The following is a 71677-nucleotide window of genomic DNA, read 5'->3' as shown; positions in this document are numbered from 1 at the left end:
CAAATTTTGTTTTACTGTATGTAAGCTTCATAAAGCCTGCATTACTTAATTGAATATTTTGTAAAATGTAAAGAGTAACTGGTCTATGACTAATAAACACTATCTATCTATCTATCTGTCTGTCTATGTGTGCACACCTGCAGTGGTTCTGCACTGCTGTGAAAAAGACCTCCATGTATGGACTTGTGTGACACAAAACCCAATAGGAAAAAATGGATGTCGTATCACACAGTTCTGCCCATAGAGTCCTTATTACCTGTAGGGTGGTAGCACTTGTTATTGCACATGCACGGGGCATGGGTGCTGTTCAAGCCCCCTGAGTAGGCTTGTTCTGTAGACCTCGCTCCAGACATTAGGAGTGCCATAGCCACTCACGTGTACAGTGGGGAAAGCAGAGAGGAAGACCCAACCCTCTGTTGTCACTGACCCCCTCCCAACCGACCAACATGCTTACAGTGCCATTTGTCTGAAGTGGGAGGTGTTGTAAGGGTCATCACTGGCAATTCCATGTGCTGCAACCCCTACCAATGTGATATTCTGTCTAGAGATGTATGTATCGGGTGGTTTAAAAATATGATTAAATAAATAAATATTCCCCTTCACAGGAACAATATGGTCTCAAAACATTTTGAGCTTGATTCATCATGAAGGTCACCGAGATGGAACTGAAGATACAGATTTATTAGACAGAGTCCCATTTCTGGAGTTCAATTTCCGCAATATGGAATACGACAAGCGCCCATCGCCTCGTCTCTTTTCTAGCCATCTGCCCTACTATCTAGTACCAAAGGGGTTACGAAATGGAAGAGCAAAAGTAAGGCGAGCCACTTTTTAATTCTGTTAAATTAAACTTTGTTTTCTCCTCCTTTAACTTAACATGCCCATTTTCATTGACAATATTGACTGTCTCAGGACATCTCCACACTTCTCTTCCTTCTTTGGTATGGATGAAAGACCCTGAGGGCCAAATCATGGCTTATGGGAAACATCCCTTCCCCCCAGAGCGGCAGTCTCAGTCATGCATATAGCACGAGGCTGAATAACAGGAGGCCAAAAGTCCATGAAACATCTGACCAAGCACCTTCATGGTGAACAGTTTTATGGGTACTCTCTTTATTAACTCATCTAAAAGGAAAATGACCATCAACCTAATCTAATTTGAGTAAATTACTGCGAAAACCTAATGTAAAATATCTCGATCTCAATGGTAAGTACTTTGTTCATATCACTGAATGGTCTGAATTTTAAAATATTGTTTTTTCCGCAGATTATTTATGTAGCGAGAAACCCAAAAGACGTTATGGTCTCCTATTACCATTTTTCCAAATTTGCAGTGACATTAGAAGAAATAGAAGACTTTGGTGTGTTCATGGAGCGGTTTTTATCTGGCAAAGGTAAACATTATTTGCTACCACACCCTGATCTCTGTACCCCTTCTCTGCATTTGAGAACAAGCTCTTGAGAGCACAGGAAAAGAGTATTCAGCTTCTATGAGGAAAAGAGTATTCAGCTTCTAAGAGTATTCAGCTTCTGTCCTATTTTTTAAAAATCCTATGGCTCCCTCCCTCCAAACAAAAAAAAAGTTTATTCTATGAAAAATAAATTCAGTAGCTGGCATCCAGCCTCATCAAGTGATTATGCAAATGAGCTGCACAAGGGCAAAGTTGTGGTGCTAGCCAGTTCTGCTCACTCTGGAACTTGCATTCCAGACCAGTGTTGCACTCGTGCGACCATCCTTCCACTTGTGCAACACGATGCGCAACATCTGCTGTGTCTGTTCCTGAGCAAGCTCTTCCTACATCCATTTAATTTTGTGTATGAGTGCAACTTCTGGATTTTGTGCAGACATATTATTTTCTTGAGCACGCACTATTTTGTTCCCCAAGTGCTTTTTCAGTCTGCATACGACCTATTCTTTTGCATAATAGTATAGTGTCAGTGTTAATGTATGTAGTGATCAGTCACTGACCAGCCCCTCCTAAAGCATTAACCAGAAGTTAACCCCATCCTGAATTACAATCCCTACCTCTAACCAGATCTGTCCTTGTGGCCAAGAGGTTGAGACTGTAATGAACGTCCTTTTATATTCAGTTTATAGGGATTTTTGTATCACTCTTTTCTCTCCCCTCTTATTAAATATCCCTATTAGAACGCATGATAGATATGCATCCTTTTTACTAGCTTGTGTACCCATAATGCTGTGTGTGGCCAAATTCTGTGTGGCCACATATGAGATTAGGTCTGAGCTGGTTTGAGTTATTGGTACTATGACATTATATTCTGTATTATTTATGTTATCTTTACTGTGATCTGTACTGTCTTTCTTTTGTGTTGTTGGCTCAATTAACGTAATTATCTATCTAGCTAGCTAGCTATCTAATGTCACAGAAAGGTACATACACACAGAGAGATGAATACTCTCCGAGGAGAGCTGGTCTTGTGGAAGCAAGCATGAATTGTCACTTTGCTAGGCAGGTTCTGACTTGGTTTGCATTTGAATGGGAGACTACATGTGTGAGCACTGTAAGAGATTCCCCTTATGGGTTGGGGCCGCTCCTGAGAAGAGCACCTGCCTGCTTGTCTGCAGAAGGTTCCAAGTTCCATCCTTGGCATCTATAAGATAGGGCTGAAAAAGACTTCTGCCTGCATCCTTGGAGAAGCCGCTGCCGGACCATACTGAACTAGATGGACCAATTGACTGACTCGGTCTAAGGCAGCTTCCTGTGTTCCTAAGCCCCCAATATCATTTTCTTTTATTTCCCTTTTATAAGAAGTCTGATTTGGATTTGTCATTATTCTTAATTATGAGAATCACACACACCTCATTTTTTTTCATTACTTAGGATTACACAGCTGTAAACTCATGGTGTGTTTGGAATCATGGCAGATATTCTCCTTAATGTTATCGCTGAAACGGGGCATTTAAAGCATTCATTTCTGATCTCTAGTTCAACCAATTTGAACTACAGCTTTACTGCTTGCATCCTAATGCCGCCCGCTATCTTTTAGATTTATTCTAGCTTTTATGCCAAAATAATGTATCTATCTTCTATCAGTTCTCAGTAGTTTATGGTTGGATCATATTGAAGGCTGGTATGCTCACAGGGGTGACTTCAATATCCTGTTCCTAACCTATGAAGAAATGAAGAAGGTAAGACCTAGCAGTATTATTCAGCAAGAGCTACCCAACGTTTGATGATTTTTTTTTAAATCACTGGACTCAGAGGGTTTTACAAGAGGGACACATCCCTGCAATGTTTCTTGATACTGCGCTCCCACCCCCCGCGTCAGCTCTTGAGCTAGCCAAAGGAGGCAAACCAAATGGAAAATCCCATACTGGAACTGGCCTAAGAACTTAGCAAGGTCATGAATAGCTATCTAGCTTTTCCGTCTCTGAAAAATGATGTCTTGTCTGTTTTTTTGTGTCGACTGATATGTTATGCAATTGTGGATTGTCTGACATCAAAACTGTGTCTCATTTCAGGATCTGAGAAGTGCTGTACTGAAAATATGCAACTTCCTAGGAAAGAGGCTGTCTGAAGAAGAACTGGCCGATGTTGTAGAGAAGGCTGGATTTGATAAAATGAAAATGGATCGCAGAACAAACTACACGACAATATCCGCTGATCTTCTAGATTTCAGTAAAGGAGCTTTTCTTCGCAAAGGTGAATCAAAAAGGGTTGAAATCTGAGGTTGTGCCCAGTAGCTGGGTACGAGACCCACAGCTGCCACAGAAATGATTGAGAGGGGGAGACTCCGTTTTTAAATTCAAGGAAGATTGTAGATATTGAAGAAAAAGAGCAGCACAGCACTAGTTCTATCATTAGGCAGAGATAACCTTAGTAGATCAAACGACTCACAGTGAAGTCCAAAAACCCAGTGATTAACTTGGGCTGTTTTTGTATTTCATGCCTGGAATCCTCAACTTCGTTGAGCAGTAAGCAACTCTAGTGGCAGCATCTACACATGGCCTTTCTGGCATTTCTCTTTGTACACATCTGCACCTAGGTCCAGTCCAAGCACCCCCTCCCATTATTGCAAACAGGGATCAGCAAATTTCTCTTTTGCCGGGGAGTTCACCTGCTTTTTTTTACAAAGGCAGCATTTGCTGTTTGTTGTTGACTTTTCTACTTCAGCTCTTATTGAATTTGTTCTTAGAGCCTGTTCTTGTGCAGCCAGTATTAAACCCTCAGTTTCTTTCTTCCAGTTGCCATTCTTAAGCCATTGCCAGGTCTTGGTGATGTCTGATTTTCCACTTATATTGTGCAAATATTGACCATGCAGTGGCTTATTTTTCCATTTTTCTGCTCAGTTCTTGACTTGTTTTTTCTTGTAGGCCTGCTTTTTTTCATTGGTGTTTAGTAGTTTCTTGTTATTGACCATTTGAAGTGCATCTTCTTCACTGTCTATATATATGCTCCAAGTCCTCTTTTCTCCTCCTCTACTGTCTGATGGACTTGCAGCATTCCTCTTCCACCTGAGCTGCGAGGGAGGTATAGCATATCGACATCACTGTGGGGGTGCAGAGCATGATTGATGGTCATGATTTTCCTGGTCTTACGATCTAGCGTCTCTAGCTCTGCCTGAGTCCAGTCTATTATTCCTGCAGTGTATCTGATAACAGGTATAGCCCAGGTGTTTATGGCTTGTTTGGTGTTCCCGCCATTGAGTTTGGACTTGAGGATTTTTCTAACTCTCCTGATGTATTCACTTCCCATTTTTCTTTTAACTTCAGTGTGTGCAATGTTATCAGCCTGGAGAATGCCCAAGTATTTGTAATGTTCTTTCTCTTCCAGGTTCTTGATCTTGCGTCCATTCGGCAGTTCTATTCCTTTCGTTTTTCTTATTTTTCCTCTGTTCATTATTAATGTAGCACACTTGTCTAGTCCAAACTCCATTGCTATATCACGACTGAATATACGGACAGTGTTTAGCAGTGATTCAATTTCTGATTGGGACTTTCCATACAACTTCAGATCGTCCATGTACAGCAGATGGTTGATTTGACTTGATGTTTTAGATGTTTGGTATCCGAGGCCTGTTCTGCTTAGTATTTGTGAAAGTGGAGTCATGGCAATTACAAACAACAGAGGGCATAGTGAATCCCCTTGGAAAATACCTCTTCTAATGCTAACCTGTCCAAGTGTCTTGCCATTGATTGTTAACTGTGTACTACACATGCTCATTGCTTTTTTTATAAATATCTGAATGTTTTTGCTGACACCAGTTGTTACTAAACATTTTAGTATCCATGTGTGAGGCAATGAGTCGAAGGCTTTCTTGTAGTCAATCCATACAACACTTAGATTTGTTTTTCTTGTCTTGCAGTTTTCTAAAATCATTTTGTCAATCAGCAGCTGGTCTTTTGTGTCTCTGGTTTTTGGGCAGTTTCCTTTCTGTTGAACTAGAAGCTGTTTGTTAGTTAATAAGTGTTGCATAACTTCATCTGCTATTATTCCAATACCAGTTAATAATTTGAACATGGTTGGCAGGCAGGTTATCGGTCTAGAATTACTTGAAACTGCACTTTTTGCTGGGTCTTTCATTATGAGATTAGTTTTCCCAGTAGGGATGTGCACGGTCCGGAGCAGTCCGGACCGGCACCGAAGGGGAGGCTTCCTTTTAGGGCGGGGAGGGCTTGCTTACCCCTCCCGCCTCTTTGCCCCCGCCAGAGGCCGTATTTCATGGAGTAATGGGGGCGCTGGAAACCAGCCGCCCCCACCGCCGCCCCCCCCCGCCGCAAGCAGATTAGGGCACAAATTACCGCTACCACTACTGCCGCCGCCACCGCCCGCCAGCCCTCCCTTCCTCCCAGCCGCCCGCCCGCCCGAGTCCTCACCGGATGATGTTGTAAACAAAGAGAGGAGCTACCGAACAGAGCTCCTCTCCCTTTGAAGTCCTGCAGGCTACTGAGGCTTTGCGCACGCGCATGTGTGCACCACAAAGGACGCCGATCACCGGAGGCCCGGTCTACCCGCCGGGAAAAGGCCGGGTAGACCAGGCCTCCGGCGATCGGGCGGCTGGTTTCCATCTGCTATCATTCCAATACCAGTTAATAATTTGAACATGGTTGGCAGGCAGGGGTGAGGACAGAGGTGAGGACTTGGGCGGGCGGGCAGCTGGGAGGGAGGGAGGGCTGGCGGGCGATGGCGGCGGCAGTAGTGGTAGCGGTAATTTGTGCCCTAATCTGCTCACGGCGGGGCGGGGGCGGCGGTGGGGGCGGCTGGTTTCCAGCGCCCCCATTACTCCGTGAAATACGGCCTCTGGCGGGGGCAAAGAGGCGGGAGGGGTAAGCAAGCCCTCCCGCCCTTAAAGAAATACCCCCCACCCGGACCCGAACCAGCCAGATCCGAACAGGTCCGGCAGTTCGGCCATTCTTTAGAACGGCCTCGGGACCGGTTCGGACCCACTCCTATTTCCCAGTTGTTAGCCATTGTTCAATATCACCTCCTTGCAAAATGTGTTTGACTGTTTTGATAGTTGTTTATGGAGGCGTGTTAGGTGTTTAAGCCAAAAGCCATGCAATTCATTGTTGCCTGGTGCAGTCCAATTTTTAATTTTCTTTGCTCTTTCACTTATTAATTCTGGTGTTATTATTAGATCTTGCATTTGTTAGTTACATTTTTCGACCTCTTTCACCCAGTATGCTTTTTAAAATTATAATCTATTGGATTGTCCCATAATTTCCCCCAGAATTGCACTGTTTCTTCTTTATTTGCTGTTTCTATGTTCCTTGCAGTTTCTCCTTCTATGCTTTGGTAGAAACGTCTCTGATTCGACTGGAATTGGAGATTCTGCCTGTATTGTGTAATTCTGGCTTCGTATCTGCTAATCTTCTTTGACACTGCTGTTATTTGCTGCTTTATTATTTCCAGGACTTCTCTAATTTTCCTTGAATCTAGGTGTTATTTTTTGAGCAGATACTGTTTGGTGTTTTCATTCTTCAGCTTCTTGTCTTTCATATCTTTCAATTTACTAGCATCTGATCTAAGCCTGGAGATTTTATTTTCTAATCTAATCTTCCATTTAGGAGATGTACTGCTTTCTTTTTTTACAGGTCCACTGATCTTATAGCCAAGCTCTTGTGTTGTTGTTGTTGCTGCACTGTACATTAGTTGGTTTGTTTCTTGCAAATTCTTGGTTGTTATTTCTGCAAGTGCAGCATTGACATCTTTTGATTGCTGAGCAAGTTGTTTTTTGGCAACTGTTTTCAGAGCTGCAAGTCGAACCCTGGTGGTTGTTTGGTTCATGTGCTCAGTTATATTTTGCTTTAGTTCTTGTTGCTTTTCTGTTAAACGGCATTCAGGTTTTTGAGGTGAAGGCAAAGGGGAGGTTGCCTGGTTTTGATTTTGAAACAGTTCAGCAACAGTGGCATCCTCTATTTCCAACACCTCCTCCACCTGCGCCTGAGCAACTTCTTCAGTTGGTGGTAATTCTTCATCCATACCTTGAGCCTGTGTTGCTCTTTTGTTCTTCCAGCAAAACTTCTGTGAATACTTTGTTTCTTATTATGAATCTTCTCTGTTCTGCTAGCCTTTTTTCTGTTATTTCTGTATCTGGATGCTTCTCTTTCCAAATTTGATCCTGAGTCCTGTTGCCCACTTGCCACCAGAAGTCCAGGGACTCTAGCACCTGGCGCGGTCCTTGTTGACCCGGGAGAAGACTGATCCGGTAGAGATTTATTAAAGTTATGTCTCACCATAGTGTTGATGGGAGAGGCACTATTCATCTGGCTCCTCTGGTGAGACCTGTCCAGTATGGTTGGACCTCTTGCATAGTTCTCACCGTCTTCAGAGCACGCAAGCCCAACAACCACGCCAAGGTAGTGCCTCACTGGAGGAATATTATTTATTTATTTATTTATTTATTTATTTATTTATTTATTTATTCGATTTCTATCCACCTGCCCTGAGGCAGATTCCAAGCCATTCTATCCAGAAGGTCGCAAATTCCATGCATTATAAATACGTTCTTCTTGGTGTGGCATTGGTCACTGAGTATAAATTACCCCCAAAAAGGCAAGGGTTAAGTTATGTAGATGTATTCCTCATGTTGAATAAAGCTGTGCTGAACTGACCATCTGAAGAACAGGATGCCTTCCAAGTGTACAAGATTACACATCTCCAGTACTGATGCCCTCATTTCCTGGAGTCCTGGCCAGCTAAGTTGTTAATTCAGAAAGGTCAGGAAATGCACTGCATATCTGTGTGCTCCCGAAGAGTGCTCTACTGTTCTCTTGTGAAAGGGAGGATTCCTTCCCTGATTGATTCTCCTTTTGAAATGGGGTCTGCTCACTGGCTACAGCCCTCTCTCTGAATGAGAGAGGTAGGGGTATCCCATTCAGTCTTCGCTATTCTGACCTTGGGGTCTCATGCGTTGCTCATGTACAGTGACCAGCTGTGGGTTTCGCCAAACCCAGGCAGGTGAAGGTTCACCATAGGGACTACAATTCCATAATCTCGTGATGGATAGCCACCCAAAAGTAATATAGATAGAGGTGTGCTCTATAGGCTACCCTGCAAGTGGGCTATCCAGCAGCACTGTCTGTTCTAGAGGAGATGGGTAGCCTGGTCCTCTTCTTATTCATCCCATAGCAGCTTTCATATAACACATATAGCAGGAAGTCCAAAGCTTTTCTCCTCTAAATCAGTCCTTCATTTTAGATCCTGATTTCAGATCGAGGCCAAGTCTTGCAGAGTAACTACCTATATTCTATAAGTAATTGCACAGGAAGCATGGCTTTAGTTGCAGAAAACAAGAGCTTGAACATTTATTATTAAACAATAGCTAATGAATGTGACTATCTCCTAGGCAAGCGAGGGAGAACCTCTGTGTTTGAATTCTTATTTGTACGAAGCTTAAGTGAAGCTTAGACTCCACCCGCAAGTCTGAACATATATACATACATAAAATATAAATACATACATAAAACAAGCATGCCTAGAACAAGAACTGAGATAACGCTACAAAGAAAAATTCTAACACCTAGGATTTCTTTAAAGATGCATCTTTAAACTTGGTCTGGGCACTGGTACCAACACACAGGATGGCACCGATTGTTCCCACTGCATAACTGCTGGCATCAGGTGCCCCCTGCAGCACCTGTGCAAGAACATCACTTGTTACCTTGTGCTGCTGTCAGTAATCCTCAGCCTCATGCCAGTAGAAAATGACTGCATCATAGGATTGAGCCGCTACTCTTTTCATGCAGGAAATTGCCTTAATTATTTGACAATCCATTCCAGTCATAAACAGATACACACATCCTCAGTTTCATCTGACCACTATGGTGTGCCCTCCCTCCCTCCCTCCCTCCCTCTCTCTCTCTCTCTCTCTCTCTCTCCTTCTCTGCTTCTTGTGCCAGGTACTGTTGGAGACTGGAAGACTACAATGACGGTGGCACAGAGTGAACGCTTTGACAGCGTTTTTAAGGAGAGGATGGACAAGTTGCCCTTCAAGTTTTGCTGGGATATCAATGATGAATTATGAGGACACGACCATGTTGAAAGAGAACATGAATTCATGCTTTGTATAAATTTATGCCATGGATGAATAATGCATAATGGGATCTCTATATCAAACACTCAAAAAGAAATGTCAATCCCTCCATATATTAATCTATAACAAACACTGTTGATATGGGTGTCCTTTGTGTTGACATAAGAAGTCACATAAATCCAACGACACACTCAACTTAGAATGTTTTAAAGAGGATTGGAAACCATTCTTGTTGTATCTAAAGAATCACTTTCCTACTATGGACTTGACAGCAGGGTTTGAAATTTAGTAAAAATGAAAGGTTGGTTAGATTAACTATGTTTGAATCTATGTTTTGAATTATTATTACAGCAAGGGTAAATTTTATAGTTGATGATTCACTAAGAAATGTGAGTGGGAAGTCCATTTTGTTTGTGTGTATTTGTAATGAATGATAATATTACTACTGTTAAAATTAATAAAAATTGAAAAGTGAAAAAAAAGAAGTCACATAAATCCAACGACACACTCAACTTCTAATGGAACCAATATGATACTTCATAAAGATACAATTGTGAGGATAATACAACCCATATTATAAAAGTTAATACAATATATATCGTACAAATCCACAATGGTAACCTGCTGACCTCTAATTTGTTGTTAAACTTTGTCAAGTGGATGACAATCTTAGAGAAATTAGAAAGCTTCAATGTAACTTGATAACACTTGCAGTATTAATCCATATCTTCCACTGATGTGTAGAATCACCTCTATTGCTTCAGGAAAATATACTAATACAACCAGCTTGCAGCAGTCTAATGGAAACAGAAATTCCATAAGCTTGATAACACTTGTTGATATTGATCCATATGCTCCAGTCTCCTCTCTTCCAAGAAATATTGAAACTCGCTTATATTCTAGTTAATGAGCCTATGCACTATATCTCAGAAATTTCACAATACATGTATTTATGATATAGATGTATTTACAATATAGATATATTGAAAGAGCTTACATAGCGTAACATGATAATAAGATAGAAAACTATTCATGCAGCACCTTCTGTAATCCCTTATTAAGTACCTGATTTGAAAAAACATCAAAAACTCAATACAAAAGACAAAATTAAACTGGTCTTAAATTGTCTTTAAACTTATTTTTATATTGTTTTAAGCTGATGGTTCTAAATGTCTATCTGTCTGTCTGTCTTGATTTTTGTACACTGTCCAGAGCATTTGGATGGTTAGGGCGGTATTGAAATGAAACGAAACGAAACGAAATGAATAGAATAGAATAGAATAGAATAGAATAGAATAGATCCAATAAAAAATGAAAGTATAGAACAAACAGATTGTACAATGATGAAAATGTCATCAATGAATCTACTATAGCATAAGGCCTTTTTGTAAGGATTATTAACATCATTCAAAATAACATTAATTTCTAAATGGGTCATATAGAAATCTGAAATACTGGAGCAACTGGGCTGCCCATGACAACCCCCTGAATTTGTAAAGCGTATTTCAAATAATGTCCAATCAATACACCAAGAAATGTGTAGGAGGGTTCCTGTGGGTCTAGAATCGATAAGATGCTATGACCATTCTAGCACCTTCCTGTGGAATTGATGTGTACAGAAACTGAACATCCAAAGTGACGAAGGAGAATGTTGAATGAATAGATAAGTGTTCTATAAAGTTGATGAAATACTTTGTATCTTTCATGTAAGATAAACATTTGGAGACACAAAAGTATCAAGACTAGGGCATTCCAGTCGGCTCTGGATCAGGTTGCACGCCTTCTTAAGGAGCAGGTTTGCATATCTGCTCCTAGAGAACCAGGTGGCAGCAGTTGCCAGCTGCCCCTTTGCTCTCCTTTAGCTGGTATGTCACCTGCACCCCTCCCTTGAAAGGCTGACTTCGCCTCTGTCAACCATGCCTTGATCATGTTGCATTTACTACACTATCCTACCAATATTTATATAACACTTTTCAACAAAAGTACTCAAAGCACTTTACATAAAAACAAATAAGATGGTTCCCTGTTCCCAAAGGGCTCACAATCTAAAAAGAAACTTTAAGTAGACACGAGCAACTATCATACCTGGGTAGGGCAGGCAGGTATGGCAGGAATCACACCGTTGGTGCAAGGGCAAAAACAGTAGGATGTGCAGAGAGATTCGCTGGCATCACATCTGCCATGTGTTCTGCATCCATAGCCACCACATGTAGCACTGCCCAATGGGGATTCACTCCATGGGAGATGGTTTCCATGGCAGCACCAGCAGCTGTAGTCCCCTCTCTCTCCTGCCATCACCAGTGTGCAGTTAGGGACAGGAAAGTATCACACCCTCGATCTCAGATAGTGAGGAGGAAGGGGAAGCTGACAGCCTTTCAGCCGATGCAGGGGTGCCTGAGGGGCAGAGCCCAACTGTCAGTTCCCAAGAAACGGCTGAGGAAGGTCTGGCTGATGTTTCAGAGCAGGCACAGCAGTCTGAGGCAGCAGAGACAGCGACAGACAGACTAGAAGATGAGCTCTGCAGGCAACCCCCACTGACTCCACAGCAACGGCGTGTCACAAGGCGGAAAACACAGCTGGAAACTATCAGGAGGAGTAAACGCCTCTTGCAGAGGGGCTGATAAGCCTTGAATCCCTGCCAGCTGAGAGTTATCAGCTTGGACTATAAAGCACGTCAGCAGCTTTCTCTTAGCTGCTGGAAGACAACATTTGTCAACCCTCATGTCGACAGCTTTCAGCCCAAGCCTGATATAAAGAACTATTCTGAGCCGTGTTTCGTTTCTGCAGCCCAGTTTGTATTGTGGACTATCTTCCTGGACTTCCCTTCTGGGTGGCCAGATTGCTGACAGAAAGCAGTTTGCAGTCTGCTGCGGCTGGTCCACAGATCAGCAGTGAAATGCACACTGGCAGCCCCAACACAGCCTCCCTGCATGCCCAGTACAGGGAAAGCACCACCTGCCTGTTGAAAGTGGTGTGTGAGGGAAACTTCTTGTCAGGAGCAAGCAGCTGGAGCAGCTACTGGAAGCTGGAGTTCTCCACCATCTGAAATGGCTCGTCATCCAAAGCCATCATCTTTCCAATGCTCAGGGTTATCAGATGTTGTTTGGGGTGGTCAGACCGCTTGCCCAGCAATTGCTCCCACCACACATTCAGGTTTTCCTTCTTGGGAGCAGGAGCAGCTGCCTTGTTGCCGCTAGATGAGGGCATGCTAGGCCTATAGCTGTCTACAGTTTTCTAAAAGTATTTTAATTGATTTTAAATGGCTTTTTAAAAAAATTTGAATTGTTTTTATATTGTGTTTAGCACTATGTTTTTAATTGTGTGTTTTTGTGTATTTTAAAAGTTGTTGTACACTGCCCAGAGCCTCTGGATAGGGCGGTTTATAAATGTAAGAAATAAATAAATAATAAATAAACAGGAGTGAGCACCCCTGGGTGATGTCATCGCAAGTATAACAGCATAACTGTTAGCCCAAGATGCTTGGGGTCCTTTCAGACAGCATGGGTTGGGTGCAGACAGCATGGGTTGGACCACCAAGACGCAGCTCAAAGTGATCCCACACCATGCTGCCACTATTACTTCCTCCTACTCCTCTCATGCTCAGACCGGCAGCTCACACTGTCCAGGGGAATTGGGGAGGATGGCAAGACCAATATGGCTGGGGTGGCATTTGAAGCACTCTGAACTTCCTCCACAATTGCCACTAGAAGATGTTCTTCCCTAAGAGGGGAGGCCCTACTCACTAACCCACCTACCCACTGCAGGGCATGGGTCAGCAGGGGAAAAGACCTCAAGCATCTTGGGCTAACAGTTATGCTGTTGTACCTGCGATGACATCACCCAGGGGTGCTCACTCCTGTTCATTTATTATTTATCCAAAGGCTCTGGACAGTGTACAACTATCAAAACAGACAGACAGATAGACGGACATTTAAAACCATCAGCTTAAAACAATATAGAAATAAGTTTAAGACAATTTAAGACCAGTTTAATTTTTTAAGAACAATTTAAAAACATTGGAAGGCCAGACCAAACAAATAGGTTTCCAGGGTTCCCTGAAAACTTTCAGAGCTATTGACCCACATAAACATTTTACTGGACACATGAATGAACATTCTATTTCATCCTCGGATGTTACAGTGTCTTTTGTATTGGGTTTTTGAGGTTTTTTCACATCAAGTACTTAATAAGGGATTATAGAAGATGCTGCTTGAATAGTTTTCTATCTTATTATCATGTTACACTAAGTAGGCTGTTTCAATATATCTATATCATAGATGCATCTATGTATTGTGACATTTGTAAAGGTTTTTTGTTTCACATTTGCATATTATTATTATTATTATTAATTCGATTTCGAATTAATTCGAATATGTCATTTGAAGCAAGATGTATTGTAAAATTTCTGAGATATAGTGCATAGGCTCATTAACTAGAGTATAACTGAGTTTCAATATTTCTTGGAAGAGAGCATATGGATCAATATCATTAGTGTTATCAAGCTTATGGAATTTCTGTTTCCATAAGACTGTTGCAAGCTGGTTGTATTAGTATACCTTCTTCTGGTCTGAGGAGAGGAGAGCTGGTCTTGTGGTAGCAAGCATGACTTGTCCCCATAGCTAAGCAGGGTCTGCCCTACCTCTCGGGCAGGTTCCAGATGGTGTCCCTTGGAGACTCTTATTCTTCAAAATCTGAACATTTATATGGTGTGCCTCAGGGCTCCATATTGTCTCCTATGTTGTTTCACATCTACATGAAACCACTGGGAGAGATCATCAGTAGATTTTGTGCAGGGTACTATCAGTATGCTGATGACACCCAGATCTATTTCTCCATGTCAGCATCCTCAGGAGAGGGCATAAGCTCCCTAAATGCCTATCTGGAGTCAGTGATGGGCTGGACAAGGGATAACAAACTGAGACTGAATCCAGATAAGACGGAGGTACTCATTGTGTGGGGTCAAAACTTGAGAGACAATTTTGATCTGCCTGTTCTAGATGGGGTCACACTTCCCCAGAAGGAACAGGTACGCAGTCTAGGTGTGTTTCTGGATCCAAGCCTCTCCCTGGGGTCCCAGGTTGAGGCAGTGGCCAGAAGTGCTTTCTATCAGCTTCGGATGATATGCCAGCTGCGTCCATTTCTTGAGATGAATGACCTCAAAACAGTGGTACATCTGCTGGTAACCTCCAGACTGGATTACTGCAATGCGCTCTGTGTGGGGTTGCCCTTATATGTAGTCTGGAAACTACAGTTGGTTCAGAATGCGGTAGGAATGTGCACGAAGTTTCTTCGGCACCGGCGGGGGTAGTCCTTTAAGTGCGGGGGAGGGTGCACTCACCCCTCCCACCGCATAACCCCCACCAGCACTCCGTCACTTTTAAGCCCCTCGGGACAGCAGCGTTCCTCCCTGCCACCCCGTTTTTGTCATCAGCCGGAAGTGGCCAGAAGAAGTAACCGCGCGTGCGCCCATCGTGCACGTGCACCCGCATGGCAGATGGGCACGTGCACGCCCACAACGGGCACACACGTGCTTGCTTCTTCCAGCCACTTCTGGCCGATAACCAAAACGGGGCGGCAGGGAGGAACGCTTCTGCCCTGAGGGGCTTAAAAGTGACGGAGCGCCGGCAGGGGATATGCAGCGGGAGGGGTGAGTGCACCCTCCCCCGCCCTTAAAGGACTACCCCCGCTGGTGCCGAAGCACCGAAACAGCCCCCGGAGCTGAAACGTTTCGGAGGCCTCCATAATGGCCTCCGAAACGTTTCGGGCACAAGCCTAGAATGCGGCAGCCAGGTTGGTCACTGGGTCATCTTGAAGAGACCACATTACTCCCATACTGAAAAAGCTACACTGACTGCCGATATGTTTCCGGGCAAAATACAAGGTGTTGGTTATAACGCAAAAGGCCCTAAACAGTTTGGGCCCTGAGTATTTAAGAGAACATCTTCTTTGTTATGAACCCCACCACCCACTGAGATAATCAGGAGAGGTCCGTGTGCATTTGCCACTGGCTTGTCTTGTGGCTACTCAGGGATGGGCCTTATCTGCTGCTGCCCCGAGGCATTGGAATGGGCTCCCCTAGTGAAATAAGAGCCTCCCCATCTCTGACAGCTTTTTAAAAGTCTTTAAAGACATATCTGTTCACCCAGGCTTTTAATTAATATTGTTTTAATGGTTTTAATGCTGTTTTAAAATATTATCTTAAATTTTTTTAATTGTTTTAAACTTTTTGTTTTTGTTTTATCTGTTTTATTTTCTGTTTTTATTTTGTTGTACACAGCACAGAGATGTAAGTTTTGGGCAGTATAAATATATGTTAAATAAATAAATAAACAAACAAACACATACATACATACATACATAGTTCCAGGTTCAGTACTTGGCATCTCCAGGAGCTTCCCCAAATTGCAACTGAATACAGCTCACACAGGGGGGATTCATACAAGGGAACCATTTCCAGTGATGTCAGGACAATGACAGAAAGTGCCGTTGATAGAGCCAATGACATTATGTGGTGGCCATTTTGGCAGCCACTGAACATGTGCAATGGCCCCCTGCATGGCCGGGTCATGACCTGGACTGCCTGCAGCCTCCAACAACCCCCCTGAGGAAATAAGTACTTAAAAAGAATTAATGACCTGAGGACACACACCCCCAAAACAAACCCAGGGGGTGGGTTGAAGGGGGGGGCAAAACCAAACTGGCCCGGTTCTGTTTGGGCTCGAACTGAACTGGGCCAGCTGGTTTCATGCACACCCCTAACTTTCGGTGCTCTGCATAGTTAAACTATTGACACTTCCTGCCACAGTAAAGCCGATCTGGGAAAGTTACAGCTCAGGCTGAGAAAGACTTTGGTCTGGAACACTGGAGAGCTGCTGACAGTGTAGATAATGCACTCAAGGGAGGGACCAAGGGTTCTGTTCAGTTCAAAGCAGCTTCATATGATACTTCACAAAAAGCATTCTAGGCAAAGAAGGATTTACAAATTCCCCCCACTCATTGATCACAATTCTGAAAAACTGATTTGCTGTAAACACGCTTATGCACTGCGTGATCTGTACACACATACAGCTTGAAAGTTCAAGGCTGTGCACTTTTATAACAAACATTGGCTTTAGTCATCTAAAGCAGTACCTAACCCTCTATATATTTCAAAAAGCCACGAAATGCAAGAGGTATGGCCTTTGTGAACTGCAGCAAGGTGTACGTGTCAAAGGCCATACCTCTTGCATTTCATGGCTTTTTGGCCCCGCAAGTTTTTTTTAATCTCTCTTCATGTATGTCCACACACCTACTACACACACATCTGTCAGAGGATTACACTCGATGCTAGGGATATGCAAAATGTTTCGAGTACAGAGCAATCTGTAGCCGAAACTGCCCATTTCGGGTTATTCGTTCCTGAAATGAATCATCCTCTTGATGACCCAAAATGTTTTGGAGCCGAAATGAATCACCTCCGTTTTGGCTCCAAATTTTTTGTAGTTTACGCCCTCCATTTTGAGGCCGATAAGGTCCTCCTTCTTCCTCCTCCATTTTGGAGTTCTGAAGTGTCCTTTAATTTCCCGCTTTTCAGCTTCCATTGACTTCAATGCAAAAGGTCCGATCTGCAGAGGAATGGCCATATTTGCTGTGCAGGGGACAAATTAACCCCTCCATTGGCCGGGGGAGATGGAGGAACAGCCAAGGGTGGGGGCAATTTTCAGAGGGCTTTGCAGGAGGATATCGAAAGGGCCAGCAGTAGCCATTTTCTTTCTTTCTTCTGCCTCGTGTGGGAGAAAAGAGAGCTCTATTGCCTGATTGCTCAGCCTTGCTACCCCTATCGTCCATCATTGCCCCCATTTTGCTCAGCAAGCATTGCCGGCTGCTATTGTTCAGCATTTATGCCATTGCTCTGCCTTGCTGATTGTCTACTTTTCCTGCATTAATTTCAGCCTTTTTTTTTTTTAGAAAAAGAGAAGAGGAGGAGGAAATTTAAAAACAAAAAAACAAAAAACAAAACCTAACCATCTGCCTTGTTGCCTGGCCAGCCTGCTCCCTGTGCCAGCTATTCTCTCCTGCAATTTTTTTTTTTTTTGGTCTTTTTAATTGAGAAAGAGAGAATGTTGGTAGAGATCCCCCCCCTGCTTTTTTTTAAAAGTTTTTTTCTGATTTTTTCAAACTTCTTCCTGCTGCTGAAAGAATAATCACTGCTGCCTGCCTGCCTGAAGCAGCTTCCACTCCAGCCCCAGCATTCCATCCTGTGACCAGCCACTAGCAATAGCAATAGCAATAGCACTTACATTTATATACCGCTCTATAGCCGGAGCTCTCTAAGCGGTTTACAATGATTTAGCATATTGCCCCAACATTCTGGGTACTCATTTTACCGACCTCGGAAGGATGGAAGGCTGAGTCAACCTTGAGCCCCTGGTCAGGATCGAACTTGTAACCTTCTGGTTACAGGGCGGCAGTTTTACCACTGCGCCACCAGGGGCTCCCAGTGGCCACCCATTTTCCAGAGAGGTTGCCCCATCTGAAGAGTGAGACCAGACCCTGAGAGGTGGACTACAGAGACCCAACGTTTGGAGAAGCCTTCAGCTGAGTGAGAGTGGCCCGGCCATTTATATTTTCACACACACACACACACACACGTCTCTAGTCTCTCTTGAATTGTGTATTTGGGGTTTATTTTTCCCCTGTATGGAGGGAGGTTAAGGTTTTGGGGTTTAACTGATTTCTAAAAGTTTTGTGATATTTAGATTAGGTTTTAAATAGGAGTTCTTCAGTGTGTAGCTTTAGAGTTTAAATAGGCTGGATCCCCGTTAGCTAGGTAGTAGGTGGTTCAACTTTAGACTGGTAGCATAGCCTAGTAGTGGTTTAAATAAATTATTCTTTTTTCCCTTTCCAAATAATGTTTTTCTTTAAAGAGGAAAGGAGCCTGTTCCAGTGCTACTAGCATTAATAAAGAATTCATTCAGCTAGGCTGTCTCAGCACTCCTCCTGCACACACTTTTGTGTTGCTGCTTTTTAAAAAATATTATAAGCCCCTAACCTGCCCACCCAGTTATTTCTCTGCCCATAATTTTGAACTGAAACACACATTGCTTGACTTGTGTGTGTTGGTAGGCCAAGCACAATTTAGTTACTTTATATCATCTTCTGTGACGGCTGTCTGTGTGATATTGACACAACAGCATAATTTATTGTTGTTTCAGCAATCCAAATCTGTAACTAACTAAACTTTACTTTGATGCATTGTAACTGCTAATAACCACAGACAGAGAATATAACTTTCCCTGTTGTTCTTGGTGAGAGCACTGTGACTGCCAGCCTTAAAGAACTCCTCCACAGTCAGTGCAGCAGTGCCACAAGTTAAGTGACATTATTTCTTGTTCTGTGGCAGCCTGCTTCTTTCCCAAAATGCAGTTGTGTGCCTATCCTAATGCGGCTTTTTTTGAGGGAACTCTCATGGTGTGGTGTGGGCAAAGGACAGGTTCAATTCACTGTGTCTGTGAGCGCGCGGACTTGTTGCTTTTGCAATGAAGATTGGGTCATATTGTGAGTGGTCAGCATTTTTATTCAAAATTTGCTTGCATCTACATAGGTTGTGCTCACAGTGCTCACAGCTCATGCCACAGGCTCCGAGCCATTGCAGAAATGCACCAAAACCTTGTGTGTCACTGTTGTTGTCATCAATTCATCACTCTTCAAACTTGTGTGCGCACTGGGAGGGGGCCCATGCCAAGCCTCACTGCTCTGCTTGCAGAATGTTGTTTTGCACCCTCCTCACTGAACGTGTGTTGCTGACTGTGCCTCTCTGTTGACTGTGGTGGACAAAAAATGCTTGGGGGAGGGTCAGGGCAGGGCACTGTTGTTTGACCTAGGGCCTAGTCTGATGCTCTGCTGCATCTGTGTGATATCATGCTTGCTTTGGAAACTTGGCTCTTTGCAAACTCTGCAGTGCACGTGTGCGCGCGTGTGCGCGCATGCGCTGTGCATTGTTCTTTGGGGCAGATTTGGGGCAGAAATGGGGCATCTGGGGTAGAAGAGTGGGGTGGGTGGTAGTGTCTAGTGGGTGGAGGCTAGCACCCAAATTGCAGAGGGTTTGGGCAAAGGGCTGATTTTTGGTGATTTGTTGAAGTTTGAGTGTCTTTGGGGCAGATCTGGGACAGAAAGGGATCTGGGGTGGGGATTGGGGTGGGTCGGTAGCACCTAATGGGTGGAGGCTACCACCCCTATTGCAGAGGGATTGGGTAAAGGGCTGATTTTTGGTGATTTGTTGAAGTTTACGCATCTTTAAGGTTTTTCTCTATAGGGAATCATGGAGGTTTCAGCAGCCCCATAAGTGTACTTGGGGGGCGCTGGGGTGGACCAGAGCGAGTGGTGGTGTAGTGCACATAGGGTGCCAACCACTCCCATGGGTTGCTAAGCCATGGGGTACAGAGTTCTGTTGTTTCTGAGGTGTTCTTCTGAGTGTTAGCAAATGAGATTTTCAATGAGACACCATGAATCCACTCTCATTTGCTATCAGCAAATCCACACTCAGATTTTTAAACAATATATCCATTGAAAAGCATAGGATGTGTGTCACTGGGTGAACGTTCATGGCCATCAATCCCAAATGAGATATTGTTTAAAATTCTAAAGAAATTCATAAACAGCAATCAGTCCTATCAATTCGGGGATGTCTGGGATGGATTGAGGCCATTCCTGCCAGAGGAGGGGTTCAGGGATGCCCCAAATCTACATTATATCCTATGGAAAATTTTCTCTCTCTTAAATTCGCCATTAATACTAGGAGCACTCAACTGCCTTGGGAATTGGTGTGTGTGTGGGGGGGTTACCCCTGGGTGTCAAGAACCCACCCCAACTTTTCCCCCTTAAGTACTCCTGATAAGGAATTATGGGCAACAATGACAAATATTTTAAAAATTCATAAAAAGAATCCTAGGAATGTCCAATTGATTTGGGGTTTGGGTGGTAGTTGGCACCCAAGGGTGCCTATCACCCTGCCTACTTTTTGAGGCTTGAACCAGTTCAAACCGGTTCAAAAAGGTTCGAATTTGAACCAAACCAGGGGGTGGTTTCAGCAAAACCAAAACCGAACCATCCCCTCCCGGTTCAAATTTGAACCGAACCAGGGGAACTGGTTTTGTGTACATCCCTAATGTCAGGACAGTGACAGAAGGTGCCGTTGATAGAGCCAATGACATTATTCTGCTTTGCTCCCAATGATTCAGTTACCACACATTATATGCATCCTAAAATGGAGCACTTTTGGTAGGGATGTGCAAACAGGTTTGACATTGAATGGGTTTGACAGATCAGAGTTGAAAACCACCCCCTGTTTGGTCCGACCCTGGACCAAAACTGCCCCCCCCGGCCATTTGGGGGGTTCGTGAGTCTTTTTTATTTATCTATTTAGTACTTACCCTCTCTGGGGGGCTTCTCCAAGGCCACGGGGGTTCCCCCTCCCCCTGCTGGTCTTTCTCATGCCAAAAAGTGTCAGGTTCAGGAGATCTTTGGCCCTGTCCCCCATTGTGGGGGCCATTTTGGAGGCCACTACACATGTGCAATGGGCCCCTGCATGGCTGAGTCATGACCTGGATTTCCCGCAGCCTCCGAGAACCCCCCTGAGGAAATAAGTACTTTAAAAGAATTAACAACCTGTGGACAAACACCCCCAAACTAAACCCAGGGGGTGGGTTGAAGGGGGGGGGCAAAACCAAACTGGCCTGGTTCTGTTTGGGCTCGAACTGAACTGGGCCAGCTGGTTTCATGCACACCCCTAACTTTTGGTGCTCAGCATGGTTAAACTATTGACACTTCCTGCCACAGTAAAGCCGATCTGGGAAAGTTACAGCTCAGGCTGAGAAAGACTTTGGTCTGGAACACTGGAGAGCTGCTGACAGTGTAGATAATGCACTCAAGGGAGGGACCAAGGGTTCTGTTCAGTTCAAAGCAGCTTCATATGATACTTCACAAAAAGCATTCTAGGCAAAGAAGGATTTACAAATTCCCCCCACTCATTGATCACAATTCTGAAAAACTGATTTGCTGTAAACACGCTTATGCACTGCGTGATCTGTACACACATACAGCTTGAAAGTTCAAGGCTGTGCACTTTTATAACAAACATTGGCTTTAGTCATCTAAAGCAGTACATAAGCCTCTATATCTGACATGTACACCTCACTGCAGTTCACAAAGGCCATACCTCTTGCATTTCATGGCTTTTTGGCCCCACAAGCTTTTTCTCCTCTCTCTTCATGTATGTCCACACACCTACACACACACTTGTCAGAGGATTACACTTCATACCTCTGATAATGAAGTGGACTGTAGTAACACAAATGTTTATGCTACAATTATTTGTAAGTTTTAAGGTACCACAGTACTCTTGTTTTGGCTGCAGCAGACTAACACAATTATTCTTCAGAAACAGAAAACAAAATCATAAAAGAAAGTACAGAATAATATATATTGTTCTTCTAGGGGTTTAGCTAGAGATGGCTTTCACAGCAACCTACGTTACTGGCCACCCGTCTGGCACCTAACCCTATTCCTCACACCTAACCCTATTCCTACACAATAGGCTTGTTCAGACATTGCGCTGTACATGCATACAGACGTCTGTACGTGTGAACATGCTTTTGTCTGAATGGTGGTACACGTTCTCATTTTAAGTGAACTTGGGCACAGGATATCTCAAACGCAGGACACAGTCAGGAAGTGTTTGCACACTGACGTGTCTGAATAATCCATGCAAACAGATCCATACAGTGTATGCACGTACACTATCCATACTGACTGTATCTGTGTTGAACATAACACATGAATAGAGCTAATAAGCCAGGGAAAAGAGTAGATGATTTCCCAGTATTACTGCAAGCCCTATTCAGATATCATCATGCATGTGCATAAAGATGCCTGTGCAAGTGTACCTGCTTGTGTGTGAATGATTGCATTCACTTGAAAAGTGAACCTTAGTCCCCCTCAAATACAGGGTACAGACAGGACATTTTCTACTGTATGTGCATAAACTAAATAACTATACATCCGTAGACTGTACACAGATTGTATGTGCATTGAACCTAACATCTGAACAGAGCTTTTCACTTCTGCTGTTCTTCAGAACTCTCACATTTTGCCCCAATCCTATTGCAGAAGCAATGGATCTGGAAATGATCTGTTATGAGAAATGTGTTACTGTGGCTGCACAGGGACCTTCCAGATGGATTAATTAGGTCCTCTCTGGTGTCCCTCCCTGCCATGCACATGCTCAGTGCCTTCCTTTTCTTTGCAGTCGGGCACCATTTTAACTCAGTTTCTTTTCGACCGCTGATGCGTCAAGACCTGTGGGTTGTTGCTCCTCATAGAAAAGAAAAGCTTTATTTTGGACAAACTTCACTGTGTTTATTGATCTACAAACTGTAAGTCGACTACTTGTTTTGCTGGATGTCAGACTTGGTTGCTCGGACTTCTTTTGGCTTTGCCATTAGAATGGAGGGAGCGGAGAGGGCGGAAAAGACTACCTTTAAATGTTGCTCTCAGCGTAGAGCAAAATTGCCTTCTACTGATGAGCATGATCTTTGTTTGCTGTGCTTGGGTGAATATGTTCCTACTGCTTGTAGGAATTTCAGATCATTTTCAAAACAAACTTTGAAGAACCAATTATTGCACCTCAGGGCAGCATTTTATGGCGACGTGCTGTGATTGCTGAGGCCAGAGTCGACATCAAGATTGACGTCTATGGGCTCAGCACCAACATCAGCATCGACCACCTCGATGTTGGCATCAGGGTCTGTGCGCGCACAGTTGAAAGCCCTGGTGGACAATCTGGAAGAGCTTTTCTTTAAGAAGCCTAAGAGTTCTTATGTTGGACATAAGAAGCACAAGTGGCACCATATGACTTTGGACACTGATTCTCCGCCGCCAAAAAAAAGCACAAGTTGAAGACACCGCATCTGTCGAGACTGAGGACACCCTCGCCTTCAACAGCTCAACATCAACGTGCTCCGACATCAGAAAGTCCGTTGGTACCAAAGCCTTCGATATCGAAAGATTCCATAAGCTCGTGTGTGAATGATTGCATTCACTTGAAAAGTGAACCTTAGTCCCCCTGTGCCACAAAGGGACCCGCTGCATGCTTGCAGATTCCGGCACACCTTGTCTCTAGCTATGCAACCGGGTTTCATGGAGTTTCAACTGTGGAGAGCTCAGTGTTTGCTACAGAGTTTGCAAAGCAGTTGTTGTACCTGTTCAACACTGTGTCATTCCTTCTCAGCCTGCTGCACCTTGGCTACTTCAGTCTGCTACTGCGGTTGCTGTGGGTATTGATCAGGACGTTCAGACGGCACCTGTTCTGGTTGAGGTACCAGTAGCACCTGTGGTGCCTTCAGCACCGCCTGGGCCACAGCATCCACCTCCGCCTGCTGGGGATGCTCTGTGACCTCTCCCCTGTTGAGGCCAATGGATTATTCTGTGCAAGTTCCAGGAGGAACCTCATACCCCAACTGATGACTCTTACAACTCCTCTGATTCTTCTGACCTGGACACGGATGGTGAGGGTGGGGCCCCGGGGTATCCTTCTAATCCACTTTCAGGCGTGCCCCTGAAACCATCCACCTCACCTAATGAGGAGTTAAAGTCTTATACTAAGATGATATACGACTTTGGAATGCGCTTCCCATTGACATAAGACTCTCCTCATCTCTAGCGGTTTTTAAAAGATCTTTGAAGACTCATTTTTTTAACCAAGCCTTTTAACTTTTGTAATTTAAATATTGTAAACTGATTTTGTTTTAAGCAGCTTCTGGAGTTAGGAACAAGCTCATAGGAATATAGGAAGCTGCCATATACTGAGTCAGACCATTGGTCGGTCTAGCTCAGTATTGTCTTCACAGACTGGCTTAACGCTTCTCCAAGGTTGCAGGCAGGAATCTCTCTCAGCCCTATCTTGGAGAAGCCAGTGAGGGAACTTGGAGCCTAGATGCTCTTCCCAGAGCGGCTCCATCCCCTGAGGGGAATATCCGACAGTGCTTACATTTCTAGTCTCCCTTTCATATGCAACCAAGATCGACCCTGCTTAGCTAAGGGGACAAGTCATGCTGGCTACCACCAGACCAGCTCTCAGTTTTAATTGATTTTAATGCTTTATTTATTTGTATCATCGTTTTATAGTTGTTAACTGCCCCAAGACTTTGGTTTGGGGTGATATATAAATGTATTAAATAAATAAATATAACAAATGGCAGAGGTACTGGGTCTTGAGATCAAACGTTCAACTATTGACGTGGGAGACCCTGTCTACAAAATGATGGCTACTGTGCAATCCATGCAACCTATTGCCTTACCCATGTAGTCTGTTATTACAAAGGCTGCTAAGATGGTGTGGGAGATCCTGCAAAACTCCGCTCCTACATCAAAGTGCCTGGAGAGTTTGTACCAAGTTCAGGAAGAAGATGACTCTTACCTTTTAAAACATCCTAATCCAAACTCTTTAGTAATAGACTGTGCATCCTCGTCCAAATTGGGTCATCATCACATGACCCCTTTGGATAAAGGACAGAAGCTTGATGTTTTTGGCTGTCACATTTTTTCGACTGCGCCTTTCTATTCACATTGCAAATTATGCGGCCTGCATGGCCCGTTACAACTATTGTCTTGGACTCTTTGAAACAGGAGGCTTCTACGCTCCAGCCACGAGACTCCGTAAAGAGATATGAGGAAGTGCTTAGCAAATCAGGTGAACTTACCCGGCAGCAGTTGAGCACATTTAAACACCTGGCTGAAACCGAAGCCAGGACCATGACTACGGCAATCTCTCTCAGACATCATGCATGGTTACAGTCTTCTACACTACAGAACAATATGAGGGACTGTATTGAAACCTTGCCATTCGATGGTAAAGGTCTCTTTAATGATACTACAGATACAACTATGCAGACCTTTAAAAAGTCTAAATTCACAGCCAAGAGCTTTTCATCATCTTCTTCAGCAACTCCAGGCTCTTCTCAGTACTATAATTACAATCACCACCGGTCTGGCTTCCAGTTCAAAGACCAAAAAGGTTTTAGAAAGCAAAATAAGCTATACCATAAAAAGGCATATGGCCAAAGGAACAAAAATCAGGGCACCCGTCCTGCGAAGGATGTGGCCAAGCAGTCCCTTTGATACCCCAGATTGTCCGCCGCACATCATCATCTGCTGAGGCTTTCAACACCAATGTACTGGCTTGTCAGTGGCATGCCTTCAATAACAACTCCTTTGCCACCAAGTATCATCAGACTAGCCATTCATGCTTCAGCATGGCACCAGATAACATCAGACCAGGGTCCTAAGAATTATCTACACTAGTTACACAATTGAGTTCAAAACTTTGCCAAGCTTCAAGGGCATAAAAATAACTCCCCCAACTCTGGCCTTGTTGGAAGAAATACAAACCTTGTTGGAGAAGGGAGCTTTTGACACTATCGATCATGCTATCCTCCTCGAGCGCCTGCGTGGGTTGGGTATCGGGGGCACTGTCCTACAGTGGTTCCGTTCTTACCTTAGCAGGCGTGTCCAGTTGGTATGCATTGAGGACAGGTGCTCTGACCCATGGCCACTCCTTTATGGAGTTCCCCAGGGTTCCGTTCTTGCCCCTGGCCTTTTTAACATCTATATGAAGCCGCTGGGCCAGGTCATTTCCCTGTTTGGGGTGAGATTTCATCAGTATGCTGATGATAGCTATATATTGCCATCCCAGACCATTTTGGGGATGCTGTTTCTGTGTTTACTCAATGCTTGGAAGCTATTAAGGTCTGGATGAATCAAAACAAGCTCAGACTGAATCCCACTAAGACTGAATTTCTTTTATTCAGCCCTCATAACGGCCAAAAGCTGGATGTGAACCTTGTTTTAGATGGGGTGGCGCTGCCCTCAAAAGAGTTTGTTTGCAATTTGGGGGTCCTTTTGGACTTGCGCCTCCTGCTTGAGCAGCAGGTGGAAGCTGCGGCTGGAAGTGCTTTTGCCCAGCTTCATCAGGTTCGCCAATTACGCCCTTACCTTGATCGGCAGGCATTAATGACCCATCCCCTTGTTATCTCCCATTTAGATTATTGTGACACTCTCTATCTAGGGTTACCTTTGAGGACAATTGGGAAGCTGCAGTGGGTCCAGAATGCAGCAGCTTGCCTACTCATGGGTGCCAGAAAATATGACAGGGTAACACTGAATGACTCCTACAGTCATTGCACTGGTTGCCTATTCGCTTCTGAGCTCAATTTAAGGTCCTGGTTCTGACCTTCAAAGCCTTGGGGGGCCTGGTGCCTGTCTACCTACAGACCCACCTCTCCCACCCAGTTACATCCTGTCCAGTTAGATCATCTTAGATGGCCCTTCTGTTGGTCCCTGATTTCCGAGATGTTCAGGGCTCTAGGACCCATGAAAGGGCCTTTTCGGTTGCTGCCCCGCTCCTTTGGAACTCTCTGCCCCCACAGATCTGACTAGCCCCTTCCTTACTGATCTTCAAATCGCTATTGAAGACTTTTCTTTTTTGCCAGGCTTTTGCCCTGCAGTTTATTTTTCTGTTCTTTGGTACTTATTTTAGTTTTTAATTTAGAACAGGGATTCTCAAAGTTGGGTCCCCAGATGTTTTTGGACTTCAACTCCCATAATCCCTAGTCCCAGTGGCCTTTGGTTGGGAATTATGGGAGTTCAAGTCCAATAACATCTGGGGACCCAACTTTGAGAATCTCTGATTTAGAATGTAATTTTTAATGTTGCCTGTTTGCATCTTGTTGTGCACTGCCCAGAGTCTTTGGAGTGGGCAATATATTAAATGTCTATCAATCAATCAATCAATCAATCAATCAATAGTGCCAGTGCAGTGGACAGACCAGCTGAAGGGATTCTACTTGTGTTACTTCCTCATCCCGAAGTGGGACAGTGGAACCAAGGCGATTATGGATCTCTGAAGTCTCAATCAATTCATCAATACATGCAAATTCTGTATGACAATGCTGCAGGGAATTCTTCCACTCCTCACCAAGGAGGAGTGGCTTGCTACTTTAGAGCTCAAAGACACACATTTTCATATAGAAATTCAGTAACCCAGTGAAAGTACTTGAGATTTGCAGTAGGAAGTTCAGTATTCCAGTACAGGGTCCTGCCCTTTGGCTTGTCTAAGGCTCCGGGGGTGTTTACCAAATGTATGTTGGCAATTGTGGCTCACCTGAGAACACAAGGTGTCATCATGTTCCCTTTTCTAGACAACTGGCTCTTGGTGCACTGAGACAGGTCAGAGTTGGAGTCTCAGATCCAATATGACTTGCAACTGTTGGAGGACTTGGGGACAAGGTGGCCAGATTTGGCTTTTAAAAAGCCAAATTCTGGTTTACGGCCCATTTGACCAAAGAGTATACCCCTTAGGTTCTGGCAACTCTGCTTGGGGATCCAGGTCAAATGGGCCAAGTCAAAACTTCAACCAACAGAGTCAATAGACTACATTGGATATGTAGACAAAAATGGTGTACCTACTGGAAGATTGGTGCCTTCATATTTGCACTCTTGTGGAAGCATTCGAAGGCCAGCCACGACAACGAGCCAAGGAGGTCCAAAAGTTGCTAGGTCTGATGGCCTTGTCCAAGGAGACTGTCCTCCATACTCGCCTGCGTATGCAGCAGCTACAGCTATGGTTCCTGCAGTCATTCTGCCCCAACGTCGATAGTCAGCAGATGCTGCGGGACTCCCCCACTCCTGTACTAAAATCTTTGCAATGGTGGAAAGCGCAGGACAATCTTCTTCAAGGCATACTTTTCCAACCTCCAACTCTGACGAAATGCCTCTCTGCTGGGTTGGGGGAGCATTGTGGAAGTCAACAAACTCAAGGCTTATGGATGGTGCAGCAGCAAAGGATGCACATCAGCTTCCTAGAACTGATGGCAGTGTTTCTGGCTTTGAAGTCCTTTGCACCACTGATACAGGGCTCAGTTGCACAACTACAGATGGACGGCAACTGCCTATGTCAATCGTCAGGGTTTCACGTTCACTATGTGCTCTAAGCACACAATTCTGGAATTGGTGTATATCCTGGAATACGTTTCTAATCGCCATCCTCATCAAGAGAGTGGAGAACGTCTTTCCGTGGTTCTGTTCCAAAGAGGCCATTGGGTACGCGTCTCTGTGGGATGCTTATCAGCACATCTGAGACAAAGGCCTTGCTATACATGTTCCCTCCACTCTTCCTACTCAACAGAGTAGTGAGCAAGTTGAAACAAGACAATGCGAAAGCAATTCAGGTGGTGCCATGGTTGGCCCACCAGCTATGGTTTGCGTCGCTACTCTGACTGATGGGGAACGCCTATTGCCATCTACCTCTTGATCTATTGACAAGGGACAAAGGGTGGGATTTGCATCTGGCCCTGCCAACGCTGCAGCTGACAGCGGGGAAGGTCGGCTATTGAAAAGAATCCTGTTGAACAGCCATAAGCCCTCAATGAGGAAATGTTACACTAGCAAGTGGAAATGTTTAACCTGTTATGCTAAGGACCGGGGATTTGATCCGTTCAGAGCGTCTACGGATCAAGACCTGCTATACCTTACTAACCTGAAGGAATCTGGGCTGGCAAACATGTCCTTGCAAGTACACCTTGCTGCTACTTCAGCTAAGCACAAGGGTTGGCAGGACAAGACTGCCTTCTCTCATCCTCGATGCAAGAAGTTTTTACGGGGCGTCAATAACCTTTACCCTCCTATACGCCAGCCAGCTGAACAGTGGAGTCTGTCCCTAGTGCTGGCCTCACTAATGGAACCTCCCTGTGAACTGCTTCATAAAGTGAGTTCGCAATATTTGACGCTCAAGTGTGCGTTGCACCCTAACCGCTTCCCGTAGTGTAAGTGAATTGTTAGCTTTGCACACAGATGCACCATATACGCAATTCTTTCCCAACAGGGTGGTTATTCGTACTGATCAGTCTTTCTTACCGAAAGTGGTGATCCGACTTCCACTTAAATCAAAACATCATGCTTCCATCCTTCTTTCAGGAGCCTGAAACCTGACTGGAGCAGGCCTTACATTCGTTAGATGTCAGGCGGTGCCTTCTCTAGTAAGTAGAGATTCACTGTTCTTTAGTACTTCTTTTTAATCTAAAAAGATTTCCAGCACACATGACATGAATTGAATTTGATTTTCAAAAACAGTGTTGAATGGAGATTATGAATATATTCAATGTTTAGAATATGGATACTATATGTATAAATGGCAGAGGTAATGTTCTTACCTAGTTTGATTTCTTTTATAGAATGAAGCCCAAGCTATTGTGCCTGCTATTCTGACTAGTTATCTTTGCATACATGCACCAATGTTTGGCTATAAAGACATATCTCTAATTGAAAGTGAGCTTCGAGTGTGAACTTCAAAATGTCATGCATTTCAAAATGAGTAATCTAGATCCACAAGCTTCACTTCTTGAAAGTAACAAAAATGTGATAAAAAAGGATAATTGCAACTTTTGTTCTAGAAATAAACAGTAATGCTAAAACAGTGTTCTGTATCAGTGTTTCTCAATGTTTTCGGAGTCAAGGACCTGTACATTCTTCGTGTGCAGTTTCCCAGACTAGCAGTTTCAAGTTTAAGTTTGTTTGTTTGTGTGTGAATGTATGTATGTATCAGAGTTCTATACTGCCCAAAACCTGCATCTCTGGGCAGTTTACAATTAAAATAATATTATAAGCATTAAAATAATTAAAACTAGAATCATTTAAAAGCAAACATTAAATATTAAAACTATCTGCATTAAGCATGCAAGCCGGAAACATTTTGCATTAAAATGGGGACCTCGGATTGCATCGCTTGGTAAGGAAAAGCAGGTACTAGTCTTTATGAAGCATGTGAAAAGCAAACTACTTTATTTTGTTTTCCTTCCATCCTCATGTGAGGCCCTGGATCTCTGTGAAGAATGATTCTTTAGCAGCTGCGGTAGGCAGTTGGGTTTGTCTCTGCCCTGAGCGTAGTGACCAAGGGAAATCCTCCTCTCCCCACTGAGAACACAGAGATCTCTCAAAGATCTTTGAAACAAGGGGGGCAGGCCCAGTATCCATGGAGCTCTCCTGAGCTCATTTCTAAGCAGGCAGCCCTTGCTGCAGGGTTTACGTTCATTCCACTTCCTCGAAATGAACATAGACCCTGCAGCAAGGGCTGCCTGCTTAGAAATGAGCTCAGGAGAGTTCCTAGCAGCAGCAGCCCACACCAGCTCAAAATTGTTGGGGTGGGGTTAATTTCCCAAGGCATGGACCAGGACGCAACTCTTCATGGACCGGCACCAGTCCGCGGACCAGCGGTTGAGAAACACTGTTCTGTATGATCATTTTTTTAGAACCCTAGATTTTAGATTCCCCAACTGATTTTAATGTTTGATATCCCTCTTTATTAGAAGGCCCATTACTTCTAAAACAAGCATGAGGTGGAGATTATGTTCTCAGGCACCTGACAGAATTCTGGTCAAGCACAAGGCTTCCTATTAACTGCACCTGAATCCACCTGCCCAAAGCAATGTATGTGAGAGGGGCTCCTTTTTAAAATAAGTGGAAAAGTGGTTCTGGGTGAGGGACATGTATGTACATCAGAAATCTTGCATCTAGCAGCACCCGTTTGGAACAATGGATGTATCTCTGAAATAATGGTGATCTACCTGATGATACTAAGAAATTGCAGCTCCTAGTAAAATTTGCCCCAGGGCCCAGTGCAACCAGCTGTCAGCCCTGAACCTGGTCTTTCTTTAAAAGATGTTAGCAATACCCCTTATCAGTAAAGTTAGCATTAGTTAGCATAAAGTTTGCTAACAGAGCAAAGAGGCATCTTTTAAAAGTGGTGATTCTATTTAGCAGGGGGAGAGCAACTGGCCCTATCCATCCCCGGCACAGCACAGTGGCTGTTGCTGGTGGCTGTCTTATGTTTCTTTTTTAGATTGTGAGCCCTTTGGGGACAGGGAGCCATTTTATTTTTGTATTTATTTGTGTAAACCGCTTTGGAAACTTTAGTTGAAAAGTGGTATATAAGTATTTGTTGTGGTGTATTGTATTATCTACAAAAGACCAAGGATTTTCAGCATACAGAAATGCTCTTTGTATTGTTTAAAGGCAAGAACAAAGGCATGTCTGTTTCGAGACAGGCTCTCTCACTGGTTAGTAGAGCTCATATTCTTGACTTAAAAGTTACAGAACCTACAGTCACCGAGAGTAATGAAGGAGCACTCCACGAGAGCACATGAGACTTCTACTGTACCTTTCTAGACTCAGTTTCAAGAATTTGTGTGCGGCTGCTACCTGGACTATGCATTTGCCTTTCATAAAGCACTATGCCATAGACTTGCATAGGACTGCAGAAGCGAAGTTTGGAAGAGAGGTACCCTGCACCCTAACCCCTGCTAACTTGGCAAAGAGGCACCTTTTAATGTGGTGATGCTCTTTATTTAGCAGGGGGAGAGTAACTGGCCCTATCCACCCCCAGCACAGTACCTCCAGTGACTGTTGCTGGTGTCTATCTTATGTTTCTTTTTAGATTGTGAGCCCTTCGGGGACAGGGTTCCATCTTATTTGTTTGTTATATCTTTGTGTAAACCGCCCAGAGCCATTTTTGGAAGGGCGGTATAGAAGTCGAAAGAATGAATGAGCGAATGAGTGAATGAAGAGAGTGCTGTAGTGGGTGGAACGGCTGCACTCTCTGCCAAAGCAGAAGCTGGTTAGTCACCCATTTCTCATGATGACAGCGGATCACTTCCAGATAAATAGGTTGCTTACCTGTAACTTATCTGGAGGTGATCTGTTGTCAGTCATGAGACCCACCTATACCTCCCCGCTGCAACTTTCTAAAGGTGAAGATACTTTCCTGTTTGGACAGTTTATTGGACATGTCTGCGATTGTCTGAGCAAGATGCTCTGCAAAAAACCTGAGTTAAAATGGTTCCCAACTACTGGGAAAAGAAGGCACTGAGCACATGCACGGCAGGGAGGGGAGCCAGAGAGGAGCTAATCAATCCAACTGGAAGATCCCTGCACATTCTCATGACTGATAATGGATCACCTCCAGATCACAAGTTACAGGTAAGCAACCCGTTTTTACACACATTTAGCAGAGAGCATATAAATTCCCAATGCATATTCGGACTGCACATGCAGCTAGGAACCTTTTGGATTGCCTACGCACAATCTCTATGTAGGGACAATGCAGGATGACTAGTAAATGCGGGTTAGCCTGGTATCATGCACTCCATTCCCCTTAGCACACTAGAATACCTGAAGAAGTCAAGGAGCTACCAGTCCAAAGCTTTTGGTCACTTCAGCCCAGGTATCTTTTTCATACGTGTCTTTGCATAGAAAAAATGGCGTGCCCAGAACTTTTTCAAAAGCAAGGACTAGTGGTTATTGGGCAGAGCAGCTAATTCTCAGATAAAGAGGAGTGTCCTTGTTTGTTTACAGTAAGTAAATATTAAATGAAACCTGAGCAAGTTCCAGGGCTCAATAGGTGTACATAGATTGACCTAGTGGTCTCTGTTGTTGATCCTCCTAGTAATCTGTAGGATGGCATGCCCTCAAATCAGAGGCTGGGTCTCAATGCCTTTGATGACTTCCCGGTCCCTGGCCCCCATTTCATGCCCTTTACCTTTAAAGCCCTGCATGGTTGGGCCCTGAGTAGATGAATGAATGCCTGCTCCACACATTCTGATCCATGTATTAAAGTTATATTTGGAAACCTTCCTCTTGGGTTTTTGCTGCCTTCAGAAGTGAGGCAGGAGGCAACCAGGGAAGAGGGCCTTCTGTGCCGCAGTGCCCCACCTATGACATTCTTTCCTCAGGAATGATCACTTGGCTACTATACTGCTGTCCATCAGAGATGTGCAAGGTCCAGCTACATGCCAACCCGACGGGGGTGGGGGCGTTACCTTTAAGGAGCAAGAAGGGTGCTCTTATCCTACCGGTGCTGTGACAGAAATCGCTGGTGCAGGGCAGCACCAAACCTCCTTGCCGCCGTGTTCAGCATCCTCCGGAAGTGGCTGGTGAACGTGCAGGACGCTGACCGGGGCGACAAGGAGGTATGCTGCTACCCCGCACCAGCATTTTTTGTCACAGCACCGGCAGGGGAAATGCGGCAGTGGGAGGGTCAGAGCACCCTCCCTGCTCCTTAAAGGCAACCTCTGCTGCTGCCGCCAGTTCGGCTGAACGCTGGACCATCCAAACTGGTTGGTGACATCCCTACTGATCTTCCAGTGTCAAGGCCTCTCCCAGGTCTTTTAGAAACAATCGTTTTCAGGCTGCTGTTAACTGCTGTTTTTAGTACTGTTTTATTTATTATTCATTTAACGTATTTATTTAAGCAGTTGTGCCTAACTTCATTGTTTTGTTTTAGTTTTATTGTTGCCACTTCTTTATTTTTTTTTTTAAAGTAGAAAGTCAGCCTACACATATCATAAACAAGCACGGCAGATGTCTTCCTGTGCCATATTTATAATAGTTGACCTCAGAATGACATTTCCATGGTTCTTTACATATAAACCGCCCAGAGGCAAAAGTTTGGGTGGTATATAAATGTGAGAAATAAATAAAATAAAATCAACCTAAATGTGATTGACAGAAGGCCATTGATTCTGTTTAAGAAATGTTGCTTTGTATATTTTTAACATACTGCTTTTAAAAAAGAAAATAATTTAACACAACTTCTAAATGCACTGGAAATCCATTTTTGTTAAAAATTCTCTTTAAATATATATAATTTTAATCTATATTTATATTTAGTCATATCTATCTACCTACCTACCTACCTACCTACCTACCTACCTACCTACCTACTCTGGCTTGAAGCCATTCCCATACCCCTTAAGACCACCCACTATTAGGTACCCCAACTTTCTTCTGCACCCAGTCCACTAAAAGCTCCTTGTACAGTACTCCTGTTCCACTTTTCCCAAGCAGTAGATCAGCAGTGCTGATGACGTTTCAAAATACCAAGAACATAACTAGTAACTAACTAAATACCACTTACTATTCTCCTGAGATAACCTGAGAAGCAGCTACTCCAAACTCAAGAAGAAAAATCCCTTTTGCTTTATAATCTGTACTTTATCTTCCGAGTCTACAACACAAAGTTGTTGATTAAACAATATAATCTGCTCCTTCAGTGAATTTGCTGAATCTGCTACTTCACTTTCCTTTGCTTTCTTCCTTATCAAGGAAGTTCCATTTTAAAAAATACAATGAAACAAACCATTTCACTAGTCTAAGCCCTTGAATTTAGTCAGTTTTCATGGTTGTGCCGTTCAAGATCTTTAGAGGTACAAACACATACGCCAGAGGTCAAGAGGACTAAATGACTTTTGACAAGTTCTGGAAGCTTTTGTGGAACCAAGGCAAAAAGACAGATATTCGTTACTGTCAAGTTGGGGGCATATTTTAATGTTTGACTTACTGACCAGTGGTTTTTGTTTTTGGTGCTCTGCAGAATGATATATTTCTTTAATACCAGAAATATTCCTTGAGAGAACAGGATATTTTGAGCAGGAACTTCAGAACTTACATTATGTCTAAGTTCATCGACATGCCAGGGCACACTGTCCAGTAACATTAAAGTTGAATTACATTTCAGTAGGATTGCATTCAAAGGGGGGTGGGTGGTGGTATTTATCAATACCAAGTCATTGTCACAAATGTCCTGTGGAACACAGATATTAGAGCCACACCCTAAATACACCATACTTTTCGAAGGAAATCTGTACATCACTTTTCCCCATGCCACTTAGTAAAATAAATACCTCTACTGTACTTCTATAATCTTCCCTACGAAGTTAGTGAGAGTTCCAGAGAGCAGCTTCTTTTCAGAACAAATCAGTCCAGTGCCAAAGACAGACAGACAAACCTCAGATTTGGGGCTTGTAGAACATAATAGGGATGTTTCTTGCCTTCCGTTTTGCTTTGCACTCAAGCATCAATCTTAAACCAAGGCCTTCACTATGCAACAGACTCAGCGTGGGAGTGCATTTCAACTTTTATCATGTGGTCCAGCTTCTTCAAGACAGTTAGAGACACACTTGAGCCACATTTCAAATGTTAAAGTCAGTTTATTATTTGATGAAAGTCGCCAGAGATGTCTCCTGAAACTAAAATATTTTGTCTTTTTCTTGAAGAAAAAGAAAAGGTAACCAAAGCATGTGGGGGTGTAGCCACAGATACTGTGACGCTCCTGCCTCTCTCGCTCTCTGTACAAGTGTTCACACCTGCTGATCAGTACAGCAATTTCAGTCTAGTCACTATCTAGGCTGACAGGGTTGTAGTCTGGGTCATCCTCTTCATCCTCCAACTCCAAGTCATCCATTTCCTGAAACAAGGATTCATCCACTTCCACACTGTTTCCAGCTGCAAAAAAAGGAAAAGGTTGATGCTTTATAGTAGAAAAAGCACAGTTGCTGGTTGAAAAAGAGTCCTTCTCCATGAACCCTCTGCAATGTATAGTGTATTCTCTACATGGTTCTGAGGCATCATTTGGAGAGTGTATTCTAGGCAGGGCTGGCATCAGTGTTAAAGCTCTCCACGTAATAAATCCCAGAGAGCATAATTACAAGTTTCAGGCATGATGTGGAGAAAACCTCATCTGAAAGTTATGTCAGGAAAGTAACGTGTAGACTACCAAAGGGAATATTTGTCATATTCCCTTTATTATGTGGAGGAGAGATTTATCAAAGGTCCACGTTAGTGCTAGCAATGTGTAAAACTGGCACCGTGAACATGCACATGATGATAAGGGACCACATGGCAAGCTGCACAACTTTCTTACTACAGCTGCCGCATCAGGAAGCTGCCACACGGATGCTATGAAAGCAGTTCCCACAAAGCCACATCAGGTATTAGCCTTTAGTTGTCAACTGTTCCTCAGATGGAAATACTCCCATGCTCTTTAAAGTCATATTCAACCGAGAACCAAGATGTAACATCTTCAGCACATTACATCCTGTTATGCAGAGTGCCACCAATCTTTCCTCGTGCTATTTTTAAGCCCAAAGTAGCTTGGGCAAGCAGCAAGTTTAAGTGGAAGAAGGGAGGATGAAGAAAAGCCCTCAAAATTGTCCTCCTCAATCTAAGTTTCCATCTGGGACCAGAGAGATGAAAAACAGGGTCGCTGGAAAAAAAAGACTTGAAGGGAAAAAGAAAGGGTGAAGTATCCTCTCCCTATCTTCTCTTATTCCACTCAAAGCTGAAGCTTGCCCAAGTTGTGTTGTTTTGTGTTTGCTTTAAACACAGAGAGGAAATAATCGTGGAACTCTGTGGAACATGTAGTTTAAGATGACTCAAACTGGAGCAGTGATGTTCTCATTCCAAGAGGTAGACTGTTACAAGGGAACAGTGACACCTTCAGGCCAAATTATTTCATGTGTTGAATTGAACTTTGTCACATTTATACCACCCGAGATGTTAGAACAGCTCAGAGGACAGGACTGCAGCAAGAACTCTCTATTTAGGCAGCTGAATGGAAGGAGGTCTCAGAAGTCAAGGGATTACTCTCACACTTTAAAGTGAGAGCCAGTTAGCAAGCATAGTGACTAAGACTGAGCTATGAATCAGGATACCCCTGGTTCAAACTCAATAGGTGGCCATAGGCAAGCCACTGCCTCTCAGCCTGAACTAACATATGAATACTGACTTACCAGAATTCCTGCTAACTGGGCACACATGCATCTTTTAAAAATAATGATTCTCTATATTAAGCAGGGGGAGAGCAAATGTCCTTATTTCAGCCCAGCATAGCATCTGTCCAGTGGCATTGTGAGTGTTACGTGTGTGCATGTTTTTTTTAAGATTGTGATCCCTTTTGGTACAAAGACCGGTTCTATTTTTCTATTTTATTTTGTTGTGCAAACTGCTTTGCCAACTCTCTTTTGTTGAAAAGTGACATATAACTATTTTAATAGTAATTAATACTGTTTTAAGGATTACAAGATCATACATGTGAAGCGCTTTGCATGCTCAAAAAAGTACTATGCAAGTACTTAGTAGTAGTAACCACCTCCATTATTGTCATCAAGGCTACATTAAAGTACAGTTAATTATGAGGATCAGACCCAGTAGTTTCACTTTTATGCATCACATTACATTTTACATTTCACCTATATGCCAAGCAACCCAAAGTGGTGGACATGGGGCTCTCAGAAAGTCTCATTCCAGGCACTAGCCAGGATCAGATCTGTTTAGTTTCATTTCTGTGCCTGTCATCTCACTTGCCCACATGCATGATTCCTTGGCCAGCCTCCTGCTTCCATCAGAGAATTTACCAAATTTGAGAAGGGTGGAGTGATCATAGACACGATAGTATCTGCCTTTTTCAGGGATGCTCCCAAAACTTCCCATTATGTGCTACAGCATTGAACTGGGAGCAATTATAAGCCCTCACTTTCAAAAGTACAATTAAGACTTTCATGCCCTTCAGAAAGTACTAGAGGCAGCATTCAGCCAATGACTGGGTGCAGATTTTGGCTTGAATCATTATAAATAATAACAAACAACACCAATCCTAATAGTTACCTTCTTCCAAGAATTGAATGTCAGATGTATCAAGATTATGATCAGTTTCAAAAAGTTGTTTTCCTATTAAAAAAAAAAACATTCAGGAATATATTGGTCAATGTTACTGGAATTATGAGGACATGCATTCTTTAGACATTTAACTAGCAAAGCCAATTACAAAGTTGTAGCTCGCCTGCTATTCATATGTTAAGAGTAATTACAGTAAGAGATAGGCTCAATCTCCCTTAATGCAATCACTGTCTCATAAGGTCTAAAAATAAAGCTTGTGTTAGTTGTGAAATAGCTGCAATAGTGTTCAACATTGGTGTAACAATCAGCCTCTGATCAGCCCCTCCTTTCCCCAAAAGAGTGAACCGGAAATGGATTCTGTCCTGACTGACAGGCTGGCAAAATACAGGGATCAGCCAGGTGGGTGGGACCTAGGGGACCATGAGGATGAAGAGAAAGGTTTCTTTGCACAGTTGAAGCTAGGCTGGGCTTGCAGAAGGATGTGTGGCCATGAAGTTTGGCTGCAGAAACAACTGCAGATCCTTGAGACACAGGATTGCAGGAAGTTTGATTCTCATCAGGTGATGGGTGAATTTGCAAGAAAAGGAGATTCAGCCTAGGGAACAGTTTGTTAGTTTATGTTAGATTTTAATTTTCTTTTTGTGTGCTCTGTATATCCTTGCAACTGGTCTAGGACTGTGTACCATGACTAAGCTAAGAAACAATAGCCTATCCATCCAGGGTGCTATAAAATACTCTATAAGCTTTTAAAGGTGCTTTTGTATTTTCCTGCATCCCTGTTCCTTGCAATTAGGGTGCTTTTTGAAAGTATTCTTGAAACTACCAAGTGTTTCTTTTACCTGTAACAAAAAGCTAAGAGAGCCTCAGACAGAAACTGTCTGTAGTATATTTTGAATAAAGTTTATTTTTCTTTTTGTTATTTGCAATTTTAACAAGCCTCTTTGACAAACTCAGGAACGGGGGCTGGAAAGGGGTGCAACACGCCTCAATTTGATTCTTCAGCTACCATGTTTTCTCACCACGTGTAAACCTGCACGTGGAAGGTTTTTGTACTTTTCCCAATAGTAAGAGAAGGAGTTTCCCTGGAATATCACCCAAGTTAGGGGGGAATAACCTCTGTTGATAAGTGGGTGTGGTGGCAGAGTATTATCTACCAAGAAATTTTTGAGGCGCAGCCTTTGTTCAGAAAGCATGGGGATGATTCAGCATTTTTCTTCCCCTCACATGGGCTTGCTCTGAGACAAAGGCTGGATAAAATCCGCTACAACTGGATAGGTGTGTTTATCCAATGTGTTACTGCTGCCATTCTATGGGTCATATAGGTAAAGTGTGCTGTTGAGTCGGTGTCGACTCCTGGCGAGCACAGATCCCTGTGGTTGTCTTTGGTAGAATACATATACCAACTAGTTAATCATGATTATGGTAAGTTCTGTTGAAATAAATCAGACTTAAGTTACTCCTAATGTATCCCATTGATTTCGATGGTGCATAGTTATGATCAAGTAGCCTGTTTTTTACACTTAGCTGGTAGCCTGACTCCAAATAATCATATGTGACTAGCTATGCAAACAGAATAAAGTCTGAACTTGTGTTCTTCAAACAGCACCTTCCCTGTGCCATAATGTGTCTTTTGAAACTTAGGGACATTACATAAGCAGATTGTGATGTGGCACAGCAGACAATGACTGTTCAAAATAACGTCAATAATTCCTCCGGGCATGCCCTGGCCTGAAGTAGTTCTTTGATTCCAACTCCCTCTGTAGGCCTAACAAAATTTTAGACTTAAGGCAACTGTCATTTCTTACCCGTTAGTTTATTTTTGCCAGACTGTTCTTCCTCCTTCATCTTTTTTCTTTTAATTTCTAAGAGCTCTGCATCAAATTTTGTTTTCCAGCTTAGAAAGTTTTCTATGGTGACTGGAGTGCCATGGAAACATTGCTATATAACAAGAAATAAATTTAAGATACCATTCATAAACAAGAACACTGTGAACATGTAACTTCATCTCTTCCAATAATATCATCATAATCTTTATTCGCAAATTCAACTGAATTGAGTAACAAAGCTGCTGTAGGAGGCAAAGAAGTTCCACTTGCATGTCAAGAACACTTTTAAGAGATGGCTGGACTTGGTCAAGTGAGTGGATTACTCTTCCTCAGCTACCAAAGACTATGGCCCTGTTCAGGTATTGTTCCACTTGTGGACATTGTATCCAAGTACAGTATCCATGAGAATGCACCTATAAGGTAAATCCCCATGCTCATCTGCTTTTGAACTCCACCCCAACCCTTGAGGACAGCCTTTGTCTGATGACGCAAACACTATCCCTGCAAAGCAATTCTTCCCATGATTAGGTGCAGTTCCTTGGTGTTCTAATAATGAGGAGAAACTCTCCACAATTACGGCAGTTGTCTCTGCAAAAACTGTAATAATGGAAAGCAGGAGGGATTATGGCATTTTAGTGTGCATCACGGTGGGGGCAGAGTTTGCTGGCACACCCTCAGGGACACTACAGGGGCCTACAGTGTTTCCAAATACTTCAACAAACTGATATATACAAACAATGCCACATATAGACAGGACAGGCCAAGTTTACCACAAGACAGCCTGTTAACACATTGAGAACACTGATGGTGAAATGTATAAGTGATGGCAGGAGGAGAAAATAACTTCAACTAAACTCTTTCACCTTTTCTGCCTCCTCTGCTTCTTTTTCCTTCTGTTTCTTTTCCTCTTCTCTTCTTGTTTTTATCTGGTCTACTATTTCATTTAATTTTTCTTGTATAGCCGACACTAGGGTGAAGATCATGACCATGCCCAGGTTTTCTTCTGCCTGAAACACAAATAAGACAGAACACCCCCCCCCCCCAAAAAAAGAGCTTAGTAACAAAAAGATGACTTAAAATCATAATTGGGAACAGAAAATAAATATTTGCTTAGGAATTACATGGGGTTACTGGTAAAGTTTGAAACAAATTCAGAGTAGGCAAAAATGAAAACAAGTATTTACTGGGGTGGGGAATCCAAGCTCCAGATGTTCAGCATCCAGATGGACCACTCTGTCAAAGTGGATGACTTGTAGTTTGCTACTTAGCAACACTCACATGTTTACAGAATGGCAATTTTAACAGGTAGAAAACCAGCATGAAAAGGCTAAGTTTGTTCCTTCAGATGTTAGCTTCCCCATTTCTGACAGCTTTTAAAAAGTCTTTAAAGACACATCTGTTCACCCAGGCTTTTAATTAATTTTGTTTTAATGCTGTTTTAAAATATTGTTTTAAAAAAATTAAGTTGTTGTAACGTTTTAAACTTTTTGTTTTTGTTTTAACTAATGTTTTACTTTTTGTAAACCACCCAGAGACGTACGTTTTTGGCAGTAGAAAAATGTGTTAAAATAAATAAATAAATAAATAGCGAGATGCAACATTCCATGAACACACTCAAGATCATTTAATATAGATCCTTTAACACTCTTTAAACCAGCCTATTATACTCATAATTTGAGTGTATAAAAACTTGTAAAAATAGATTTTTCCAATCCTTCAACATATGTTCATCAGTAGTTATTCTGAATTAACACGGGTCTACTGTGCAAGAGGCAATCTTGAATTCTCATATATATCTATCAGCTATATAGAGAGTGACCAACACTAGCCAAGCTGTACTTCAAGTAAAACATTCATCCATGAAATATTTTATACAACATTGTGTATCTGCAGTATCCACTGTCCTTAGGCTTGGAAAAACAAATATGGTGTTTGAAAACACAAGTCTATTTGTGAAGCAAATATGCTATATGCATTGAGTAGATCCTGACTAAGATACTCAATGGAGGTCCTACAGAAATGAAGCAGTCCTTTAGAGTAATTCCAGAGTATTTATTATTATTTTTATTTATTTAGCAAATTTGCATACCGCCCAATACCAACATCTCTAGGTAGTTTACAGCATAAAACAAACCAAGAATTTAACAGTTAAAACATATAAAAGATCAAATTAAAATACCCATAAACACACACCAACTAACTAAAAAGCTTAGCTGAAGAGATGTGTCTTTAGCTGTTTCCTAAAAGCCAACAGAGATGGAGCAGCTCTAATCTCAGCAGGAAGTGCGTTCCACAGCCCTGGGCCAACTGCAGAGAGTCGCCACTAGATGAGCTCGCAGGACCCTCAGACGAACCTCCCCTCTAGTATTATTAACTTAGTCTGAATTTCAGTCACTACCTTTAGATGTTAAGCCAATGAATTATGATCCCAAGAAGAGACTATTTGCTCTGAACACTTCTTACCTGTTCCTGTAATAATTTTAGAATGTCTGTGATGTCATTATCTTCAAGATTCTCTTGCGAAAGCAATTCATAGAGTGGTACTTCATCTGGATATTTTTCTGCATATGTGAATTTAAGGGTTGTCTGAACCGCTGTAGTGTAACAGAAATCATCACCAATAACTGCTTCAGACTGCATTAGCTATCAACAGTTGGCATCATTTTATCTATTAGCAATCATTTTCATTACATATAATACACATGAACCAGTTTTGACAAAAGCTCGAGCCACACAATGCAAGCAAGCAATGCAATTCCTGCTTTAAATGCAAAAGATGGTGTCTAATCTATAGGATAAGTGTGTGATCACAGGACCTCACCTCAAAGATCTAGAAAATTTCCAAAACCACTGCAAAAAAAATAAAATTTAAAAAAAAATTGGCAGTAGTGTGATTTGCAAAAATACTTCAGCAGTCATATGTGGGTGAAAGAAACCAGCACCCTTTTTGTGTCACTGTATTCAGACAAACAACCCACTGAAAACATTCTAGGCAAACTGTCTATTAATATATCACTGATTGCTGACAGAGTGTATACATAGGCATGGAGTCTCCACATGCTCCCTTTGTGGGAGGCATTTGGAGATGCTACGCAAGACCAGAAGACCTGCCCCAAAATGTTAGTTTTGGAGGGAGGAGTCAGACCTCACCCCCAGAACCAAAAACCACTCCCAAAGAAGTAGAGAGCACATATGCTTTGTAAGCACAGAATGCACAAATGAAGGTTCCAAAAGAGGTGGTTCTTCTCCTGTCAATCACCAAGGCACAGCCCATAACTCTGGAAGTTTGAGGGGGGAGGATGGTAAGAGAAAAAATTGGGAGGAGGTGGCGAGGAAGGGAGGGAGAAAGAAAAGCCATTGACAGTTGGTGATTTCAGATCTGATGCAACATTTTTAATGGGCTCTACTCATATCTTTATATATAATTTCTATCTGGATTTCCCATATACAAGTTTCAAGCAATTCATACATTTCTTTCAGTATATTCCTTTGCATATCAGTATTTAAGCATTCAACTTACTTTCATCATTCTCCCCTGCTTCAGATGTCACAGTGATAGTGAAACTCGTTGGATTTTCTGATAACACTGTCGAGAAAAATAGCAATAAACTGAGACAAGAAAACCATTTCACGTGTAAGCAGAGCCCCATTCAGATGTGTGAATGATGAAAACAGCACTGTTTATTGTTTTGGGAAGTGTGTGATAAATATATCTGTAATAAGAAAAAATGTTATCTAGGCCTTCCCTTCACCTCTAGTCTATTACGTTAGGGAACAGGCAGCAACACAGCATAGGAGAGGCAAGCAGGAGTTCAGACCTGATTCTGTGCCATGGCTCTCATGCTATTGCCCAGAAAAACTACAAAAATTCTGCTGTGACCTAAAGTGATCCTCTTTTATTTATGTACTTTTAAGATGAATAGGCTGCTCTTCAGCAAATGTGGCAGACACTACAGGCAAATGTGCAGCATGATCCTAAGTATCTTTAGCACTGAAAATAAATGGGAACTATTCCATAATAAAGGTGTTTAGGACTGAAGTCTAAGATTCATTAAAAACTAAATAAAATCAAGATCAATAAAATTGAAAGAGCCACAATAATAAAGCCATTAATCAAGGACAAGCTAAAGGTCCACCTAAAAAAGGCAGTCTTCAAAAGGCTGACAGGCAAGGAACTAGATGGAACCATGATCACACTTCAGATGGGGTGGCTCTGTGCTGTGGCCCATCAGATCTCAAAGGGTCAGCAGGACCATGTAGGCACAGATGCACCTTCAGATATCCTGGACCAAAACTATTTGGGCTCTGAAGTAGTATCTGGGCTTTAACAGCATTTGAATCGATACACACTGGCAGCCAATACAAACCGAACAACAGTGGAGACAGCTACATGCTCTATAGAGCAGGTCACCACTTCAAATCATGGACCATATAATAATGCAGCATTTTGTACTACAGTTTCCAAACACTTTTCAAAGGCATCCTCATTCAGTGCATTTTTAAAAAAAAGATTGTGAGCCCTTTGGGGACAGGGAGCTGTTTTATTTACTTTATTTATTTATATGTAAACTGCTTTGGGAACTTTGGTTGAAAAGCAGTATATAAATATTCATCATATTTTAATTCGTGCATTCTAGCAAACTAAACAGGGATATGGTCAATAGGCAGATCTGCCTTCTCCAGAAATGGGTTTAGTTGTAAGCAGCAGCTGAATCAGATAAAGATCTCCAGGGGCCCCTCATGGCACCACAGAAAAAATGGAGCAACTCAGCAAACTGTCCTCAACACAAGGAAAATCAGCTACTATTTTCTCACATACATACAAGATTCAAAACATCAAGATTCAAATTCAGGCTGTGCCTGAGCAAATGACACCTTGCCGTTCCCACATGCAAACTGGTATCAAAACCCTGTTCGTACAAACACACACCAAGTCTATATGCAGCGACACAAATGTTAAGTTGCCATCCGGAAAGGCCCCTGGCCACAGGTATCACCTGGCCATCCACAAGCAAAACTGGAACCTGGAGCAAAGGGAGTGCTACATCATCCCAAACAGGCCATGCCAGACCAGCATTTTTACTGAACATCACCAACACTTTCTTGTCTGGATTAAATCTTCAATGTATCAAATTATACATCCACATGCCATATAGTTCATTCTAACTTAAAGAGACCAAAGAGAAGGTCTGTGCAGACCTGGTTCTCAAATTCCTGGAACTGAGTTTGGAAAATTACAGGACATGTCTGGATCTGTTTTGAATTAAAGACACCATAACTTCTGCTCCTACATTAAACTGCTCTAGCAAGACCCTGATCCTAACCACATTCCAGGAAACTATGCTCTCATTATTTCAGTAGAGTTTGCCTCCATAGAATGTCTTTTAACATCAGCAATCAGTAACCTCTAAGTACAAACAATGAATGAGAAATAGCTCTTCATCGAGGTTACTTCAGAGTGCATAGTTCACATTGTCCAGTTACAGGGAAGTGCTCAGGCCTGCAAGTCACCAGGAAAACCTCTGCCCAGCACCCTAAACCGCTTCTTAACTAGGCTGAGCCTCCCCCACCCAGAACCATTTCAAGGGAAGCCGGTAAGGAAAAGAAGGTGGGGTTCGTATAGTTCAAGCAGCTCCCTCCCCTTAACTTCCAGTGTGATCGCGAGCAACCTTTACCGAGGTGATGGGCCCTGTATCACTTGGAAAGCTAGAAGTTAAGAATGGATTGAAAACGGAGGAGAAAGGCAGACGTGCTGGAGGAAGAAGTTGTCCCTTTGCTATGATCGTGCCTTGGGAAGATCGGGCTGAAGGAATACATAGGACAGAACTTTAAAAAAAAAAAATCCAGTTGTGCCACATGGGACGAGAGAAACTTGCTGCTGCAGCCGCCGCCCCGATAGCCCAGCTTGCTCGCCATGCGGAGCTCCACGCGCCAGCCTAGCCCGGCCACCACCTCGCTACCTGTAAAGGAGTCCGGGTAAATGGACTCCAGAGCCTCGAGCTCATTGCGCTGTTCCTCGCCGTAATCAGTCATGGTTCCCCCCCGCTGCCGGCCATGGAACGCTGGGGACAGGCAAGCGCCTCCGCCAGCAGAGGGAACCCGCAGAAGGGAAGAAAGAGAGCAGAACGCCGCCGGAGGGACCAAGCTCCGGCCCCTTGACGCAGGCGCAATGCGCCGCAAGGCCGCTCTTGCTGCTCCTACAGTCGCAACTCCCCGAGCCTGGGAGAGATCCGTTGCTCTGCTGTTGATTGGTCGGGTGTAATTGTGGAGGAAGACCCATCGCGCGCCCTAGTGTGGGAAGACGGTAGGAAGGTCTTTTCAAAGCCTCCAGTGGTTGAAATGGGTGGAGCGTTAGGAAGCAGTGGCCGTCCGTCTGAATTTAATCGAGAAAAGCAAAGCACAAACTAAGAGTGCCGAAATGGCTGTGTAGGAAAACAAAGAGCACTTAGCAAAAGAAAAACGGCTCCTTTTCCTATTCCCATGCATCCTTTAGATTAGGGTTGCAATCCAGCAAAGTTCCAGGGTTCGCTTCTCGAGACGATCAGGCAGTAAAAGCTTCCAAACTAAGTGAATCTTTTGCTAATAATCAGTTGCTGCCCTTGTTGGCTGCTGAACACTCAACGGAGAGACATTCACGGCTAAACGACAAGGAAGCGGAAGAACCTGTCTCCAAATGCCAGCTGAACTATCTATACTCCTTCAGAGTATGTCCAAACCAGCCCACAGGGCGTTTTCAATACGGGGAAGAACTTGGAACTTGCCACCTCACACATTTAGTGTGAGGAGTCCCTGGAAAATTGCACCATGTACGTTTAAAATTGCCTCATCAAGTTTTGGGAATCTTATTTGCAAACATTCTTTCTGTTTTCTTCTTAGTTTTCGTTCTTATTGTTTAGCTTTTTATTATCTAATAACTTATAATTTGACGCTTTTAACATTTGTAATTTTAAATGTGGTTTTGGCTTGGTCTTTTAAATTGTTTAATTTTATTAATCTTTTACTTTACATTGTACCTATTTTATTAATGTGAGGCACCCCAACCAGTAGTGTATTGAAGGGGTGAGGTATAAATATTCTAAATAAATAATAAATTTTGGGGGGAGAATTAAGCATGCACAGCAGAGGTTTAAGTATGCCTTTGCTGCTTCTCTAACAAATGCCCAGTTCATTCTTTCACTTGTGTTGCCTCCATAAACAAGGTTTTAAGACATGCAAGTGGGTATTTGTGTGTTATATAGTATATAGCGTTGTCTGCACCTTTATTGTACACATTTATTTATTTATTTATTTGCACACTGACCCAAACTTCTGTCTTTGGTGGTTTATAGCAATATAAAACAAATCAAAACCTTAAAACAATTTAAAACCACAAGTCTAGTTAAAACATTTGGGTGAATAAATGTGTCTTTAAAGACTTTTTAAAAGTTGTCAAAGATGGGGAGGCTCTTGTCTCAGCAGGGAGCACATTCTAGAATATCGGGGCAGCAACAGAGAAGGCCGGTCCCTGGTAGCCACCAGACCAGCTGGTGGCAACTGCAGACAAACGTATCTAGATGATCTCAATAGGTGATGGGGCTCATAGTGAAAAAGACATTCTTTTAAATACCCTGGGCCTAGACTGTTTAGGGCTTTATAGATTATAACCAACACCTTGAGGCTATTTTGAGGATCAGGCGAAATCAGGCTAGGGCAGCCTAGCCCGATTTCGACTGACCATGTGAGCCACCGGGCTCGCAGGCGGCTAACCCGCCTAAGTACCCCTCCCCTAAAACCGGGTTTGCGGAGTGAGCACTCCGCAAACCCGGTTTTTTTATCGTGAGTAGCTGTGGCACGGCACCGCGGCATGGCTACTCATGAGGAGACCCCCAGAGGGGAGGCAAAAAGCCGCCTCCCAGCTCCGGGGGTCTCGCCAGCATGCTCTGTGCGCTCAGGCAGGGCATGCTGGAGCTTCTGGGGGCCGATTGGCCCCCGCTCCCCCCCAGCCCCTGCCGGCTCCGTCATGGAGCCGGCAATCATGTGGGCGGCCAATCAGGCCGCCCAGGGCTCCCACCCTGCTCGTCTGTAGGGAGAGCGGGCTTAATCCGCTCTCTCCGCTTTGCTGCACAAACCGTGTCTCACTGATCATGAGACCGGCTCCTTGTATTTTGCCCAGAAATGTATAGGTAGCCAGTGTCATAATATAGGAGTAATATGGTGTCTTCAAGATGACCCAGAGATCAACCTGGCTGCTGCATTCTGTGCCAGCTGCAGTTTCCAGACTACCTACAAAGGTAGCCCCACATAGTGCGCAGGGCATGCTGGAGAAACTCCTAAGCTGGGAGACTGCTTTTCAGCCTCCCAGTCCGGGGTCTCCTCGTGAGTTGCTGCAGAGCTGTGCCGCGGCAACTCACAACCGCTTGCGGTTTAAGGGGAGGGGTAGTTTGGCGGGTTCACCACCTGGAGGCCACCAGGCTCACCTGTGAGCCCGGTGGTTCTCACGGTCAGGCGAAATTGGGCTAGGCTCCCCTAGCCCAATTTCCCTGATCGTGGGAATAGCGTCGATGCCTTTCAGCATCTTCCTATATTGCTGCTGCCCGATATAGGTGTTTCCCATAGTCTGAGAAACATACCAGCGGGGGTTTGAACCGGCAACCTCATGCTTGCTAGGCAAGTCATTTCCCACTGTGCCATTAAGTGGCTTTTGCACAATAAGTACCTCCATCTTATTTGGATTCACTTAATCTTAGCCAAAAGGCCGAGAAGCAGCCTTTTCTATGGAACTCAACTTGGCATGTACTCTAACTTCTCTAAGGTAGAAGCTGTGCAATCTAAGTTCCTGAGGAACATTTTTCAGATACTCCAGTGTGTGCCCAGTGCTGTCTGTCTGGAAACAGGACTGCTTAAAGTAGAGGCCAGAACATGGATTAATATCTTCAAATTCTGGCTGAAGCTGGTTTTCCACCCTGTAGGCCTAGCTCCACTTGTGTTAAAGGATAGCTATCACTCCAGGTCGAAAAGGGAACTTGATGAAGGGCTGCATCATTATGGTTTCTCCCCTTTTGCATTAATAACTCTGGGGTATTAAAATGCCAGGGTCAAACTCAGACAAATAATATACGATATGGAGCATCAAGTTGATCAGGGCTCAATTCCTGTTGGTGTCCATTTGGGCAACCAAGTTCTGAGTTTCAACCCTGCCAGATACCTAAACCAGTTAATTGTGCCAAATATCAGAGCTCTGACACAGGCACGATGCAGTGCCTTGCAATCAGTCCTGGAAGGGGGATATCAAAAAATTCCCTACAAAGAATGTACTTGTCTTTGCAAATTGGGAGACATCGAAACAATGGCTCATCCTTTAATGCCAATTTTTACCAAGATATACGGTGTAAACATATAAACCCTTTTATTAATTGCCATCCAGGTTGTACAGACTCTTTTTACCTTGATTATCTTTTAAATGACCATAATGACTTGAGATCCTATAATGTGGCTAAGTTCTGTTTGATAGCCAGTAAAATCCGCCAGGAGTTCATTAAGAATAATTGTTAACTGATCTGCATGCTTAAGTATGTGCTTAACCACTGTATTATAAATCTGTAGGTTATGTAGGGATTTGGGGGGTGGGGGCGTTGGACTTCTGTTTGTAAACTGTACTGGTCTGTGATCATAATAAAGGAATTCAATTGAATTATTTGGATTCAGTCTAAGTTTTCATCCAGCCCATCACTGCCTCCAGGTAGGCATTTAGGGAAGTTATGCCTTCTCCTGATGATGTTGGCATGGAGAAATAGATTTGGGTGTCATCAGCATACTGATCACACCTTGCACCAAATCTCCTGGTCTCTCTCAGCAGTTTCATGTAGATGTTAAAACAGTATGGAGCTCTGGGGGGTGCCATATAAAAGATCACGTTTTGAAGAAGAAAAGTCCCTTAGCAACACCATCTGGAATCTGCCCAAGAGATAGGAAAGGAACAACTGCAAAGCAATGTCTCCCACTCCCAACCCTCTCAGACAGTCCAGAAGTATACTATAGTTGATAATACCGAAAGCCACTGAGAAATCCAAAAAGAACAACAGAGTCACATTCCCTCTGTGAATTCCCTGTTGGAGAACATCTATCAGGCCGACCAAGGCAGTATCCACTCCATAGCCCATCCAAAAACAAGTTTGAAATGGGTCTAGATAGTTTCTGGATTATCTACAGCTGGGAGGCCACCATCTGGAAGACTATCTGAGCTGGGAGGCCACCATCCTCTCAATTACCTTTCCCAGCCATGGTAGGTTGGAGACAGGCCTATAGTTGCTTAACTCTGAGGGAGGCTTCTTCAAAGAGGTCTAATGATTGCCTCCCATTAGATTCAATAGGTCATAAGATTATCTTAAGGTTTTTGCACCAGCCATAAACTCTCCTGTGACATTGCTGAGGTCCTTTGGTTAGTTTTTACCTTTATCCTTATGTTACGGCTTTGCTAACCTGGATTTGATGGCTGGGTGGGGTCTAGTTAGTTATGTTTTATTACTGGGATACATATTCCCAACATATACTACATATAAGAAAATTTTGTTCTCACATATTGAATATAGCAGTAGAAATTTTGAATAAGAATTTTTAAGGTTTGGTTTAGAACTCTACTCAGGTTACTAAGATAACCAACAACTTCCAGTCTGTAACTATGTAACTTACGCAAAAGTTTTTTCTATAAATTTGGCTGAAAAGATAATGGCATTAATATGGGATAATATAATCCCTCTACATCTTAGTAAACAAGTTTACTTAATAGATCAGGGGCATTGTTTAATAGACAGATTATATAATTGCATTCAAAAAAATTTAAACGTGGTGTTTATAATTCAATGCACTCCCTAGACATGGAATTTTAGGAATGTATTGCATTATTTGAGATCCATAGCAAGAAACTGTTGTTTTTGAGGTTATAATCAAAGTCTCCTTGGCAGAAGGCGGCAGAACATAGAATTAAATGAGCATAACTTTTGCTAGTCGCCCTTGGAAGTGAGAGAAGAGAGACTTCCTCCTGCTGCTGCTTGCTGCTGCTGCTGCCTCCACCTCTACCACCTATAATAAGAAGGAAGAGGGAAGATGCCTGAGCTGTTAGTCTAGGGCGTGAGCGGGGACTCAAGAGGACACCAAGGCACAGAGCATCTGGAGATCAGACAGCACTCACAGTTCTGTGCTGCTGGTGGGCTTGGCAGCAGGGAGGGAGCAGTCTCTGGCCTGATCAATCCCCTCAGGGCCGCACTACTACTCTGGCCTGGCTGTTGCCGCCACCAACCAAATTCCTCAGCCCAAAGGGCAATGCCGATGCAATCCAGAGCTGGCTCAGTGCAGCCTCCGACTTGGCTCTGCCTGCCAGTGGGCTTTCTTCTGGGGCGCCACTGCTCCAAAGGCCTCTCTGCTGCTCCCACAGCAGGCCTCCAGTGCTGCAGTTGCTTCAGTGAAGCTGAAGGCTCTTTTGCTCGAGTGCGGGGAAATGGCCATTCAAAAAATAAGTGCATTATTTGGCATTTGTTGGTGGTTTTTTTAATGGCTTATTTGGCATTTGCCTTTTTTGAATGGCTGTTTCCATACCCTGGAGCAGAGAGCCTTTGGCGCTGCTGAAGGAACAGTGGCGCCAGAGGTCTGCTGCCCAGAAGAGCTGGGTCAGTGCAGGAGCAGCAGCCCTGAAGAGTGCCCACTGGTGGGGAGAGTAGGGTTGGTGGCAGCAGCTACACTGGGACAGCGCTGGAGCGGGGTGGTGTGGCCCTGAGGGGACTGAGTGGCCACTGGCCAGAGGAGCAGGGTTGGGTCAGCTGGAGGGACAAGATGGTGAGGCAGTTTCCATATTGGTTGTGGCCAGAGCCATGGACACCGTGACTTCAAGAATGCTACTAGGCAGACTCTTTCTTTCTTCTTAGTGAAAATGATACATTTTTTGCTTTGAAAATCATAACTTTGGGGAACAATTGGAAAAGACCAATGTTTTAGGTCTTGGTGAGTTATATGAAAGGCACTTCTTTGGCATGTACTCTAAAGGCTGAAACTACCAGAATGGATTACAAAATCATTTAAATACCACGTTTTCAGTCCAAAAGAAGTCACCAATGCTTTAAACTCTTGTTTAATAAAGAAAAAATTTAAACTGCTCTATCGAAGGCATTTTTCAATGGTTCTTCACCCAATTTGCAAAGGAGGTGTCTCTTGCCACCTAGCTGATGTGTGATGACCGCCAGGCAGATTGGACTAATGGTTTTGATTTTATAAGCAATAGAATGTTCAGGGCTTATAATGGTGGAATGTTGAAAACACTCTCCATCTTAAATATATTGGTGCTCTCTCCATCTTAAACACTCTCCATCTTAAATGCAATTGGTATAATATTGCATTTAGAACATAGAAGGAAGCTAAGAACCAGAGACAACTGAATGTGTTACCTGAAGTGATTGCTTCACATTGCTCATTGTCATGCTGGTCCTCCAATTAACTGACATTGTCAACAATACATTGGCTGCATTTACATGTAACACGAAACCAGAGGTAAAGGGATTTTGTGTTTTGGAAACTGTACATCCAAATGCAGGAAGCCACAATTTTGTAAAGATATGGACCCCTGGTTTCCCTCCCTGAACTGCCTTTTGTACCTTTGGTTTGTAGTGAGGATCTCCTGGCTGGATCTCCAGTTCTGTTGTGCCAGCATTTCATCCAAATCTGGTCACAGTCTCCTCCTTCTGCAACTGGAGTTGAGGAAGGAAGCTCCTCTCTCAATCCAGCTGCTATTGGCTGACAGGGCTGTCCGTTAAAGAAGGAAGCCCTGGCAGCCAGTTCCCCCTCCTCTCTGCAGTCAGCGAGAGTGCAGAGGTTGCTCTCTGTTTCATCCGAATGCAAAGGGAGGGGATGCAGAACCCCAGGTCCATTGGACCCACCGATCCACATTTGGAGTTGGCTATTCTGCCTGCCTTCAAAGCACACACAATGCAATGTGGTTTAACATATTGTTGATTTGCCTTTTAGGTGTAATTGGCAAGCTATGTTTCTTAATTAGTAGAAGCAGAAGGTGGAAGAGAACATTATGGAAGACGGCTGAGATTATTAAAAGTTGACTTCCAATCTTGGTTGCAAATTCTCAGATAAGACTTGACTTTTTCCAGACACTCAGTACTATTCAAATGATTTGTTACTGGGATTTTAAGATTTCTGTTTTCACTTGTGCATTATTTAATTGTTTTTCTTTAAAACTCAGTAATATTCTACTCCTTCATTGATTTTGTCTGAAGCAAAGGGTTGTTTTTCCTTCCTAAATGAGCTTTGGAATGAGCAAGGCCTTTCCATGCTTTAATTTTTAACTTAGAAAATGCATTAGTGAAGACCTGAAGAACAAGACAACATCGGAACATCAATACTGCCTATATAGGAACTGTGGACAGTCAATAATACAATTCTGTTCTGCAGTGGTGTCGCATTACAAGTTTGCTAACTTCTTGACAAGCAGTTCTGGAGGATCATGTGATGACTAAGAAATGAATCATTTGCATCTACAATCCAGCTTAAAAGGCCACGTGGAGAGGATGTGACAAAATGGAAATGCTTTGAATCCAAAATCCTCAGCACGTTGAATAGGGACTAATATAACTGAACTCAGTGGAACTTCCATTGCCAACAAGTTTAAGATTTCACTGTAAGGCAGGGCTGCACAACTCAAATGCCCTGGTGGGCTGAAACCATCCACAACTTGATGTGCAGGGGCCGAGGTCAAATTTTTAGCACATTATGACATTAACATTAAATATTATTAGTTACTTGTGGCTCTATTTCCCCTGTCAATGGACCCATAGTTTTAACCAAGGATAGTGGCCAGAGAATAGGTCCTGTCTCTGCTCAGTCAGTGGGGCCCCTAGAGTGCATGCCAGCCCCAAACAAATGCCAAGTCCTCTCCTCTCCCTATATTGTTGTTGCATTCAGGCTGCAGCCCTAGGCATGCTCACATGGGAGTAAGCCTCACTAGGCACACCATGGAGCATATTACTGAGAAAGCATGCACAGGATGGCGCTATAAGGTAGTTTCCAGCTCGTGTGTTGCTGCAGGATACCTGGGGGCTGAATCCAGCCCCCGGGCCTTATGTTGTGCAGGCCTATTGTAAGGCCTTTATGAAACAACACCACACCACACTTTGAGCCGGGTCTCACGATCAGTGAGACCCAGTTTGTAAAGTTAAGTGGGGAGCGTGGGCTAAGCCCGCTCTCCCTGCAGACAAGCAGGGCGGGAGCCCTGGGTGGCCTGATCGGCCGCCCACACAACTACCGGCTCTGTGATGGAGCCGGCAGGGGCTGGGAGGATTGGGGGCCATGCAGCCCCGGAAGCTCCAGTATGCCCTGCATGACCGCGCAGGGCATGCTGGCGAGACCCCCGGAGCCGGGAGGTGGCTTTTCACCTCCCCTCCAGGGGTCTACTCGTGAGTAACCGTGGCTGCTCATGATTTTAAAAACTGGGTTTGCGAAGCACCTCTCTGCAAACCTGGTTTAAGGGGAGGGGTTGTTTGGTGGGTTAATCGCCAGGAGGCAACCGGGCTTGCCTGCGAGCCCGGTGGCTCCCACGATCAGCTAGGCTCCTCTAGCCCGATTTTGGCTGATAGTTTTAGCCACTATCAGATTTGGGCTGATAGTTTTAGCCATAATTTTTTAGTCACCCCATAACATACTGTTTTCATATAATGATTCCTCCTTTGTGTGTTATAGACTTGAAGCTAAGGTTGCTATCTCTTCTGGATGTCCAGGTATTTACTGGATTTTAAGCATGTTCTTCAGTTAGGCCATTAGCTTGCCAGGATTCCCAGCTTTCATTAAAAAGAAAAGGGGGAAAGCTAAGCTTTAGTGCTTGTAGAAGTGGAGTTAGGGAGCAAAATTATCCTTCTGCATGATCTCCACTGCACGTTAAGGTCATCTGAGGAGGTCCGTCTCCAGTTATCACCAGTAGGTCTGGTGGCAACTCAGCGGTGGGTCTTCTCTGTAGCTGCTCCTGGGCTGTGGAATGCCATTCTGGCTGAAATCCGTAGTTTGAGTTCATTCAAGAGAGCGCTTCAAACCTATCTGTTTGGCCTGGCCTTCCAGGGTTTTTAAATTGTTTTAAATCTTTTAATTGTTATTGGCTTTAAACTGTTTTTAAGATCCGTTAGTATTGATTGCTTTTTAAATGACCATGTTTGTTGTTGTGCACCACGCAGAGCCATTTGTATGAGGTGGTATATAAATTAATTAAATTAAATTAAATGTGCTGTCACTATTCTGTGCAACCACTGGACTTAGAGAAAGACAGGTGAAGTACAGGAGGCTGGCTAGGAGGGGTTCACAATAAGTAATCCCCTGAAGAATGTTGCCTCTGTCTTTGTCAGTTGAGAGGATAGCTTGATTTTGATGTAAATCACTGCCTACCTGAGTTTTGCAATATATAAAGTTTTTGGCTTCATAGTGCAATCCATTCTATGCATATTTACTTAGCAGTAAGTACCATTTGTTTCAATAAGATTTTCTCCCAAGTAAGTGTGTATAATATTTCAGCCGTAACAGGAAAGCTCAGTTTATCTTTTGTTCTACTACTGCTATTAATATCTCAAACTTAGTGTAGTCTTCATTTATTTTCTATAGATATTATTTTGTTTTTGTGTGTTTTTAAAATTTTGCTTTAAGCCACCATGAATTCTCTCTGCCCCCTGTGATTCAGTATTCTAAATCAGAAGGTCTCATTCTGATGTTACGTTTTATGTACTTATCTCAGGATGTAAATCAGGGGCGTAACTACCATTAGGCAAGGGGAGACAGTTGTCTTGGGGCCCCACTGCCTCAAGGGACCCCACAGAGGCACATCACATGACTCCCTGCCCACCCGTGTTGCACCCCCTGGATCTTTTAAGTACCTAGCAACACCTTTGTAAGGGAGAGAGGAAAAGTGATAGGATTTTCCATGCAAAAAGCTGGTATTAGCAGGTATGTTCCTAATTTCTTCTAAAAATAAAAATAAAAACCCAATCTTTCCCTGAGTGTATTTTAGTGTAAAAAAATAGTGCATTCAGCTAATTTAAGGTGTGGGGTGAGAAAAGGAAAAGGAATGAGAGAAAGAGCAGAGAGGAGGAGGAAGATAGGTAGTGTGAGATGGGCACAAGGCTATGTGTGGTTCACCAGAGGTGCATCAGAATCTAATCTGGCTCACCACCAAATTTTAGTTTGCCACCCCCTGGCATAATGCATTTGCAAGAGAGAGAAAATCCAAGCCTCAATATTTATATGGGGGTGGAATCTTTTATGGGAGAAATTCTTGTTGCACCCCCTGTAATTTCCTGTTGGATTTCCCTGTGAACTAGATAATCACCCTATTCATAATGGAAGTGCACTATATATCGTGAGTGCACTATATATTGTGAAGTGTGTTTGTGTGTATATATCAGTGAGGGGCACATTTCAAAATCTTGTCTCTGGGCCCACTCCAACCTTGCTACATCCCTCATGTAAATGGTGAGTGTGACAAGGCTCAAGTACAGTATGAAATCCTTAATCCCTAGTTCCAGTTTTGTAGGGTCAATTGTAGAATTTAGTGGTGATGAAAATGCACTCAGCACTGCTCCTCAGCATGAGCTTTGATCTGGTATCTTATCTTCACCAATCTGATCTTAATGCTGTTTAAATAGCATATTTAAATTAGCATATTTATACCAATAAATAGCATATTTATTCACCAATAAAAATCATATTCAGATATTGGGAAATGGAGTGGGGTGGTAGTCTGCTGTTGGCAAAGAATCCATGACAGAACTGGATACAACTGATTAGACAAGATTAAAAACTGAACGTGTATATTAGAAAGTGTTAGGATATAAAGTCTGGGTGCTTAATGTTCAAGTAAAGTTATCCTACCCAACAATTGTTGACAGATATCCAGAGCAAATGCAAATCAACTGGACAGTGCATTGGTAAATTTGCATAATATGCAAATTATTCCAAGTTGATTTGCCTAACATGCAAATTAGGGTGCCAAGATTTGGAGAGCTTGAATAGGATAACGCTACTTGGAGCTGAATCCTTTACTCAGAGATAAGTTCCATTTTGTTCAATGGGGCTTAAGTCAAGTAACTGAGCAGAGGACTGCAAATTTCAAGCCCATTCCACGGATGGAATGTCTTGTGTATGAAATGCCTGTCCATTTTATCAAGATGGCAATGCCCTGGTTAAATTGTGTTTCTAAGTGTTTTCTGGCAGTGTTCTTTATAAGGCAGTACAGTTGAGACTGGAGGGTTGAGACTATATCATAAGTAGTTAAAGAGAGAATGTAGATGACCAAATGTAAGAGAGGTCAAGACCTCCCTCACTACCTTGCAAGTTACAGTATGTGGAAGAGGGAATTTGAGCAGTCCTCTGTTGCTTCTTGTAATTCTATATGGGCAGTCATAGTAGCTGTGGAAGGCTAAAAGACAGGGTTCAAAAGCATAAAGAACATTTCAGAAAGAGGCCTGAAGCATTTTCAGCACATTTCCTAGGAAGTAAGTCTTCAGAATCAACATGTACAGGATCAGATTGCAAGAGTTACAAGATGTGCTATAGTTAATGTTAAAAGCTTATATCCAGAGAGAGATGCTGCCATTCAGGACCAAACAGATGTGATGGTAGCAAAAGCAGCATCAGCATTGTTTCACAACCAATGCCCTGTAACGTGTATTGTAAATACCCTGTAAAGTGGGCTGGGGGCAAGTTTAAGTTATAGCAAGTAAGGGGAAGGAACTGAACCCTTTCCTCAAAATGGCTTCTTTGGAACTGATTTTCCTCTCCAAAATTGTTTCTTCTCAACCATTTTTCTCCCAGTGGGACTGTGTAACAGAGAGTAATTAATACAAGTAAAATGACACAGGAGACCTTTTTTTAGGGAAAAAATATGAGAGGGTGAAGGGTTTGGTTCTTCCTTCCACACTCTGCTTTAAAATCCTCTGCTCTATAGGGATCTGGCATATCCAAACTGATGTGCTTTGTTGAGTAGTGCTGCCATCTGCTTGTTTCCTCAGACATTAGCACACAGCTGGTATCTATGGAAATGGTGGTGACAACACCCACAGAAGATGGGAAACCTCTACTGGGAACCTTCTACCGGACAACATTTCTGATACATTTTGATATCTGCAGGAAGCCACATACAAATATGTGCTTGATGGTTTCCAGTTAGCACAGTGCTTAATGCTACATATGAACACAATGAAAGTCAACAGAAGGGAATTAGTGCCATTAGGGCTCCAGTCTTAATGCAATTAGTGCATGCATAAAGCTGATGCCTGTTTGTAAGTAAGTCCCTCTGAAACCTGTGGGACTTGCTTCGGGAGATGGCTAGGCATGGGCTGCACAGCTACAATCCTCCTGTACACACTTATCTGGGTGTAAGCATCATTGAACAAAGTAGAATTTGCTTCTGAATGTGCATTCATAGGACTGGGCTGCACACAACCCTCAGGATTATTTGCATACTTACAAAGGTGTGCAAATAATCCTGAGAGTTGCACGCTGTCCAGTCCTATGACTGTATACACAGAGATGGTGATAGCCTGCCTAAACAAACATCTCTCTAGATCAACATAGTGAGGAAATTACCATCTTTTGAGGTGATGTAGTTCTGGTTCTAAGTTGGGTACCTTATATTCAAGATGGCTACACCATTGCTATACCATACTTTCATATTTGTTTCTCTCTGGTGCAATTAGACTTCTGTCTCTCTGGTACAGCGGGATGCTCTGGGTTGGCTTGTCCTGCTTTCATGCAGCGATGCCAGCTATTACGCATGTGAGCTGCAATTTCTGTTGCTTAATGGATTAGTTACTCGATCTGAGTCAGATCATTCCCTTCTGTAGCAGGCTTGTCTTCTTGCCAATCACAAAAGCAAGACTTTCTCTTGGAAGGTTTGAAGCACCCAGAGAATAGGAGGAGCATCAGCAAAAGCAGAACGTGTAGCTCACGGAGCTCATTTACAGTCAGAGAGTGGTAAGGAAATTTTTAGCCATGATAAAGAAAGGAATGCAGTAACCACAGGAGAGGAAAAGGCTACCTAAGGAAGAAAACATTTGAACAGGGAATCATATTCTCTGCCACCGCCCAAGAAAAATGTCACGTCCAGCAAACAGAAGACCAGAGAACCACAAAATAGTAAGGCTTGTTTGAATATGATGACATATGGAGCTGCTGTTCATTATTTTACAATGAGTGCACTTTTAGTTGATAAGCATTAAGAAAGTATTTTACAAGCCAAGACCCATCGCTAAGAACTATTGCTAATTGTGACATTTTTAGATATATGTATGATAGTTTCATTTTGTTTTAAAGAGATCAGGAGTATTTTTGACTTTACTAGAAGGTTAAATGCTTCTTAGTTGTTGATTCTCAGCATAGCTTATAGCTCCTAGAAGTATTTAACATTTTTGAAACAACAACAACACCAAGCTGAGTTTTTATATTTGGAAGAAACCATTGTGGGGTCTAATGGTGTAATACATTGAAGCTCTTCTCATGATCAATGAGAAGAGCTTCTGCTGGGCTTGTGGGGAGAGCATGCTTAGCCCGCTCTCCTCACAGACGAGCAGCCACTCGTAGCTGGGTGGATGGATCGGCCGCCCACACGGCTGCCAGCTCCATTACGGGGCCAGCAGGTGCTGTGGGGATCGGGGGCCATGTGGGCCCCGGAAGTTCCAGGATGCCCCACGTGAGCGCATGGGGCATCCTGGAGAGACCCCCGAGCCCGGGAACTCGTGTGTCGCCACATGCCGCAGCAACACACGAGCAAAAAAATGAGGTTAATGAAGCGCTCACTCTGTTAACTTCATTTAAGGGGAGGGGGAATTAGGTGGACTAGCCACTTTGGGAGCCTGATGGTTCACATGAGCCCTGGAAAGCGGGCTAAGCTCCCTTAGCTCACTTTCCAGGGATCGTGGGAATAGCCTCATTGTGTACAAATAAGTAAAACATAATAGTTTCGCTCATGATAGTTTAGCTCAAGTAGTTCACTTCTACATAGTGCTGGCACCAGGTGTGTGTGGGCTTTCAACAAAGTGCTGTTGTGTGACAGGGCAGCCATGTCAGCACCCACTATCTTTGTCTACCAGTAATGCAGTGTGCTGGTTCCTGTTGCTGTGCCTAGTGATGCAACAGTGGGGATGAGTGCTTTACATTACAGGTCAGCAAAAATGGTGGGCACCAACAGCCCAGCGGCCAAAGTAAGCCCTATGAGCTGTCACTGCTGCTAAGGTAAGCACCCGCAAGGGTTTGGAAGAGGCTTACCTTAGCAGTGGTAAGAGCAGCAGCCTGTGGCACTCTTCAGCAGCTTTGTTGCTGGAATCCACCAAGTTTGTTTACCTATAATGCAATGCACTTTGTTGCAGATTGCCTCTAATTAGGTGACTTTTCACACCTTCGGTATTTGGACTAGCTTTAACCTTACAGTGTGAGCATTACAAGATATTCCCCTCAGGGGATGGAGCCGCTCTGGGAAGAGCAGAAGGTTTCCAGGTTCCCTCCCTGGCTTCTCCAAGATAGGGCTGAGAGAGACGCCTGCCTGCAACCTTGGAGAAGCCGCTGCCAGTCTGTGCAGACAATACTGAGCTAGATGGACCAATGGTCTGACTCAGTATATGGCAGCTTCCTATGTAATAAGGAATCTGCAGGGTGTGCAAAGCTTCAATTTAGAGCAGGGGTGTAGCTATAATTGAATAGATGGGTTCAAAGAACCCAGGCCCCCCAGTTCCTGAGGGGCCCCCCAGCTCCACTCCTCACTATTTTCTTCTTTATCTCCCTCACTCTGAACGGCCACAGCCCCCCTCTCCATTAGCTATGTCCCTGATTTAGCAGATACACCACGACGTGAGTTTGTGTTCACTATGGTGTGGAATTGACAATATAAAAAATAAAAACAGAAAAGGTTTCTACGAATACATTTGTTTACATATATAGATTCTCCAGCATATATAGAACATAACATATAGACAAAAAATAAAACATCAAAATAGAATTGATTCCAAAAAGTTTTATTTGAAAGATAATTCCAAGGAGATTTTAGTTTCAATTCAAAATCTTACTACAGCCATACTGGGAAGGTGCTCAAGAGGTGTCTGAGGTTCCGGTGTCTGAGACATCCTGTCAGCTATCTAAATTTACACAATTTTTATTCTAAAATTTGTCATGTGCAAGCAGAAAATCCTAAGGGAAATACCTCAGCATTCTAATCTCTCCCAATTGAAAATTAGAACCTTGTTTTGTTCCTTCTCCTGTTCTATTGTTACCACAGTTCAGATATATAATCAACTCATTTTATATACATTTAAATCATTTCACTAATGCTTAAGTGAGGAACAGAGAGCAATCAGAAACTTAAACTAGATAACCATCTGGTTCAGATAACATTCTTACAAACATTGGGTTTCAGGTGAATAGGTTATACAGGTAAGATAGTTATCTTTCTCTAGGCCAGAATTGAATTGAATGACTAAAGGAAACAAGGGGTGGTTTTATCCTTGGTAACTCTGATGTCAGGCTCTCAGCCCAGCCATCTGCCTTTTGCTGCCAAAGGAGTTTGAGGCGGAGTTTTCAGCCGGGGGAGCTGTAAGGCTTACAGATAGGGCTTGTTCCATTCACCAGCCCCACCCTAGCATGGCTGCCCCCAAGGCTCAGTCAGTCCCAGGGCTCCTTCCACACTGAGCCCTGCTCCTGGACTGGCCCCTCATCACTGGCCAGTCCTCCCTTATATAGCTCCTGACAGCTGGGGCAAGTCTCGTGAGATCTCACAAGAGTTGTTCCCGATCCTGTGAAACTATGCTGTCTGTTGATAGCGAAGCAACATCTTCCTGCTAGATCCAGCATGAACACTTCCAGGTGGGTATATTGATGTCAACTCCCCGCCCCCCGCCCAATTGGGTCCTCCCTGCATGTTGGGGAAGCCCCAACATGAAGCTTGCCGCATTTACCCATGGCGATCAGCTCCACCTCAGTTATGGCAGCAGCCAGATATGTGGCTGCCAAAGAGCATTCTGGGCCACCACTGCTGCTAAGGAACACTCACAAGGGTTTGGAGGAGGCTTACCTTGGCAACTGTGGGAGCAGAAGTCTGAAGAACTTTTCACCAGCAACACTGTTAATATCTGCCATCTTTAATGGTTAATATCTGCCATCATTAACAGCAACACTGTTAATATCTGCCATCTTTAATGCAATGCATTTGGCCCTATCACTGTGTCACTGGATCAGTATGCCTTCAACATGTCCTAGAATCCACTACATGACACAAGGGTTCTTCAGGAGAAAAGTATATGTGGAAGGAATTCTTTCAAAGTAGCAAGTGTGGAAACTACTGCTCCAAGGGATAGAAATGCTCACTAACTAGCTGTTTAACCATTTTTCATTCAGTGACACATGTTCAGAAGCCATGTGTCAGTGCTTGGCTGATTCCACCGACCCACCCACCCCCATAAAGTTTACAATCCTATACATATGTACTTGGAAATAAGCCCCACTGAATTCAGTGGATCTTATTTCAGAGTAAGCTTGGCTAGGATGGGCTGCATGGTTGCTTGCAATCCACATCCTACTGAAATCATGATTGGTTTGTGTGTGTTGTTTTGTGCATGCATTTGCATGGAATTGGTGGAAGTGCCTTTTAAGTCTGCTGTGTACAAAAGTGTCCATTAACAACTGTGCTTATGAGTGCAGCTGTTTTGCCACTCAGTGCAGTAGATCAACCACCTTCTTTGTCAATTCTGGAGTTTTAAACCTGGTGGAGTTTTGAATATGATTGTCCATTCAGAGAACTCATATGCTGGTGCAGCAATGTTCAAACAAACCTGATGCATCCTTCCAAATGCACAGCCTCTAGCACACTATTTAGAAGTTCATTGTTAACATGATTATTTCTCCAGCAGTGGCTGATTCTGCTTATAGCTGTGTGAATTATTTTCTTTGAACTCTTATGCTACTTTTGGATTGCATCACATCACATCGGACATATCTTCTTGCTTTTATTTCCCCCCAGCAAAACAATATAAAGAACTATGTGTTTGTATTGTCACCCCGCCTCCCTTTATTCTCTTTATATTGTAGGACTGGCATTTGCCCACCATTTCATCCTCTGCATCAGCACATCACATGGTATGCAGAATGACTACTGCATCTCTGATATTTGGGGGATTCATGCTGGGCTTGGCATTTTTGGTGTTGCCAATACAGTACTTCTTTTAAACCAATGTTGGACAGTGTGTGTCATGCAGAATATACTGAATTCTTTGCTTATTAATTAGAAGAGCCTTTCACCTGAGAGCTTGGGGGTAGACTGGAGAGTGTCTAATCTGCATCCCTCACTCAGTATTTCCTGTAATTGGCAGAGCAGAGAGCTTCTTGTGCTCACCTATGGTGCTTTGGTAGCCCAGCTGTGTAAGGACTATGAAAAAGATGAAGATGTCAACAAATATTTAGACAGCATGTAAGTAGCAAGCTTATATTAAGACTTGGTTACATATTGGCTTGCCACCTAAAGGCACAGTAGAGAAATGACTTGACTAGCAAGCCAAAGGTTGCTGGTTTGAATCCTCGCTGGTATGTTTCCCAGATTATGGGAAAGTATAAGCATCAGCCTAAACTGTGGGTCTGCATGGCACCTAAACTGACCCCATGACTTCCACAACCCGAACCATATCCCTTCTTTGTTTTGAAATTTTCATACAGATTTAGGTAAGAGAAAAAACACAGTTCAGGCTGACACCCTCATAAGTGCTCTTTGCCATCCCAAAACATGTCCCTGAGGGTAACACATCCCTCAGGGATATATTTTTGGTAGGCAAAAGAGAATTTAGGGGGGCAGGAGAGAGTAATGGAAATCACTGCCTCCATCCCCCTGTTCCTTTGCTCAGCAAGACTCTGAATCAAGAATTAAACAGTATTTTACAGTGTTTATATATAAACACTTGATATATGTTAGTATGTAAACATCAGGAGCCCCTGGTGGCACAGTGATAAAACTGCCACCCTGTAACCAGAAGGTTACAAGTTTGATCCTGACCAAGGGGCTCAAGGTTGACTCAGCCTTCCATCCTGGTTGACTCAGCCTTCCATCCTTCCGAGGTCGGTAAAATGAGTACCCAGAATGTTGGGGGCAATATGCTAAATCATTGTAAACCGCTTAGGGAGCTTCCATCTATAGAGCGGTATATAAATGTAAGTGCTATCGCTATTGCTATTGCTATCTACTTTTCAAATATTTTCCAGTGCAGCTAATGTTAAGATTTGTTTAGATACTCACCAAAATAAAAATAAAAGAAGGCCATATTGCCATAAGGCCTTCTCAGCTGTCACCCCTAGGTTGTGGAACATGTTTCCTGTGGATATAAGAGGATTATCTTCCTTGGTAGCTTTCAGGAGAGCCTTAAAGAGCCTTTTTAGCCCGGCTTGTAATGATTCCTAGTTTTAATTTTAATGAGTTTAATCTGGTTTAAATGTTTTTTGTTTTTACTTTATTTGTTTTATTATGTGTTTTTGAATTTAATGTAAGCCACTTTATGAAGGGCAGTATATGAATGAATGAATGAATGAATGAATGCTATTTCATGACATGAGGGTGTATCACCCATGGCTGCTTCGAGCCTCAGTCTGAAAGAAAGTTTTGCATTATATCATAACACTGACTATTCTATTCCATTTGGCTTTGTGTCATATAGTCTGACCCCATATCATGAAACGGTTTTCCATTAATGGCAATTGCTTTTCTAATTAAGTGAGAAAGACTGAGAGAATGAATATAATGAAAGTTATTCTTGATGCATGCTTAATCTAGCAGGAGTGCCATTTCTATCGGTTTCATTTGTTTTCTTTTTGTAAATCTCTCCTATATATTATTTGGACTTCCTTAGTAATGCTTTGGTAGTTAATACCCAACACTGCCTTCAGATTTAGGATTGACAGCTTTTTGTTCCAGAAAGGCTCTTGTGCCTAAAGACATTTAGATAACAGGCAGAAATTCAACAGGTGATGCTTTCCCCTTCACTGCCTTTCTATAATGTTAAAAAAAATAATCTGGCTGTTTAATTTCAACTAGGAATCAAAGCTTAGGGACCAGCCTCTTAGCTATACTGCTTTGGGAGCCATTTCCTCTCCACAATGGGCAGATTGTCTCTCCCCTCAGTCTCTTACCCTTCTACAGTCTTGAACGCTTTCTTAAAGCTCTTCTTCTCTGGCTGCTGTTTCCACTGAGGAAGTAGGGTTATACTTGCTTCCTAGTTCACATAAAAGTGACTGAGAATGAAACTGCACATTACAGAAAATGTGTCATTAAGAGATATGATGAAACATATCATCTTTACCAAAAAATGAGGTGGGGGCCAATCTTGCTCGGGGACCACGGGGAAGGAGAGGGGTTAAAATATTCTTCCCATGACTCATTGCTATAAAAAATCACCAGAGCAGCTCTTTTCCCCAAAAGCAGCTATTTGCAGTAAAGATTAAAAACGGGTGTTGCCAGGATTAAAGCACATCTCTCAATAAATTTTTTAAAATGATTTATGAATGACCCACAGCAGCCAGCTGGATTCTTAACAGGTTCCTCTCCCTGGTAAGTACGAGAGTTAGCTCTCCTGCACCAGAGAATTATACAGAGCATTTTGTAAAGATCTTCATAATTTCTGTTCTGTATGAATACATGTGAAAACTGGAGCGTTTTCTAGATAGATGAAAACAGTCAGTGCAGAATGAATGTGATTTCTGAGGATGAAGAATTGAATAGAAAAATCAGAGGAGAAAAGGACATTTTTTCACAGAATGAATAAAATAAATAAGCTTTGTACTAGTTGGTAGAACTCTATTAACATGTGCCCTGAATTAATCAGTCATGCATACATAGAACTGTGGCCAAAGGCTTCCCCATTTCCTTCACCAGGAGGAGTAACCCTGCATGTGCATTGTGCATTGTATATGCACTTGTAAATCTGTATGTGTGTACAGTTATTCATACATTATATTCAACATGTGTACAGTGGTATACTTCCTGTCTGTAACCTGCATTTGAGAAGTCTATGCCTAGGTTCATCTTGAAAATGAATGCATGTGCATACAGGTACAGGCACCTGTATGCACACACAGCATAATGTCTGAATAGGGCTTATCTAAAAACCAGATGATAGCCAAATGGATTCTGAGATGGGAGCCTTTCTAGGTGATGCTCTAAGGATACATGGAATGTGCAGTCATCACTTAGTTTGGATTTCTTCAATAGTTTAGACAGTTTAATTGCATGTTATTCTTTTATATAAGTAAGCTTGAAGGATCTTTCAGGCTTTCAAGGTAGTAGAAATAAAGTAAAATGAAATTAATAAATTTAGTTATGAATAATCCACATGCCCTTTCCCTATCTTGTCCATGCATTGTAGAGGTATCCAAACATTGATTTGTTGTGATGCTTCTGCTGCAGGAAAATTGCATTTCCAAACTCCCCAATGATAAAGTACAGTATTTGTTGCTGGGAAAATGCAATTTCTCCCCAGCTGCTGAATGCACACACAGACATATGTCAGATGAATTAGGCAAGGTGAGATACCCTTTTGTGCCATGTCCATACAGCAGTCCTGCACAACCTAAGGCCTGAGGGCGAGATCTGGCCCGCATGGACTTTTTAAATTGGCCTCCAGGTAGGGACATCCTGCAGTATCATAGGAGCTGGAAACTGCCTTACAGTACAGTACCATCCTATGCATGTTTACTCAGAAATACATCCCATGGTGTACCAAGTGAAGCTCATCCCAAGTAAGCATGACAAGGATTGCAACCTGAAGATGACAGTGATTTAGGGAGAGGAAAGAGCACTTATTTGGGGCTGGCATGCACTCCAGGTCCCTCACTGACTTGTCAGGAATAAGGCTTATTTTCTGCCCAATGATTAATGTGCTGAAAATTGACTTCGGCCCCCCCACACTATGTCAAGGGTGGTTCTGGCCCACCGGGGCATTTGAGTTGTGTACCCCTGCCATATGGTATTCTATATCCTGAAACTGGAAGAGAAAGTCAATAGTAGGAATGAAATTATTGAGTGCTACTGCTAACCTTTTATTTTTCCCTTGTATTAGGGGACACAACATTGGCATCAGGTTGGTTGAAGACTTCTTGGCTCGCTCTGCTGTGAAGAAGTGCCAGAGTTATTCTGAAACCACAGAGATAATTGCACAGGTACAGGCAGACACAGCTTTGATTCAGCAAGGCCAAATCCAAGTCTGGAGAAATACCATACCTTACCAATCATATTATCAGTTTCATGGACCCATGCTTAAAGCACCAAATCAATGGATGGACCAATATGCTTCAAACTTCAGACTGACTGAATGCTGTGGCCATGTACTATCACCATGGGCGATTGTATCCAGTGCAATACAATCTGAACTGACAAGAAAACAATACAATACAATACAATCCAGTACAATACAATCCAGTGCAATACAATCTGAACTGACAAGAAAACTGTTGGAATCAGAATGAATACTCTTTAAAATTGTCAGATAGATTGTATTGGATTTTCAGTCATAATTTCCAACATGTCAGATTTCCCATAGGAATCAATGGAAAATATAAAAGCATATTAACATTTTATTTTGCACTGAAGGAACAATGGGTTCCTAGTGCGGCAGACAGCAAGCAAAAGAAGAACTAGATGTTAGAGCAGCTTGACCTTGTTTTATAACTATTTATTTTTTATTATTATTTATTCAATTTCTATAGCGCCCTTCCAAAAATGGCTCAGGGCAGTTTACATAGAGAAATAATAAATAAATAAGCTGTATCCCTGTCCCCAAAGGGCTCATAATCTAAAAAGAAACATGAGATAGACACCAGCAACAGTCACTGGAGGTACTGCACTGGGGCTACTCTTCCACAACTTGTGTTTGTGCCCACAACCCACATTATAAATATAATTATTTTAAATAAATAAATATGCCAATTTTCTGTTTAATGGGAAAGCATTTAAAGTGCAGTATGAGTGTAAAGGAGGGCTTTACACAGGAACATAGGAAGTTGGCTACCATATATCAAGTGAGACCAGTATTGTCTTCACAGACTGGCAGTGGTTCTCCAAGGTTGCAGGCAGGAGTCTCTCTCAGCCTTATCTTAGAGATGCTTCCAGGGAGGGAACTTGGAACCTTCTACATGCAGGTGCTCTTCCCAGATAAGAGCAGCCCCATCCCCTACGGGGAATATCCTACAGTGCTCACCTGTAGTCTCCCATTCAAATGCAAACCAGGACAGACCCTGCTTAATTAAGGGGACAATTCATGCTTGCAGTGCAGCAGGGAAATGACTTTATTAGCAAACCAGAGATTGCCAGTTTGAATCTCTGCTGATATGTTTCCCAGACTATGGGAAACACCTATATCGGGCAGCAGTGATATAGGAAGATGCTGAAATGCATCATCTCATACTGCACAGGAGATGGCAATGGTAAACGCCTCCTGATGGCAATGGTAAACCCCTCCAAAGACAACCACAGGACTCTGTGGTCGCCAGGAGTCGACACTGACTTGACAGCACACTTTACCTTTACTTACCACAAGACCAGCTCTCCTTCTTTATGACTCTCCATGCCTATAGTCCCCCTGATTCTAACCGCTTCTTCCCAGCACAGTTTCTCCTGGCATGACTCTAACTGGAAGTAATTCTCAACTGGAGAAACGCTTAGAGAAGTGAACTCTTTTCAGAGGGAGTGTGCAAGCAGGGAAGAGTCCGATCTCCTGCTGCCCATGCTAAGCAGCATCTAAGAAGATGATGCATCATAAATGGCCAATTACTGAGTAGCAAACAAGATCCACGGGTGGGGGTTAGATGCACAGGAGTGTAGAAGGCAAAAGGTGAATCTTGTGGTTGAATTCTGTGTTTGATTTTCCTTTTTAAAACAAAACAAACAAAACTAGCAAACCCCATAAACTAGGCAGCTGAATTTGGGCAACCAGAAGGATTTGGTTGAGTGACAGACCTCTTCAATTTGATATATGGACCTTCATATCTTTTCAGTCCCTTACAAATTGGTACAGTTATAAATCTTGAAAGAAATGCTAACTGGTACCTGCATGGCAGCTCTTTTATTTCAATCCAGAATCTTAAGAAACAAAACTGAGTATAAACAGACAAAGAATGGTTCATGTTAAATGAATACCATCTTCGCTAGCCCATTATAGTAAAATCAGCTGGGAATCAGAATCCCACAGCAGAGTCATTAAAACTGCAATAGGAATTGAAGCAGACTCTAGGTCCAGCTTTTATGTAGCCTGTGCATGTTTGTCATGTGATGGGTGCAAGTTGTGGCTTCACTCTAATAGCTGGAGGACACTATTGTTAAACAGATGTTTACAATGACACATATTTCTCCATTTTCATAGTTCAGGGGGTTGTTCTGGCTATGATTCACCATGTTATTGTTGGGGGTTGTTAATTTTACCCCCAGTAGGTAAACAGCAGAACACTAAGGAAGAGAGCATACACTCCAGTTGCAGGTAGCAGAGGATGGTTTAGTTGTTGCAGCTGTTTAGAGATTCTGTTTGGAGATTCTTGTAGAACTAAATACTGAGTATTTATTGGGTAAATACGCTTGGATAGGAAAGTCCTAATTTTAATCTAAAGGACTACATAATGAGTAGGTAAGTAGAGAGAGAAATGTTTCCATCTACTCTCTAAGAGAAAAGGGAGGATTGTGACTCAGCACAGGAAGTGCAGAAGAGTCAGATCAGGGGACAGAGAGTAGGGACAGATAGGGGGAGCCGTCTCCAATGTCCCTAGCGGTTATTGGGGTGGTTGGTGCAAAAAGTCGATGCACTGGAACTCCATCTCCAACAATTGTCTTTGTATATCTTGTACAAGTCTTAGGAAACTTAACACTCTAGTCTTCTTACCTGGTTATGCTTTTTGTGTAAGATGACTATCTATATGAGGTGGGCACAAATATCTATGCCTTAGATGTATGCCCACCATATGTATGCCCATTGGGGAGCTGCATTTGTCCTCCTCTTTCAGTGTATGAATGTGCTGTAAAATAGACGTGTGTGTTCATCATGCATCAGTGACAAGCATAGTACAGTTTATTTACACAGAAATAATACTATAAAGGGAAAGATTATGTAAAAATTAATCTTATGAGAGCACTGACCACCCCTCTCTACCCCTCATTTCTCTCAAAAACTAATCTTGTAGAGCACAGCTCTGCCACTTAGGGTAACAAGTGTAGAAGCTCTGTGCCATGAGTGTTAACTGATGCTACCAAACCAATCATTGTGATGGGGTCAGGCCTAGCATCAGAATAGGATGATCAGTTGCCGCATTGCAGCATGCCCATATACTGCAATCCACCAGTCAGATTGTGAGTGATGGTAGCTGGATAGGACCAAAATCTCTAGGGGTATGCATGGAACTGCTCCAGATGGATCAGTTCAAATTTGGACTAAATTCAAATGGAACCACTAGTCCGTGAACTGGTTCATTAACACCGGCTGGTGGTTTGGTTTGACCCAGTTTGACCCGGTTAAGGATTCTTGTAAAGGGGAATGCGGCAAGGATTCCCCTTTATAATCATCAGAGATGCCCAGAAAGGGAAAGTGAGTTGAAACGGGTGGAGGGCAGGTAGGAAGTCACTGTACCTGCCGCGAGAGCTCCACAGTGGCAGTGGTGGGCTGGTGGCAGCACCCTTAGGCCCTGCCGGTGCTCCCCCCATCAGCGCAGGCCACATGTGCTGGGGCCCAAACCTGGCCCCAGCCAGCCTGTGCTGATGGGGTCGAGTGCCGACACAGCCTAGGAGAGTCACCGCCATCCTGCCGCCTCCAAGTATCTGCCACTGCAAGTAAGGTGACCTCCCGCTTGCCCCTCACCCACCTGTCCTTTTCAACCCCCTTTCACATTGTATCATGGGATCCAATACTTGCAGAAGGGAATCCTTACTGGATTCCCCTTTACAAGCATCCACACCAGTCAAACCAGTTTGATCCAAACAGGGCACAGTTTGGCTATTTATTATTATTTATTTATCATATTTTTATACTGTCTGATATATAGATCTCCAGCGGTGTACAAAATTTTTTAAAAATATAAAAGTCACAGATTAAAATCCACAACACAATAAAAAAAATAGCATAAAACAGTTATTTTAAAAAATTAGAATTAATTCTAATTAAATGCCTGCGAGAACAGGTGAGTCTTGAGGGTCTTCCTGAAAACAAACAGAGAAGGAGATGCTCTTATTTCAGTGGGGAGCATATTCCAAAGCCCTGGGGTAGCCACATAAAAAGCCTGGTCATGGGTCACCCCCCCTGTCAAGCTGGCGGCAACCATAACTGGACCTTTCCAGAAGATTGTAACAGGCGGCAGGGTCCATTACAAAGAAGGCACTCTCTTAAAAACCCTGGGCCCAAGCAATTAAGGGCTTTATAGGTAATAACCAACACATTTTATTTCTCCTAGAAAAATATTGGCAGCCAGTGCAGTTCTTTTAAAATTGGTGATAGGTGGTCCCTTTGTGCTGTTCTGGAAACTAATCTGGCTGTTGCATTCTGTATTGATTGTAGTTTCCAGACTATGTACAAAGTCAGCCCTATGTAGAGTGCTACCAGCATATGTACCACTGTTTTAAGGTCATTTACCTTCAGAAATGGTTGTAGTTGACATATCAGCTGAAGCTGATAAAAAGCACTCCTGGCCACTGCCTCAGCCTGAGAAACCAGGGAGAGCTTGGGATCCAGGAGCACTCCCAAGCTATGTACCTGATCTTCCAGGGGGAGTGTAACCCCATCCAGAGCAGGCAGATCTAAACCATCTCTCAG

General features: G+C 43.1%; 3 protein-coding genes across 6 annotated transcripts in view; 2 read left to right on the top strand and 1 right to left on the bottom strand.

Moving 5' to 3' along the window:
• Window positions 1-9983, top strand: part of LOC128339715 (amine sulfotransferase-like) — a 16481-nt gene extending 6498 nt beyond the window's left edge. For both annotated transcript variants that reach the window (XM_053284057.1, XM_053284055.1), the window contains exons 3-7: window positions 606-814; window positions 1268-1394; window positions 3057-3151; window positions 3485-3665; window positions 9365-9983. In XM_053284057.1, the coding sequence (XP_053140032.1) occupies window positions 606-814; window positions 1268-1394; window positions 3057-3151; window positions 3485-3665; window positions 9365-9489 (737 nt within the window). In that variant the 3' untranslated portion in view covers window positions 9490-9983. The remainder of the gene's footprint in view (window positions 1-605; window positions 815-1267; window positions 1395-3056; window positions 3152-3484; window positions 3666-9364) is intronic.
• A 25567-nt stretch (window positions 9984-35550) lies between these two features.
• On the bottom strand, window positions 35551-52593 carry RWDD1 (RWD domain containing 1). Of its 2 annotated transcripts, none has more exons than XM_053266204.1 (7): window positions 52484-52593; window positions 43384-43449; window positions 42327-42457; window positions 40727-40870; window positions 39843-39975; window positions 38026-38088; window positions 35551-35865 (listed from the first exon to the last, which is right to left on the bottom strand). In XM_053266204.1, the coding sequence occupies exons 1-7, from the start codon at window positions 52542-52544 to the stop codon at window positions 35753-35755; spliced, it is 711 nt and encodes a 236-aa protein (XP_053122179.1). In that variant the 5' UTR covers window positions 52545-52593; the 3' UTR covers window positions 35551-35752. The 2 variants fall into 2 exon arrangements, with proteins under 2 accessions (XP_053122179.1, XP_053122097.1); XM_053266122.1 differs by lacking the exon at window positions 52484-52593 and adding an exon at window positions 45824-46140.
• Window positions 52594-58858: 6265 nt separating this feature from the next.
• The window catches only part of TRAPPC3L (trafficking protein particle complex subunit 3L), a 20433-nt gene continuing 7614 nt past the window's right edge, over window positions 58859-71677 (top strand). The window contains exons 1-3 of one of the 2 annotated variants that reach the window (XM_053293248.1): window positions 58859-59009; window positions 63227-63324; window positions 66953-67052. In XM_053293248.1, coding sequence (XP_053149223.1) covers window positions 58968-59009; window positions 63227-63324; window positions 66953-67052 — 240 coding nt within the window. In that variant the 5' untranslated portion in view covers window positions 58859-58967. Of the gene's footprint in view, window positions 59010-63226; window positions 63325-65352; window positions 65446-66952; window positions 67053-71677 lie in introns of those variants that run through there. The other variant, XM_053293255.1, reaches the window with a different exon arrangement.

Source organism: Hemicordylus capensis, chromosome 1 (assembly GCF_027244095.1).
Source record: "Hemicordylus capensis ecotype Gifberg chromosome 1, rHemCap1.1.pri, whole genome shotgun sequence".
NCBI lineage: Eukaryota > Metazoa > Chordata > Lepidosauria > Squamata > Cordylidae > Hemicordylus > Hemicordylus capensis.
The sequence above is the reverse complement of the archived record's forward strand: the minus strand, read 5'-3'. Positions and strand labels throughout refer to the sequence as shown.

What these genes read in the sequence shown, in the direction of transcription:
- RWDD1 (XM_053266122.1), bottom strand. Translation starts at nt 45,896, where the DNA reads ATGACTGATTACGGCGAGGAACAGCGCAATGAGCTCGAGGCTCTGGAG. An exon ending in TAAAATTATTACAGGAACAG is followed by an intron (nt 40,871 to 42,326) that starts GTAAGAAGTGTT and finishes TTTGTGTTTCAG; the next exon opens with GCAGAAGAAAACCTGGGCAT. An exon ending in AAGCAGAGGAGGCAGAAAAG is followed by an intron (nt 39,976 to 40,726) that starts GTGAAAGAGTTT and finishes CTTGTTATATAG; the next exon opens with CAATGTTTCCATGGCACTCC.